The sequence below is a fragment of the Salvelinus fontinalis genome, unplaced genomic scaffold (assembly GCF_029448725.1).
Source record: "Salvelinus fontinalis isolate EN_2023a unplaced genomic scaffold, ASM2944872v1 scaffold_0056, whole genome shotgun sequence".
Classification (NCBI taxonomy): Eukaryota; Metazoa; Chordata; class Actinopteri; order Salmoniformes; family Salmonidae; genus Salvelinus; species Salvelinus fontinalis.
Window position 1 is genome coordinate 71,542 of NW_026600265.1, and position 72,089 is coordinate 143,630.

Consider the following 72,089-nt stretch of genomic DNA (forward strand, 5'->3'; position numbering starts at 1 on the left):
GGACGGCCAACCCTACTCCTGGAGAGATACTACTGGCCGTGCAGGCTTCTGCTCCGACCCTGCTCTAACACCTGATTCTACTAATCAGTCTGATCAGAACCTTGACTGGCAGAATGAGGTGTATTACAGCAGGGCTGAAGCAAAAGCCTGCAGACCCAGTAGCTCTCTGAGAGGAGGGTTGGTATCACCAAGACCACTTAGGTTAATACGGCATAAACTAGCTTTCTGATTGGTTTACCGGCCATCAATTAGCTTTCTGATTGGTTACTTCACATACAGTTGAAGTCGGAAGTTTACATACACCTTGGCCAAATACATTTAAACTCAGTTTTTCACAATTCCTGACATTTATTCCTAGTAAAAATTCCCTGTCTTAGGTAAATTAGGATCACCACTTTATTTTAAGAATGTGAAATGTCAGAATAATAGTAGAGAGAATTATTTCTTTCAGCTTTTTTTTCTTTCATCACATTCCCATTGGGTCAGAAGTTTACATACACTCAATTAGTATTTGGTAGCATTAAATTATGTTTAACTTGGGTCAAACGTTGCAGGGAGCCTTCCACAAGCTTCCCACATTAAGTTGGGGGAATTTTGGCCAATTCCTCCTGACAGAGCTGGTGTAACTGAGTCAGGTTTTTAGGCCTCCTTGCTCACACACGCGAGTTCTGCCCACAAATTTTCTAGGTCAGGGCTTTGTGATGGTCACTCCAATACCTTGACTTTGTTGTCCTTAAGCCATTTTGCCACAACTTTGGAAGTATGCTTGGGGTCATTGTCCATTTTTGGAAGACCCATTTGGAAGACCCATTTGTGACCAAGCTTTAACTTCCCGACTGATGTCTTGAGAGAGAGCATTCAGTGTAAACCTAAACGTTGAGGAGGAGTGTCGATCTAGGATCAGGTATGTTTGAATAGGAGTATTACTATCCATTCTACCATTAGGATGGTACCCCAACACTGTTACTATCCATTCTACCATTAGGTTGGGACCCCAACACTGTTACTATCCATTCTACCATTAGGTTGGTACCCCAACACTGTTACTATCCATTATACCATTAGGTTGGTACCCCAACACTGTTACTATCCATTCTACCATTAGGTTGGTACCCCAACACTGTTACTATCCATTCTACCGTTAGGTTGGTACCCCAACACTGTTACTATCCATTCTACCATTAGGTTGGTACCCCAACACTGTTCCTATCCATTCTACCATTAGGTTGGTACCACAACACTGTTACTATCCATTCTACCATTAGGTTGGGACCCCAACACTGTTACTATTCATTCTACCATTAGGTTGGTACCCCAAAACTGTTACTATCCATTCTACCATTACGTTGGTACCCCAACACTGTTACTATCCATTTGTCGTGTCTTTGGCTATGCCGGATTAAGTGATATGACATGCTGTTCTATAAAATCCTTTCTCTGTAATTAATATTACCTGAATGAGCTAATCATGTAAATGTAATTAACTAGAAAGTCGGGGCACCATGAAATAATATTTAGAGCTTTTATCTTCCGAATAAACTCTTAAAGACCTAGTAATATTTTACATCAATATCAGTCAATATTAATCGTCACCTTATTTCAGTCTCATCTGAAAGTTGTAAATTCTTGGTTATCTTCACGAACCCTGGCTAACAAGTTGAATCAGCAATACAAAAATGGGTTTAATTATTTATTTACTAAATACCTAACTAATCACACCGAATTACATAAGCACAGAATGAATCATACCTTGATTACAAATGATGTAATAAAGAAAACGTCCCTAGCGGACGGAACAGATGTGACAGCTGGTTACACAAAAGAAAAGGGGGCTGAGTTTGAGTGAAAGAGCAGGAAGACTGGGGGAACAAAGGGAGAAGCCATGCTATCGTAAATACAGTATCTTATGCATTCTAAATTACCGCCCATTTGGAAAAGGAAAATGCAATAAATATTTACTCTGAGCTGCGCTTTGGTAAGTTGGTGGTAGATGAAAGGCCGTGTTGCCCAACAGAGTACTTTGAAGATTGTCTCTGGTGGTAAATTGGATAGTAACGTCGTTGTGTGGTAGACGGGATACTCTGTCTGTTCTTTCCTAGCCCACGCTTGCAGCTGCTGTTGCTAACTCAACGGCTAGGAGGTATCACTTCTGTAGTGAATAAGAGTTCAAAGTTCATACCATTCGCAAAAAAAGCTCACGCTGAGGTTGGCTTCGTTCTGTAGTTATTATCTGAACCATTCTGACATCGGATCGTTATCCTAATGTACCCGGAACAGTTGACATGTTAGTCCTTTTAACGTATGGACCGTCGTCCTCACATCCTCGGAACAGGAGGTTACATTTTCGTCAAGGCTTTATATAGTGGAGCTAGAAGGGTGTTTTTCATAGTTTACAGCCCATGTCTCTTCACAGGGGCGGGCCACTGATTGAGCAGAGCCCTAACCTTATGAAAACCCAAATCTCTCATTTGGAAGCTTAAATTACATTTAATCTTTTCACCAATCATTTTATATTCAAACATTTCAATTGAACAACAATTCTATGTGAATCCAATAACTACATAGTGCAGACTTTCCACTGTAGAGTTTGTCATCCTATCACTGATGAGAATGTCTCAGATGACAACCGAACTGACATCATATTCATTAAGTACCACCGCATATGTTCAACTGGTCGGATTACCAGAATATGGTTCATTTCCCCCCACCTTCTGATGTTCCCAGAATCTCTATGTTAACCTCTTGGGATTTTCAAATGTCACATCAGTAGGGTAGAGCGAGGAAAAACGGGGGGAGAGGTATTTATGACTGTCATAAACCTATCCCCAGGCCAACGTCATGACATATTCTACCATTAGGATGGTACCCCAACACTGTTACTATCCGTTCTACCATTAGGTTGGTACCCCAACACTGTTACTATCCATTCTACCATTAGGTTGGTACCCCAACACTGTTACTATCCATTCTACCATTAGGTTGGTACCCCCAACACTGTTACTATCCATTCTACCATTAGGTTGGTACCCCAACACTGTTACTATCCATTCTACAATTAGGTTGGTACCCCAACACTGTTACTATCCGTTTTACCATTAGGTTGGTACCCCAACACTGTTACTATCCATTCTACCATTAGGTTGGTACCCCAACACTGTTACTATCCATTATACCATTAGGATGGTACCCCAACACTGTTACTATCCATTCTACCATTAGGTTGGTACCCCAACACTGTTACTATCCATTATACCATTAGGATGGTACCCCAACACTGTTACTATCCATTCTACCATTAGGTTGGTACCCCAACACTGTTACTATCCATTCTACCATTAGGTTGGTACCCCAACACTGTTACTATCCATTCTACCATTAGGTTGGTACCCCAACACTGTTACTATCCATTCTACCATTAGGTTGGTACCCCAACACTGTTACTATCCATTCTACCATTAGGTTGGTACCCCAACACTGTTACTATCCATTCTACCATTAGGTTGGTACCCCAACACTGTTACTATCCATTCTACCATTAGGTTGGTACCCCAACACTGTTACTATCCATTCTACCATTAGGTTGGTACCCCAACACTGTTACTATCCATTCTACCATTAGGATGGTACCCCAACACTGTTACTATCCATTCTACCATTAGGTTGGTACCCCAACACTGTTACTATCCATTCTACCATTAGGTTGGTACCCCAACACTGTTACTATCCATTCTACCATTAGGTTGGTACCCCAACACTGTTACTATCCATTCTACAATTAGGTTGGTACCCCAACACTGTTACTATCCATTCTACCGTTAGGTTGGTACCCCAACACTGTTACTATCCATTCTACCATTAGGTTGGTACCCCAACACTGTTACTATCCATTCTACCATTAGGTTGGTACCCCCAACACTGTTCCTATCCATTCTACCATTAGGTTGGGACCCCAACACTGTTACTATCCATTCTACCATTAGGTTGGTACCCCAACACTGTTACTATCCATTCTACCATTAGGTTGGTACCCCAACACTGTTACTATCCATTCTACCATTAGGTTGGTACCCCAACACTGTTACTATCCATTCTACCATTAGGTTGGGACCCCAACACTGTTACTATCCATTCTACCATTAGGATGGTACCCCAACACTGTTACTATCCATTCTACCATTAGGTTGGTACCCCAACACTGTTACTATCCATTCTACCATTAGGTTGGTACCCCAACACTGTTGATCTGAAGCTGTGAACAAAGACAGTGGTCCAGCTCCCCAAGAAGGTTGATCATCCTGGAACATGACTCCGTTCCTTTTCTCAACACCATGTCGATGATGTCACGTGCCTTCTCTGCCCTCTCAGCGATCACCTTCACTGACTCCATTTCCTCCTGGTTGATGACTGTGTGTTGCAGGAGTCCGTCCAGCAGTCCATTCAGGACAGCTTTTGACACTTGGTTCACAAACTTTGTCCGTACAGAACTTAGCTGGTGCTCTGGAGAACCAGTCAGACTGCTCTCAGCCGGACCTCCTGCCCCCAACACAGCACCTGAGAGAGTCAGGTTACAAAATAACTACATTTGTACATTTTACATTTCAGTCATTTAGAAGCAGACTCCTAAAATAAAAGTACTGAGAAAACATTATCTTTTACAATAATGACCTGAACATATCACATTCATATTTAGGATGGTTTCACAGACAAAGAAAAACAGACTGGGGCATTCAGAACCAGGATAATCTACATCAAGTCCTGGAGGAGAGGTCATTGTTCTTGACTTCAGCCTTTTATGAATCAGGACTAGTCCAGGTCCTACAGTAAACCATGTTGACTGGCTCTCATGCCATTGGTTTGTACAGTGCATTCAGAAAGTATTCAGACCCCTTGACTTTTTCCACATTTTCTTACGTTACAGCCTTATTCTAAAATTGATTAAATAAATGTTTTCCCTCATCAATCTACACACGACACCCCATACTGACAAAGTGAAAACAGATTTTTGCAAATGTTTACAAATTTATTAAAAATAAACAGAACCTTATTTACATAACTATTCAGACTCTTTGCTATGAGACTCGAAATTGAGTTCAGGTGAATCCCGTTTCCATTGATCATTCTTGAGATGTTTCTACAACTTGATTGGGGTCCACCTGTGGTAAACCCAATTGATTGGACATGATTTGGAAAGGCACACACCTGTCTATTTAAGGTCCCACAGTTGACAGTGCATGTCAGAGCAATAACCAGACCATGATGTTGAAGATATTGTCTGTAGAGCTCCGAGACAGGATTATGTCGAGGCCCAGGTTTGAGGAAGGGTACCGAAAAATTTCTGCAGCATTGAAGGTCCCCACGACACAGTGGCCTCCATCATTCTTAAATGGAAGGAGTTTGGAACCACCAAGACTCTTCCTAGAGCTGGCTGCACGGCCAAACTGAGCAATCAGAGGAGAAGGGCCTTGGTCAGGGAGGTGACCAAGAAACCAATGGTCACTCTGACAGAGCTCCAGAGTTCCTCTGTGGAGATGGGAGAACCTTCCAGAAAGACAACCATCTCTGCAGCACTCCACCAAATCAGGCCTTTATGGTAGAGTGGCCAGACTGAAGCCAATCCTCAGTAAAAGGCACATGATGGCCTGCTTCGAGTTAGCCAAAAGGCACCTAAAGGACTCTCAGACCATGTGAAACAAAATTCTCTGGTATGATGAAACCAAGATTGAACTCTTTGACCTGAATGCCAAGCGTCACATCTGGAGGAAACCTGGCACCATCCCTATGGTGAAGCATGGTGGTGGCAGCATCATGCTGTGGGGATGTTTTTCAGCGGCAGGGACTGGGAGACTAGTCAGGATCGAGGGAAAGATGAACGGCCCTTTAGGGTGGACTGCAATCAGTAGTTCTCTCATTTGTTCCTGTTTAGGTTCTTTAGCTTTTATTCTGGAGTACTCTTCTTTACCAATCATGCTCTTTGACAACAGATCATCTGCTATTGGCATTGGGTTTGTCACTCCCTGAACGATTTTGTCCCAGTGTGTCTTCAGAATCTCCTCAGCAGGCATGCCAGGGAATGTTAATGCTGAAGGGGGGTCAATTAAATGAATATGGCTTTAGGGTTAACAGCAGCTGTTTCTACATCTTGCAGTCTCTCCAGTTAACATTCCTCTGATATTAATTAATTAATTGTAGTTAATTTAAAATAAGTTAGTCAATTAAAATAAATAAATAATTGAAAACACTTTTGAAATTAATAATTTTTCCTATTAGGTTAATTGAGAAGTCATTGGAAATAGATGCCCCTTTTCCGGTTATTGAATTTGAATTTCACTTTACTTCCTGAATTGACTGAATTATTTGGAATTGACGCCTACCCTGGCTGACACGATTATCTATTCTACATAACATACAGAGCCTTGCAAAAAAGTGTTCATACCCCTTGTATTTCTCTATTGTGTTACATAGTGAGGTTAAAATGGATTTAATTGTAATGTTTTGCCAACAATCTACTGAAAATACTCTAATGTCAAAGTGGACCTGTCCCCCATAGATACAACATCTGGAAGGTCCCTCAGTCAAGTAACGCATTTCAAGCACAGAATCAACTACAAAGACCAGGGATCTTTCTGAAAGCCTCATAAAGAAGGGCAGTGATTGGTAGATGGGTAACAATAACAAATCAGACATTGAATATCTCTTTAAGTGTGGTCAAGTTAATAATGATGCTGTGGATTACATATTAAACCACATAGACACATCGATACAGTCGTCCTTCTGAACTGAGCTGCAGAAGAGGAAGGAAACAGCTTAGTGATGTCACCAGGACATTGGTGAATTTAAAACAGTTACAGACTTCAAATGTCTGTGATGGGAGAAAACTGAGGATGGATCAACAACATTGTAGTGACTCCATAATAGCGACTTAAATGACAGAGTGAAAAGAAGAATACAAATATACAGAATAAAAATATTCCAAAACATACATCTTATATGCAACAAGGTACTAAAGTAATACTGTAAAAAACATCTACAAAGGAAGACACTTTCTGGCCTAAATGCAAAGCCTCATGTTTGGGGCAAATCCAACACAACACATCACTGAGTAACTACCACATTTTCCAGCATGGTGGTGGCTGCATCATGGTATGGGTATGCTTGACATCGGCAAATACTGGGCAGTTTTTCAGGATAAAAAGAAATAGAACGGAGCTAAGAACAGACAAACTCCTAGAGGACAACCTGGTTCAGTCTGCTTTACACCAGGGACTGGGGGAGGAATTCACCTTTCAGCAGGACAATAACCTAAAACACAAGGCCAAATCTACACTGGAGTTGCTTCCCAAGAAGACAGTGAATGTTCCTAAGTGGCCGAGTTAAACTTAAATCTGCTTGAGAATCTATGGCAAGACTTGAAAATGGCTGTCTAGCCATGATCCCCAACATTTTGAAAGAGCTTGAATAATTATGAAAATAATAATGGGCTAATATTGTACAATCCAGGTGTGTAAAGCTATTAGAGACTTACCCAAGATGCACAGCTGTAATGGCTGCCAAGGTGTTTCTAACATGTATCAAATCAGGGGGCTGAATACTTATGGAACAACTATATTTTAGGAATTTAATTTATATCAATCTAAGATATATATTCTTCCATTTTGACATTACTGAGTATTTTGTGTAGACTTGACAAGAAATTCCAATGAAATCCCTTTAAATCCCACTTTGTAACACAATAAAATGTGATGCAGATACTTTTGCAAGGCTCTGTATTTCTGTCTGAATGTTCTATATCATTACACCCCACTGAACACGACTCATGAAGACCTTCATCACCAAACTGAACACGACTCATGAAGACCTTCATCACCCCACTGAACACGACTCATGAAGACCTTCATCACCAAACTGAACACGACTCATGAAGACCTTCATCACCCCACTGAACACGACTCATGAAGACCTTCATCACCCCACTGAACACGACTCATGAAGACCTTCATCACCAAACTGAACACGACTCATGAAGACCTTCATCACCCCACTGAACACGACTCATGAAGACCTTCATCACCAAACTGAACACGACTCATGAAGACCTTCATCACCCCACTGAACACGACTCATGAAGACCTTCATCACCCCACTGAACACGACTCATGAAGACCTTCATCACCCCACTGAACACGACTCATGAAGACCTTCATCACCCCACTGAACACGACTCATGAAGACCTTCATCACCCCACAGAACACGACTCATGAAGACCTTCATCACCCCACTGAACACGACTCATGAAGACCTTCATCACCCCACTGAACATGACTCATGAAGACCTTCATCACCCCACTGAACATGACTCATGAAGACCTTCATCATTGTCCTTCATCACAACATGAAGAGATGTTAGCTCTATAACCCGTTTTATAAACCTCGTCCACAAAAACAAACTTACGTGTTGGATGAGAGTCTTTGCTGTATACATCTGAAAAACAAACAAGAGAATATATCATAACATGTAAATAGCATCTGTTAGAAAAGGACATTGATGATTGACATACTGTTCATGTGTAGTATTTCTTACCTTTTGATACCACTGATTTCCATACTGTCCTCTCATCATCCCCGATTAACTCCATCTCAATGTCAACCCCTGTGTTTCCCATAACCATCTGACAACAGCTTGGTCTGGTGTCTGCTGGTAACAGCTGAATCTTCTGTAGGAGGCCATATGGTGCAACGATTGAGACAACAGACAGAGAGAGAAATAGTGAAATAGAATGATATTCCAGTTATTCATATACAATATGACAGATTCATGTCCTCAGCCTGATAAAACTGCACCTCTGGATAGATGGAAGTGGAGTGGGGATTCTTGAACGCAAACCAACTGTTCAGCTTTAAGGACCCGTTTGGACTTGACAGGAGAAATTCTTTATATCCTTCGGATATCTGATCTTTCTCCCGATCCCGAACAGCCTACAAAATGAGCAACGTAGTAGTCAGTCAGAACAATGTAGTCTCATAATTCACACAACATGCAGCTCACTGAGCAATCCATTTTTTGTCAACAACAACAAATGTGTACACTACTGTTTACTATCTCTATTTTACCAGGAGATTATGTTAAAGGTGTACCAGGTAAGTTGACTGAGACATGATTCTCTTTCACAGCAATGACCTGGGGAAGAGTTACAGGGGAGAGGAGAGGGGGAAAATGAGCCAATTGGAAGCTGGGGATGATTAGGTTGCCATGATGGTATGAGGGTCAGATTGGGAATTTAGCCAGGACACGGGGTTAACACCCCTACTCTTACGATAAGTGCCATGGGATCTTTAATGACCTCAGAAAGTCAGGACACCTGTTTAACGTCCCATCTGAAAGACAGCACCCTACACAGGGCAATGTCCCCTTCACTGCCCAGGGGCATTGGGTTCTCTTTCGGCCAGAGGGAGGAGTGCTGTCTACTGGCTCTTCAAATGAATGAGACAGAAATAGATTTCTCACAGAGCTGCATGTTGTCTTTGTAATCTAGAGATTTTCAAGAAACTATCAGCTTTCCTTCAGTAAGTTTCAACATACTGTTGTCATGACGTTGGCTTGGGGGTAGGTTTATGACAGTCATAAATACCTCTCCCCCCTTTTTTCCTCTCTCTACCCTACTGATGTGACATTTGAAAATCCTTTGATTAACATAGAGATTGTCAGAGCTAGTAGGAGTGCTGGGTGGAATGGAGTCAAACGCAGAGAGCAAAGTTTAAGGTTCGTGGATTTATTTTCCAATGCACGGGAAAATCCTGCCCTAACACATACGGGCACATCAGAAAAGTCCAAGTAACACCAGACTAAACTGTTCCGAGGAAAATAACAAAATCCACTACAAGATCCTACACCAACATAACAGTAAGTAAGCCCGCACAACAGCCAGCGGGCTACCTAACCTTATATAGCCTACCCAACCAACCTAAACTAAAACAGGTGCACCCAATCAGCCCAAATAAACAGAAACCAAAACGAAAGAAACGATGGCAGCTAGTAGGCCGGTGACGACGACCGCCGAGCCCCGCCCGAACAGGAAGAGGCACCATCCTCGGCGGGATTCGTGACAGTACCCCCCCTCTGACGCGCGGCTCCCGCAGCGCGCCGACCCCGGCCTCGAGGACGACCCGGAGGGCGAGGCGCAGGACAATCCGGGTGGCGACGGTGGAAATCAGCCAAGAGGGAAGGATCTAAAATATCCTTCCCAGGTACCCAGCACCTCTCCTCCGGACCGTACCCCTCCCAGTCAACGAGGTACTGCAGGCCCCTCACCCGGCGTCTCGAGTCCAGAATAGCTCGTACAGCGTACGCCGGGGACCCCTCGATATCCAGAGGGGGCGGAGGGACCTCCGGCACCTCACCTTCCTGAAGGGGACCAGCTACCACCGGCCTGAGGAGAGACACATGAAACGAGGGGTTAATACGATAATAAGAGGGGAGTTGTAATCTATAACACACCTCGTTTATCCTCCTCAGGACTTTAAATGGCCCCACACACTGTGGCCCCAGCTTCCGGCAGGGCAGGCGGAGGGGCAGGTTTCGGGTCGAGAGCCAGACCCTGTCCCCTGGTGCGAACACAGGGGCCTCACTGCGGTGGCGGTCAGCGCTCCTCTTCTGACGCTCACTGGCCTGCCTGAGAGAGGCCTGGACTGCCCGCCAGGTCTCTCTAGAGCGCTGGACCCACTCCTCCACCGCAGGAGCTTCGGTCTGGCTCTGATGCCACGGAGCCAGGACCGGCTGGTACCCCAATACGCACTCAAATGGCGACATGTTAGTTGAGGAGTGGCGGAGTGAATTCTGGGCCAACTCTGCCCACGGAACATACCTTGCCCATTCTCCAGGCCGGTCCTGGCAATACGACCTCAGAAACCTACCCACTTCCTGGTTCACCCGTTCTACCTGCCCATTACTTTCAGGGTGATACCCAGAGGTAAGGCTGACCGAGACCCCCAGACGCTCCATAAACGCCCTCCATACCCGGGACGTGAACTGGGGACCTCGATCAGATACGATGTCCTCCGGCACCCCGTAATGCCGGAAGACGTGAGTAAAAAGAGCCTCCGCAGTCTGTAGGGCCGTAGGGAGACCAGGCAATGGAAGGAGACGACAGGACTTAGAAAACCGATCCACAACGACCAAAACGGTAGTGTTCCCCTGAGAAGGAGGAAGATCAGTCAGGAAATCTACCGATAAATGAGACCATGGCCGTTGTGGAACCGGGAGGGGTTGTAACTTCCCTCTCGGTAGGTGCCTAGGAGCCTTACTCTGTGCGCATACCGAGCAGGAAGAGACATAGAGTCTCACGTCCTTAGCCAAAGTGGGCCACCAGTATTTCCTCCTAAGATCCCGCACTGTTCTCTCAATCCCCGGATGACCCGAAGAAGGTAGTGTATGAGCCCACCGAATCAAACGATCACGAACACCAAGCGGTACGTACTTACGGCCAGTTGGACACTGGGATGGCACAGGTTCTACCCTTAACGCCCGCTCGATGTCCGCGTCCACCTCCCATACCACCGGGGCCACCAGACACGAGGCTGGAAGGATGGGAGTCGGATCGATGGACCGGTCATCCGTGTCATACAGACGTGACAGCGCGTCAGCCTTGGTGTTAAGGGAACCTGGTCGGTAAGAGATCTTAAATCTAAAACGAGTAAAAAACATGGCCCACCTAGCCTGACGCGGACTCAGTCTCTTCGCCTCTCGGATATACTCCAGATTTCGGTGGTCAGTCCAGATGAGAAAAGGGTATTTGGCCCCCTCAAGCCAGTGTCTCCACACTTTCAGGGCTTTTACCATAGCTAGTAACTCCCGATCCCCCACATCATAGTTCCGCTCCGCCGGCTCCAGCTTCTTAGAAAAAAAAGCACAGGGACGGAGCTTCGGCGGCGCGCCCGAGCGCTGGGATAGCACGGCTCCAACACCAGCCTCGGACGCATCCACCTCCACTATGAACGCTAACGAAGGGTCCGGATGCGCCAACACGGGAGCTTCAGTAAACCTTGCCTTCAACTGGTTGAAGGCTCCATCTGCCTCAGCCGACCACCGTAAACGCACCGGCCCCCCCTTTAGCAGTGAGGTAATTGGTGCCGCCACTTGACCAAAACCCCGGATAAACCTCCGGTAGTAATTGGCAAACCCTAAAAACCGCTGCACCTCCTTTACCGTGGTTGGAGTCGGCCAATTACGCACGGCGTTTACGCGGTCACACTCCATCCTCACCCCCGAAGTGGAAATGCGATAACCCAGGAAGGAAACGGCTGGTTTGGAGAACACACATTTCTCAGCCTTGACGTATAAGTCATGCTCCAGCAGTCGCCCAAGCACCCTGCGCACCAAGGAGACATGAGCAGCGCGTGTGGCCGAATAGATCAAAATGTCATCAATATATACTACCACACCCAGCCCCTGCAAGTCTCTGAGAATCTCATCTACAAAGGATTGGAAAACGGCTGGAGCATTCTTCAACCCATACGGCATGACGAGGTACTCATAGTGGCCTGATGTGGTACTAAACGCTGTTTTCCACTCGTCTCCTCCCCGAATACGCACCAGATTATACGCGCTCCTGAGATCCAGTTTTGTGAAAAAACGCGCTCCGTGGAATGATTCCATCGCCGTAGCGATCAGAGGTAGTGGATAACTAAATCCCACTGTGATTGAATTTAGACCTCGATAATCAATGCACGGACGCAGTCCTCCGTCCTTTTTTCTCACAAAAAAGAAACTCGAGGAAGCGGGTGACATGGAGGGCCGAATGAACCCCTGTCCCAGAGCTTCCGTGACATATGTCTCCATAGCCAACGTCTCCTCCTGTGACAAAGGGTACACGTGACTCCTGGGAAGTGCAGCGTTCTCCTGAAGGTTTATCACGCAATCCCACCGTCGATGAGGGGGTAATTTAGTCGCTTCCTTCTTACTAAAAGCGATAGCCAAATCGGCATATTCTGGGGGAATGCGCACAGTGGAAACCTGGTCTGAACTCTCCACCGATGTGGCACCGATGGAAACTCCCACACACCTACCTGAACACTCATCTGACCACCCCTGAAGAGCTCCCTGTCGCCAGGAAATGAGGGGATTGTGAATGGCTAGCCAGGGAATCCCCAATACCACTGGAAAACCAGGTGAATCAATAAGGTAAAAACTGATCTGCTCCCTATGATCCCCCTGGGTTACCATGTCCAGCGGAATCGTGGCCTCCCTGACCAGTCCTGACCCTAACGGTCGGCTATCTAGGGAGTGCACGGGGAAAGGTGGGTCTATCTGCACCACCGGAACACCCAACCTACGGGCGAGTCCGCGATCCATAAAACTCCCAGCTGCGCCTGAGTCGACTAGCGCCTTATGCTGAAGAGAGGGGAAAAACGCAGGGAAAAAAATAACCAAAAACATATGACCAACAGGGAGCTCTGGGTGAGTCTTGTGCCTACTCACCTGAGGTGGCCGAGGAGTATTCCGCCTGCCATCCTGACTCCCAGATGGACTCCTCCAGCACCGGTCCGAAGTGTGTCCTCTCCGGCCACAGTAGGTGCAGGAAGAGCCACCTCCTCCGGTCCCCCTAGATGCAGCTCCTCCCAACTCCATTGGAGTTGGAGCGGGAGAGCTGGGAGGTGGAATGGACAGGACCCCCTCTGAACGCCCGCGGGCAGCTAGCAGGTTATCCAGTCGAATCGACATGTCGATCAGTTCATCTAGAGATAGTGTGGTGTCCCGACAAGCTAGCTCCCGACGGACGTCCTCCCGAAGGCTACAACGGTAATGATCTATTAAGGCCCTGTCATTCCACCCCGCTCCAGCAGCCAAAGTCCGGAACTCTAAAGCGAACTCCTGGGCGCTCCTCGTCTCCTGTCTCAGGTGGAACAAACGCTCACCCGCCGCTCGGCCCTCTGGTGGGTGGTCGAACACAACCCGAAACCGACGGGTGAACTCTGCATAATGGTCCCGAGCAGAGTCTGGGCTGTTCCATACCGCGTTGGCCCAGTCCAGGGCTCTCCCCGATAAACAGGAGACAAGGAGGCTTACCCTCTCTTCCTCCGAGGGAGTCGGACGCACGGTAGCCAGGTATAGCTCAAGCTGGAGCAAAAACCCCTGGCAACCAGCCGCTGCTCCATCGTACTCCTTCGGTGGGGTGAGACGCAAAGAGCTGGTCGCAGCCGATGACCCTGTGGGAGTGGGTTGTGTCGTCTGCAGGGGAGCTGTAGGGGGCGCCGGGAGACCACTCCTCTCCCATCGTTCCATCCTCTCCATCATCATGTCCATCGCTGATCCGATACGCTGAAGTACAGCGGTATGATGCTGGACACGCTCCTCCATAGTTGGGAGAGGGGTGGTCGTGGCTCCTGCTGACTCCATAGGTGGTGCGGGCTTCTGTCAGAGCTACTAGGAGTGCTGGGTGGAATGGAGTCAAACGCAGAGAGCAAAGTTTAAGGTTCGTGGATTTATTTTCCAATGCACGGGAAAATCCTGCCCTAACACATACGGGCACATCAGAAAAGTCCAAGTAACACCAGACTAAACTGTTCCGAGGAAAATAACAAAATCCACTACAAGATCCTACACCAACATAACAGTAAGTAAGCCCGCACAACAGCCAGCGGGCTACCTAACCTTATATAGCCTACCCAACCAACCTAAACTAAAACAGGTGCACCCAATCAGCCCAAATAAACAGAAACCAAAACGAAAGAAACGATGGCAGCTAGTAGGCCGGTGACGACGACCGCCGAGCCCCGCCCGAACAGGAAGAAGCACCATCCTCGGCGGGATTCGTGACAGAGATTCTGGGAACATCAGAAGGTGGGGGGAAATGAACTATATTCTGGTAATCCGACCAATTGAACATATGCGGTGGTACTTAATGAATATGATGACAGTTCAGTTGTCATCTGAGACATTCTTATCAATGATAGGATGACATAAAAGGTACCGTGGAAAGTCTACACATTATAGTTATCAGATTCACATGGAATTGTTGTTTAATTTAAATGTTTGAATAGAAAATGATAGGTGAAAAGATTAAATGTAATTTCAGCTTCCAAATGAGAGATTTGGGTTTTCATAAGGTTAGGGTTCTGCTCAATCAGTGGCCCGTCCCTGTGAAGAGACATGGGTTATAAAACTTTTCAAACACACCCTTCTAGCTCCACTATATAAAGCCTTGACGAAAATGTAACCTCCTGTTCCGAGGATGTGAGGACGACGGTCCATACGTTAAAAGGACTAACATGTCAACTGATCCGGGTACATTAGGATAACAATCCGATGTCAGAATGGTTCAGATAATAACTACAGTACGAAGCCAACCTCAGCGTGAGCTTTGGTTGCGAATGGTATGAACTTTGAACTCTTATTCACTACAGAAGTGATACCTCCTAGCCGTTGAGTTAGCAACAGCAGCTGCAAACGTGGGCTAGGAAAGAACAGACAGAGTATCCCGTCTACCACACAACGACGTTACTACAACGTATCCAATTTACCAGCAGAGACATTCTTCAAAGGACACGGCCTTCCATCTACCACCAACCTACCAAAGCGCAGCTCAGAGTAAATCTTTATTGCATTTTCCTTTTCCAAATGGGCGGTCATTTAGAATGCATAAGATACTGTATTTACGATAGCATGGCTTCTCCCTTTGTTCCCCCAGTCTTCCCGCTCTTTCACTCAAACCCAGCCCCCTTTTCTTTTGTGTAACCAGCTGTCACATCTGTTCCGTCCGCTAGGGACATTTTCCTTTATGACGTAATTTGTAATCAAGGTATGATTAATTCTGTGTATATGTAATTCTGTGTGATTAGTTAGCTATTTAGTAAATAAATAATTAAACCCAATTTTGTATTGCTGATTCAACTTGTTAGCCAGGGTTCGTGAAGATAACCAAGAATTTACAACTTTCAGATGAGACTGAAATAAGGTGACGATTAATATTGACTACTATTGATGTAAAATATTACTAGGTCTTTAAGAGTTTATTCGGAAGATAAAAGCTCTAAATATTATTTCATGGTGCCCCGACTTTCTAGTTAATTACATTTACATGATTAGCTCATTCAGGTAATATTAATTACAGAGAAAGGATTTTATAGAACAGCATGTCATATCACTTAATCCGGCATAGCCAAAGACACGACACTGTTGTCACTTCAGAACAGATATGACAGCTGGTTACACAAAGAAAAGGGGGCTGGGTTTGAGTGAAAGAGCGGGAAGACTGAGGAACAAAGGGAGAAACGATGTCTCTATCGTAAATACAGTATCTTATGCATTCTAAATGACCGCCCATTTGGAAAAGGAAAATGCAATAAATATTTACTCTGACTCTCTGAGGTCATTAAAGATCCCATGGCACTTATCGTAAGAGTAGGGGTGTTAACCCCGGTGTCCTGGCTAAATTCCCAATCTGGCCCTCAAACCATCATGGTCACCTAATAATCCCCAGTTTACAATTGGCTCATTCATCCCCCTCCTTTCCCCTGTAACTATTCCCCAGGTCGTTGCTGCAAATGAGAACGTGTTCTCAGTCAACTTACCTGGTAAAATAACTGTAAAAAAAAAAAAAAAAAAAAAAAAAAATAGTGCCTCACCTTTTTCTGACTGGAGTCACTGAGAAGCAGGTACAGCCTTGAAATTACTGTTGCCTTTATTACTGCCATATAGAGGACCACGTCACAGTGGACATCTACGTTCCAAGACAGTAATCTCAGTATCAGAGAGATAGGTGAGAACTTGGGATGGAGAATCTTAGCATGGAATCTGGTGACCTCATGCACTTCCTCTAAAGACACTCCATGTTCCTCTACATGAAGAATCTTCATCTCATTCCTCAGAGAAGGGTTGGTCCCTGAACAACACAATAAAAAGGAGACAGAAAGACAAATATTGTATTATTTTCATCCAACTAAAACACAAAGAATATGCAGTGCCAGATCACAGTAAACTCAAACTCCCAGAATAGTACATTCATTCATTCAGGAAGTGAAACAAAGTTACATGGAAATGTCTTTCTGAATACTATTTCTATATGGTTTTACCTAAACAGACAAAGTGTGGCAGATGAACTTCCTCCAGTTCACCTAACTCCATAGTGATGTCCAGCAATGGACCACCTTGTGTGTACTGCATGTCTTTCAGAAGTTGACTGTAGGGATCCCAGTTCCTGAAGTGATACTTCAGAATGACATCTCTCTCACACAGCCAGCGGAGCCCAGACACTGTGCACTCATAACTCCCTTTGGGTGTCCTGTGTCTGAGGGCAACAACAAGATATGGTAGAGAGGGTCAATGGTCAAATGGAGAGGTTGGATTAGAAGACTATTCCCAAAGGTAATGGGGAAATACACTAGCAGGTGGAAGGAAATGTTAAAAGTAGTTATTTTACCTGAACGTTGTCACTCCCTGGACAGTGGAAGTCAAGGGTTCAATCTGAAGCCAGTGTGTGGAGTCCTGAACAAGGACAAGCATGTCAGTAATACATATGGGGCCTGTTTCCTGGACACAGGCCTAGTGCTGGACTAAAAAGCATGCTCAATGGAAGTTTCAATAGAAAGTTCTTTAAGGTCCAGGACTAGGCTTAATCTGTGTCTGGGAAACTGGCCCATTAAATAAACATTCATTTATCTAATGTATTTATTCAATATTACATGGAATGCTGGTGATTTATCAATTAAACTCTCTAATGACAAAATATGACAACAGCTAAAATCCTGCATGCCTACAAGCAGAACACAGGACTGTCTATATCCCAGTATGAATGGTTGGTCACTACACACCTGGCTTTGAGACTCCTGCTGTTTTCAACTCTCTAGAGACAGCAGGAGCGGTAGAGATACTCTGAATGATCGGCTATGAAAAGCCAACTGACATTTACTCCTGAGGTGCTGACCTGTTGCACCCTCGACAACCACTGTGATTATTATTATTTGACCCTGCTGGTCATCTATGAACACTTGAACATCTTGGCCATATTCTGTTATAATCTCCACCCGGCACAGCCAGAAAAGGACTGGCCACCCCTCATAGCCTGGTTCCTCTCCACCCAGTACAGCCAGAAAAGGACTGGCCACCCCTCATAGCCTGGTTCCTCTCCACCCAGTACAGCCAGAAAAGGACTGGCCACCCCTCATAGCCTGGTTCCTCTCCACCCAGTACAGCCAGAAGAGGACTGGCCACCCCTCATAGCCTGGTTCCTCTCCACCCAGTACAGCCAGAAGAGGACTGGCCACCCCTCATAGCCTGGTTCCTCTCCACCCAGTACAGCCAGAAGAGGACTGGCCACCCCTCATAGCCTGGTTCCTCTCCACCCAGTACAGCCAGAAGAGGACTGGCCACCCCTCATAGCCTGGTTCCTCTCCACCCAGTACAGCCAGAAGAGGACTGGCCACCCCTCATAGCCTGGTTCCTCTCCACCCAGTACAGCCAGAAGAGGACTGGCCACCCCTCATAGCCTGGTTCCTCTCCACCCAGTACAGCCAGAAGAGGACTGGCCACCCCTCATAGCCTGGTTCCTCTCCACCCAGTACAGCCAGAAGAGGACTGGCCACCCCTCATAGCCTGGTTCCTCTCTACCCAGTACAGCCAGGAGAGGACTGGCCACCCCTCATAGCCTGGTTCCTCTCCACCCAGTACAGCCAGAAGAGAACTGGTCACCCCTCATAGCCTGGTTCCTCTCCACCCAGTACAGCCAGAAGAGAACTGGTCACCCCTCATAGCCTGGTTCCTCTCCACCCAGTACAGCCAGAAGAGGACTGGCCACCCCTCATAGCCTGGTTCCTCTCCACCCAGTACAGCCAGAAGAGGACTGGCCACCCCTCATAGCCTGGTTCCTCTCCACCCAGTACAGCCAGAAAAGGACTGGCCACCCCTCATAGCCTGGTTCCTCTCCACCCAGTACAGCCAGAAGAGGACTGGCCACCCCTCATAGCCTGGTTCCTCTCCACCCAGTACAGCCAGAAGAGGACTGGCCACCCCTCATAGCCTGGTTCCTCTCCACCCAGTACAGCCAGAAGAGGACTGGCCACCCCTCATAGCCTGGTTCCTCTCCACCCAGTACAGCCAGAAGAGGACTGGCCACCCCTCATAGCCTGGTTCCTCTCCACCCAGTACAGCCAGAAAAGGACTGGCCACCCCTCATAGCCTGGTTCCTCTCTACCCAGTACAGCCAGAAGAGGACTGGCCACCCCTCATAGCCTGGTTCCTCTCCACCCAGTACAGCCAGAAGAGGACTGGCCACCCCTCATAGCCTGGTTCCTCTCTAGGTTTCTTCCTAGGTTCTGGCCTTTCTAGGGAGTTGTTCCTAGCCACCGTGCTTCTACACCTGCATTGCTTGCTGTTTGGGGTTTTAGGCTGGGTTTCTGTACAGCACTTTGAGATATCAGCTGATGTAAGAAGGGCTTTATAAATACATTTGATTTGATGTAAAATAATTGACATTATGACTTACCTCAACATGGTCACAAGTCTTACAGCTCTGAGGAATCACTGAAGTCAAAAGTAGTTGTTATTTAAAACGGAAAATCTTATTGTAATACAAATTATTGTAAGTGAGCAACAGTCTCAATGGCCACACATTAACATACCCTAATCTGACATTAGTGTTATATTAATGAATGTTTGTGGAAGCAGAAAACAACATTGTTCTGGTCCATGTTTTGTTAATGTTGAGGGTCTGATTTCTGCTAGATCCTAGGATGAGAGCTTAAAGGTAGAGTCAGCTAAATGATGATGTAGGAGCAGCACCACAGATATTGTGATGAGCAAGATGCCTGACTTCTCTCTCACACAGTATCTGTCCATGTGCAACGGTTCTCTTCACTCTCTTACAACGTGGTAACCACGGAAACAAAACAGTGGTCTAGCCTTGCGCTCCAACGCTCTTAGTTGTTGCAGAAATTGACCCACTATACGGACTTGTTCGCGGACCTGTTCATGGTGGGTCACGACGTGTCAGAGTAAATGTATAATTATTTCATTAATTACTGGAATTGATTCGGCCAAGTGCATCTGCGCTCTCTGTTCAGTTTGGCAGCTATTCGTGAGTAGGAGAGGGAGATGCCCGTGTGCTTCGCGGTTCACCGGATATTATTTCTGCGGTTTTCTTGAAGATAACTCCGCGACACATCTCTGTCGTTCAGCAGCAGATGATGCCCTGTCTGCCACTGACTTGTCATTCCCACTCAACATCACTCGCCGCTGTCATCAAATGGACTCATGCTAGCCACAAGTTCTGACTGAGCTCAATTGTCATAAAACGCAAATACAGGGATGAGTTTCTCTCTCTTTAATACAAACGTTGAGAAATAACGAGGAGCGCCCTCGGTGTGTTTTGTGCGGGGAAGTGCTTAACGTTAGTAATGAGTCTCTCAAAACGAACAAATTAATAAAACGACACGTCCTGACCAAACATCCACAGCATGATGGTAAACCCAGTGACTTCTTTCAGAACAAGGCAGAATGCTTCGACGGTGGAAAACTAAGTCAGCTAGCAAGACATTGTTGTCATTTTATAACAGGTGATGATAAGCAGAGATAAGGGAGTACTAACTCTCATAGTAGTAGATGTGAGTTTCTCTTTCAAACAATCCACTGGCCTTGTACACAGCTAATAGCTACAATTAGCGAAAGCAAGCTAGCTAGTTACTGATGGTGCAACACTTAGTAACAGTACAGATGAATATTTAAACAAATATTATCAGGCCTACTGTACATATATCTTACTGTAGAAATGATTGTTGAAAACTAGTCTTGGTTGGAACTGCTGCTGTTTAAATACAAGTAATAATTAGTATTCTGAACTGGAATAAACTGAAGCAAGATGATTTTTGAGGCAAACACTCACCTACAGCAGGAAGCGGTCTCCTGCCTGACTGAGAAAGCAGTAGATGCTCTGACCCAGTTTGGCTCCACATACATACGTGAGTCTGGGTTCTCAACTCTGACATACTTCAAAAACAAGTACATAAACAGTCTCTAGGCTGAGTATGACCTCAGGGTTGCACTGTTAAACACGGAGCCCAGAACAGACCTGCTTGTTGAAAACTTCAACCAGACACACACCTCTCATTAGGACTGTGTGTGTTTTCTAGTCTACATCTGTGTGATGTGATCAATCAGTTTATTCCAGCTAAGAAAGAAAATTATTTATTGTATTTTAGCAGCAACAGTTCCAACCTAGGCAGATGTGTAAGAATGTTTTTAATGGGGGAAAATTAACATGAATACATATTTATATGGGTATTTCATTTAATTGTTATTTGTTTTTGTCTATATTGCATTTGTTTTAGGCATAAGGGCAATGAAATGTTCCGATATTTACATATAGTTGCATATTTTCCTGAGCTTGGGTCCCAGAAAAACACAACATCTGTAATTTGTGTCCCAGGCTGAAAAAGTTTAAGAACCCCTGCACTATGTTGTTTACTTTGTGCATCTACGTCATAATCGCTGACTCTACCTTTAAGTTTGTTTTGACCAAATAGATCATTATTGTGTTCCTTGCCCGGGACTCAAGTATAATGAACGCTTTAATCATAGTTTGATTTAAAAACAATTATCAGTTAACACTCACATTTCTCAGGTCCAGGCTTGATCCAACACTCTCCACCATGGTCTCTGGTGTCCTCAGGTCCAGGCTTGATCCAACTCTCTCCACCATGGTCTCTGGTGTCCTCAGGTCCAGGCTTGATCCAACACTCTCCACCATGGTCTCTGGTGTTCTCAGGTCCAGGCTTGATCCAACTCTCTCCATCATGGTCTCTGGTGTTGGTAAAGCAGAAGGCTAGACTGAGATTAAACTAAATACAACTTATAAAGGCTTGATATAGCATACATACAGTCTTCATAAGCAGTGCAAAGGGTGCATAAAGGGTGATAGAACAGCTCCCTGTGTACGGTGCATTGCCTAAATGTGACATAACCCACTATGTCACCTTCCATAAAGCCAATACTGATGGTGACATTACAGGTGACATTGTTTATCTTGATGAAAGCCCCTAGAGATGTGAAGTCACCAGGTATCATGAGTTACATTCCCCCCTAGAGATGTGAAGTTACCAGGTATCATGAGTTACATTCTCCCCTAGAGATGTGAAGTTACCAGGTATCATGAGTTACATTCCCCCCTAGATATGTGAAGTTACCAGGTATCATGAGTTACATTCCCCACCTAGAGATGTGAAGTTACCAGGTATCATGAGTTACATTCCCCCCTAGAGATGTGATGTCACTAGGTATCATGAGTTACATTCCCCCCTAGAGATGTGAAGTCACCAGGTATCATGAGTTACATTCCCCCCCTAGAGATGTGAAGTCACCAGGTATCATGAGTTACATTCCCCCCTAGAGATGTGAAGTCACCAGGTATCATGAGTTACATTCCCCCCCTAGAGATGTGAAGTCACCAGGTATCATGAGTTACATCCCCCCCTAGAGATGTGAAGTCACCAGGTATCATGAGTTACATTCCCCCCTAGAGATGTGAAGTCACCAGGTATCATGAGTTACATTCCCCCCTAGAGATGTGAAGTCACCAGGTATCATGAGTTACATTCCCCCCTAGAGATGTGAAGTCACCAGGTATCATGAGTTACACACACTCTCCCTCCCTCAAAACACTGCATTGCGCTTGTGACACAAAATTGAGACCTACACGTGAGTGAGAGTGACATTACAGTGAGGCTCTCCTATTCAACAGGTTCTGATTCCCTCTAGTGGTTAGAGTGTGACTGACATTACAGAGGTAACATCTAAAAGAACACATTAAAACACACCACTACTACTAATCTAACTGTCTGTAGGTCCAACAGAACACATTAAAACACACCACTACTACTAATCTAACTGTCTGTAGGTCCAACAGAACACATTAAAACACACCACTACTACTAATCTAACTGTCTGTAGGTCCAACAGAACACATTAAAACACACTACTACTACTAATCTAACTGTCTGTAGGTCTAACAGAACACATTAAAACACACCACTACTACTAATCTAACTGTATGTAGGTCCAACAGAACACATTAAAACACACTACTACTACTAATCTAACTGTCTGTAGGTCCAACAGAACACATTAAAACACACCACTACTACTAATCTAACTGTCTGTAGGTCCAACAGAACACATTAAAACACACCACTACTACTAATCTAACTGTCTGTAGGTCCAACAGAACACATTAAAACACACCACTACTAATCTAATTATAGAAATGATTCTAGAGGAAAACAAATGATAAAAACATTGCTATGACTCACCTCTGAATGTGTTGGTCATCTATCTGACACAGGGTCACTGAGGAGGAGTAAACCTTAAACCCAGGATAGAGGGGTTCAGTGAATGTGGTGTGTTCTGTGTAAAGGTGTGTCAGTGTACCAGAGGAGGACACACTATAGAAGGACAAAGTACCAGCTGGCCAGTCCAGATACACTCCAACTCTGTTAGAATCAGGACGAGAGATGGATCTCCTACTGACTCCAGCATGGTCAAAGTAATAACCTCTATCAGAGCAGTACAAACACCAGGACTTCCTATTGGCTCCAATCCTACTGTCAACCTTCCCTCCCTTCCTCTTCAGTCCTTCGTACACCACACCAATGTAAGCCATGCCACAATCCCTCTCCACCTCCCAGTAATAACGACCTCCAGATAAGACTTCTCTGCAGAGAACTTGGGGATGAAAGTCAAATCTGTCAGGATGGTCTTCATAATGCTGCTTCTCCACCACCCGTGTCACCTGCCTGTTCCCCTCAGACAGTACCAGCTGTGGGTGTGCTGTATTTGGGTCCAGGTTGAGATGACAGGCATCTGTAGACAAAAGGAGAGTTTAATCAAACCACATCTTCATATAAAATGTTGTTTTGTAGGTACAGAACAAGTATTGATTAGTTACTATGTTACTATAGTTCTGAATATGCAGTTAATTAGGATTAAAGAGACTTACATTTCCTCAGCCCTGATTTCAGCCTGCACTCTCCACCATGATCCACACTGTAGGAGAAACAGGTTATTGACTGACAAAGACCTAATAAAGCAATCAACATTTAAACCATATTGTTGTGTTCTGGTGCACTATCCAAGTTCATTACTAGAGACATACAGGTATTCTATCCTACCTACTGCATACAGAACGGAGTACAATTCATTACTAGAGACATACAGGTATTCTATCCTACCTACTGCATACAGAACGGAGTACAATTCATTACTAGAGACATACAGGTATTCTATCCTACCTACTGCATACAGAACGGAGTACAATTCCAACAGGATATCAGAGATGCAGAGGAAGAGTATTCATGTGGTGATGATGTATGCTGTGTTGGAGTGCTCAGCCTGCTGAGTAAACTTCCCCTTAATTCTACCATCATGTCCTCATGTTACTGACCCTACTACACTACATATGACACAACCGCTGCTCACACTATTAGGACATCTATTCTGACTTACTTCAGCTTCATCCGTTTATATGTGGGATCCACCAGAGCAGCTGAAAGCAGTCCCCCTGCAGAGTCTCCTGGGTGATTGTAGCTCAGGTCCAGCTCTTTCAGGTGGGAGGGGTTTGACCTCAGAGCTGAAGACAGAGCAGCACAGCCCTCCTCTGTGACCAGACAGCCAGACAGCCTACAGAGACACACAACAGCTGTCTAGGTTGGTGTACTGGTGTCAATCATCTTGTAGGTCACCCATACATTTGTCCATGACACAAACATTGTGATGAAACATCAGATTTTCAGAGTATTTGTTTTACTAGGCTCAGTACCAACCTGACTGAAACAGCTGTACTTACCCCAGTGTGTGTAGTTTACAGTCTGGATCCTCCAGTCCAGCAGACAGCAGTGTAACTCAGGTCAGTACAGACCTGACTGAAACAGCTGTACTTACCCCAGTGTGTGTAGTTTACAGTCTGGATCCTCCAGTCCAGCAGACAGCAGTGTAACTCAGCTCAGTACCAACCTGACTGAAACAGCTGTACTTACCCCAGTGTGTGTAGTTTATAATCTGGATCCTCCAGTCCAGCAGACAGCAGTGTAACTCCTGAGTCCTGCAGGTCATTGTCTCTCAGCTCCAGTTGTTTCAGTTGTGAGTTGGGTGAACTCAGGACTGAGGCCAGATCTGAACAGCAACCCTCTGTCAGACCACACTGACCTAGACTAGAGGGGAGTAGAGCACATGATTAACACATGATTAAAACATCCACATAATAACTCATACTGAAGATATTTAACTCACACTAGTGTCTGTATGTTGCAGAGTGGACTGGTTAGTCCAACACAGAGCAGCTCCACTCCTCGGTCTTCCAGGTCATTGTAGCTGAGGTCCAGTTCTCTCAGGGGGGAGTTTGGTGTCTGCAGAGCTGAGACCAGAGTCTCACAGGATTTATATGTGAGTTCACAGTGATCCAGTCTGGAGAGAGGATATAATCTGTTGATATATAAATCCTTCATTATAATGATACTGTAAACATCAACTCAATAACAGAACTTACAGTGCTCTCTTGCAGGTTTTCACGACCGGCAGCAACCTCTGATAACCTTCCTTTGATGTGTTGTATGTCTTCAGGTCAAACTCCTCCAGCACCTCCTCTGACATCAGTAACAGGTAGGCCAGGGCTGAACATTGGTCAGGTTCTAGTCTTGTTTCTGAAAGAGTTCCTGAACGCAGGGAGGTCTGCATGTCTTCAACTAGAGAGTTGGAACCAAGTTCATTCAGACAATGGAACAAGTTGATGATCCTTTCTGGTGAGGATTCCTCGTCGATCTTGTCTGAAAGGTACTCAACTGTTTCCTCATTGGTCTGTGTTGTACTTCCTGTCTGTGTCAGAAGGCCTCGTAACAGATTCTGATTGGACTCCAGTGAGAGACCCAGAAGGAAGCGGAGGAACAGGTCCAGGTTTCCATTCTCACTCTTCAAGGCCTGGTCCACTGCGCTCCTGTGTAAGTCAGACAATTTGAATGACTCCTTCTCTTCAACATTGTCATCATCTTCCTCATCCTCTTCCTCATCGTCATCATCGTCGTCATCCTTCTCCTCCTCCTCATAATTCTTCTCCTCATCTTCCTCCTCCTCCTCCTCATCCCCCTCCTTCTCCTCATCATTCTCCTCATATTCCTCCTCATCATCATCATCAACACCAGTGACTGCTTTGGGGGAGAAAACATTTTCCTTCTTGTCCAGACATGATTCTAAAGCATGCACTGCTGCTAGAAACTCCTGAATGCTCAGATGCACAAAGCTGTAGACCTTCTCTTGGTCCAGCCCAGATTCTTCTTTAAAGATCTCTGTACACAACGCTGAGTACTCTGATGCCTCTGTGACATCAAGGCCACACTCTCTCAGGTCCTCCTCATAGTAGATCAGGTTGCCCTTCTGCAGCTGTTGGAAAGCCAGCTTTGCCAGTTTCAGGATCATCTCTTTGTCTGACTGAGACAGTTCCTTTGGGTTGGTCTCTGTGGCTTTGTTGTACTTCCTGTTCTTCACAATGATTTGGATGAGTATGAAGTGTGAGTACATCTGGGTCAGAGTTTTGGGGACTTCATCCTTCTCTGCCTCTTTCAGTATCATCTCAAGGACAGTGGCTGATATCCAACAGAAGACTGGCATGTGGCACATGATGTGGAGGCTCCTTGATGTCTTCATGTGGGTGATGATTTCATTGGCCAGATTCTGATCAGTGATTTTCTTCCTGAAATACTCCTCCTTCTGTGGATCATTGAACCCTCGTACCTCTGTCACCTGGTCAACACACTCAGGAGGGATCTGATTGGCTGCTGCAGGCCTTGATGTTATCCAGAGGAGAGCAGAGGGAAGCAGATTCCCCTCGATGAGGTTTGTCAGCAGCATGTCCACTGAGGTTGGCTTCGTGACATCACAGCACTTCTCATTGTTTTTGAAGTCTAGAGGAAGTCGACACTCATCCAGACCATCAAAAATGAAAACAGTTTTGGTTTCACCATCTTCAATGCTGTCAATCTCTTTCAGCTCTGAGAAGTAGTGGGAAAGAAGTTGCATCAGACTGTATTGGTCCCTTTTCAGGTTCAGATCACGGAAAGGAAGAGGAAACATGAAATGAACGTCCTGATTTGCTTTTCCCTCTGCCCAGTCAAGGATGACCTTCTGCACAGAGACTGTTTTTCCAATGCCAGCGATTCCTTTTGTCAGCACAGTTCTGATAGGTTTGTCTTGTCCAGGTAAAGGCTTGAAGATGTCGTTGCATTTGATTGGTGTCTCTTGTGTGGTTTGTTTCTTGGATGCCATCTCTATCTGTCTAACCTCATGTTCATTATTGAGCCCTCCACTTCCACCCTCTGTGATGTAGAGCTCTGTGTAGATGTCCTTGAACAGACTTTGGTTTCCATGGTGTCCAATTCCTTCAGATATATGTTGATACTTGTGTTTCAGTTTAGCCTTAATGTCTTGTTGGACTGTCAGCAGAGTTTCACCTGTAGGAAAACAATGAGAGTTGAGACTCATAAGTTTGTGTGTGTGTTTTATAAGGGCCTTTTTACCATTCTTTGTAATATTGTATGAAATACAGTCTTACTTCTTCTGTCCAGAAGGCTGTCTGTGATATTTAATGCATCCTCACTGTCCAAACTCTCCACTTCCTTATTGTCATCTGGTAATGGTTCCTGGCTGAAAACAGGTGGCTGATCACTCTTCATTGATAGCAGGCTGGTTGTAGGTGACTCTGCTCTGGGCTTCTGGACACTGAACAAAACAGGGAGACAGATCACCTCATCATTATCACATCAATACCTCATCTACATCCTTTTAGCAACAGTATAGTGGAACTTCTAGAAGTCCTGAGGTTTCTTTATAAATCTACAGTCTGCAATTGCTAAATCCATTTTTTGCCTTTTAAATGAATGATGAAGACCTACATTTTATGTAATTTGTAACACTTTTCATTAGTTTGATATTTTTAACCTGTTATAACAGGTTAACCATGTATATTTTACAATTCATCTCTTACTTCTTAGAACTGGTGTCTTGAGTCATTTTGGAGGCAGTGGTCTCCTCCTCTCTCTCCCCAGAGAGACTCGTTTTAGAGGCAGTGGTCTCCTCCTCTCTCTCCCCAGAGAGACTCATTTTAGAGGCAGTGGTCCCCTCCTCTCTCTCCCCAGAGAGACTCGTTTTAGATGTAAGTCACAGCTCACTCAGCTACAATAATAAATAACAGAACAGTCAATATTTCTGAACATTGTTGAACCATTAACAATGACAACACTTTTACTGTCCGTGGTCAGAGTTCGAACAGACTTCATGTTGCATTTAAACAGTCCAACCGGTTATTACTTTGACCTGGATCCCCATTGGCTGTCTCCATAACAACAGCTAGTCTACCTGGTTGGATCCCCTGACTCCATAACAACAGCTAGTCTACCTGGTTGGATCCCCTGACTCCATAACAACAGCTAGTCTACCTGGTTGAATCCCCTGACTCCATAACAACAGCTAGTCTACCTGGTTGGATCCCCTGACTCCATAACAACAGCTAGTCTACCTGGTTGGATCCCCTGACTCCATAACAACAGCTAGTCTACATGGGTTCAACACAAACAACTAAAAGACATTACAGACTTCGACTTTATATTGAAAGACGGTAGTAGACATAATTTTTCAAGTAGACGTTACAGACATTAAACATGTTTATTTAACTAGGCAAGTCAGTTAATAACACATTCTTATTTACAATGACGGCCTACTTGTAAAGCCCCCCCCCCCCCCCCTGGCCAAACCCTCCCCTAACCCGGACGACGCTGGGCCAAATGGGCGCCGCCCTATGGGACTCCAGATAACAGACGGTTGTGATACAGCCCAGGATCAAACAGGATCAAACCCAGGTCTGTAGTGATGCTGTGCCTTAGACTGCTGCACCACTCGGGAGCTTAAGTTAACATTGCTGACAGATAGTTCTTCCTAACCCTTTAGGAGAATACAGCCTACACACCATTGTTTCTTGTTCTGGTTTAGTAGTAGCCTACACACCATCGTTTCTTGTTCTGGTTTAGTAGTAGCCTGCACACCATCGTTTCTTGTTTAGTAGTAGCCTACACACCATCGTTTCTTGTTTAGTAGTAGCCTACACACCATCGTTTCTTGTTTAGTAGTAGCTTACACACACCATCGTTTCTTGTTTAGTAGTAGCCTACACACCATCGTTTCTTGTTTAGTAGTAGCCTACACACCATTGTTTCTTGTTCTGGTTTAGTAGTTTCCTACACACCATCGTTTCTTGTTCTGGTTTAGTAGTTGCCTACACACCATTGTTTCTTGTTCTGGTTTAGTAGTAGCCTACACACCATTGTTTCTTGTTCTGGTTTAGTAGTAGCCTACACACCATCGTTTCATGTTCTGGTTTAGTAGTAGCCTACACACCATTGTTTCTTGTTCTGGTTTAGTAGTAGCCTACACACCATTGTTTCTTGTTCTGGTTTAGTAGTAGCCTACACACCATTGTTTCTTGTTCTGGTTTAGTAGTAGCCTACACACCATTGTTTCTTGTTCTGGTTTAGTAGTAGCCTACACACCATTGTTTCTTGTTCTGGTTTAGTAGTAGCCTACACACCATTGTTTCTTGTTCTGGTTTAGTAGTAGCCTACACACCATTGTTTCTTGTTCTGGTTTAGTAGTAGCCTACACACCATTGTTTCTTGTTCTGGTTTAGTAGTAGCCTACACACCATTGTTTCTTATTCTGGTTTAGTAGTAGCCTATAAAGGTAACACGCATTGCTTTGTTCTGCAGGAAAATGTCCAAAGATGGAAAAATTGGTTCGTCTGGCAAGTACTTTTATAGGCGTAAGATGGCACAGTGATGCCACCTGTTGGTAAATGTTCATTACTGCAACTCCAGTGTTTTTACCGGTGTGCTTGAGATACCCGGATGTATTGCAACATACTGAACAAGACTGGTTACTCGCGTCAATGTCTCTGTCTCGTCATTTAACATTAAAACAAGTACGTTTGATTGATCCAGAGCTGGGGTGTACTCATTAGTGCAAACCTCACCAACCCGTTGCAAAACGGTAGGGGGGCGGACCGACTTTTGGAAACCATGATTTAGTCAACATTTACATCGTTTATGTGCCAATTCTTGCATGTCACTTTTACTTTGCCAACTTGACGAGACGGACTAGTTTCTTTAGCGACAGATTTACACATTTCCGATGCACGTCTTCTTTCAGGAATTGAAACAACGCAAAGTTTCGACTGTGTTGGGGATCACGCGGATATCAAATCACGATAATGTGCTATCAATCGCCTATAACAACAACTCTATACCTCATAGCCTTTAACATCACATCATATTGATTAGGCTAATCAATATTAATCAACATATAAGCCTGCAATTATTATTCTTGAAAGTTGAAATCAGTATTGTAATAACTTTACAATTCTGCGGATGTTTTACTGCTAGATCACCTCTCTCTACAATAGTCTAACTTCTCAATAACACTTTTCTATATTAAATTGTAAAAGGCTACAAACCTCAAACATGTTTCTTCGACCGGAATTCCTCTAAGTTACTTCCTTATATAATGTAGACTACTTCCCATTTCAACACAGTCGACGCGTTCAACACGTATAGGTTTATATATTATATGTTCATATTTATGTCATATAAAGTCTTCATACACTTAAAACAAGTATTCAGCCCATAAATTAAAATCCTATCTGCAAAAAAAGTGGGTTTGTATTAATTTTATTTGATTGAGTGGTGTTTTGCAGTGTTACCAGCAGAGAGCAGTGTGACACAACAACCAGGTGTGGCAGAAGGACGCTAGACGGTCATATCTGTGTTGTTATGGTAACATGATAGGATGGGTAACCAACGATATACAATGACTCTGCAAACCCCAAAACAAACTGATTACAATGTGTAGTATATGACGTTACATTGAACTAATTACACGTATTAAAGCCCAACTCAAATAAACACATTCCGTTTCATTTATTGAACATGTATTTGACAGAGATTCTGCACATCAATCAACATTTCTGTAAATGTGCCAGATTTAGCCAGCTAGCTAGTTTTCAACTGTAGTTCCTGGGCATGTAGATACAAACATTTTCATAAAAGCGTTAAAAAATACAATTGCCCTAGTACTAACACACCCGATTGAAATAATCTGTGGTTTGATGATAGAGTTAATTAGTTTCATCTAAGGTGTTCGTTCTGGGGCAAAAACTAAAACACGGACCTCTTGGGAGTCCTGGAGGAGAGGTTTGAAAAAGACTGATCTAAAATAACGTGATTCAAATGAGTTGACTTTTGTAGGCCTACATCAGCTGTACAACTTGAGTGTGTGTGGCACAGGTGGCTGGTGGCACTTCAATTGGGGAGGACAGAATGAATGGAATGGTATCAGACACATGAGACATATGGTTTCCGTTCCTTTCACACCATTCCAGACATTTCTTTCATCCTTCCTCCCTTCACAACACCTCTTGTGGTGTCTGGGTGCCTATTTCCCCTAGAATAATGCGATTCAAAATGTTTTCTAGACTGTGTTTACACAGGCTGATATTTTTTCCACTAATTGGTCTTTTTGACGAATCACATCAGACCTTTTCACATCAGATCTTATCTGATTGGTCAAAAGACCAATGAGTGAACCATCTGAAATTTAGCAGCCATGTAATGATGGAGCTATTTCTGCATATTGCGTCTTTGACTGCAATTACCAGAATGCTTTGCGACAGGAAGTGGACGTGAGAACAAAAATGCTCCACTTATGAGCAAGTGACGAGTGATAAACCTGGCTTTCGCTAGCAACTTTTTTTTATTGTTTTATAGAATCTAAAGTGGTCAAGTGTAACGTGAAGTATTATTAAAATACGCTATAATCTTATAACCGACGTCCCGAGTCATTACTTTAAAAGATCGTTATTCTATAGGCCCCTTTAAAAATGTCTCATAGTACTTTTACAGTAATCCAGTCTACCAGATTCCCAACTGAACATTACCAACATCCACCTTCTCAATGAGATCATCTGTGATCTTCATCATCACTGGGACTGTATCAGCATAAAGACCAACAGGTCCCTGTAATAGTCTGCATGGCAGGCCAGTTGTGCAGAGAATTCTGGACAGAGCTCTATACAGACAGACTGGGAATTAATATAGATAGACAGACTGGGAATTAATATAGACAGGCAGACTAGGAATTAATAGACAGACAGCCTAGGAATTAATATAGACAGACAGCCTAGGAATTAATAGACAGACAGCCTAGGAATTAATATAGACAGGCAGACTAGGAATTAATATAGACAGGCAGACTAGGAATTAATATAGACAGGCAGACTAGGAATTAATATAGACAGACAGACTAGGAATTAATATAGACAGGCAGAATAGGAATTAATAGACAGGCAGACTAGGAATTAATATAGACAGGCAGACTAGGAATTAATATAGACAGGCAGACTAGGAATTAATATAGACAGGCAGACTAGGAATTAATATAGACAGACACACAGCCTAGGAATTAATATAGACAGACAGACTAGGAATTAATATAGACAGGCAGACTAGGAATTAATATAGACAGACACACAGCCTAGGAATTAATATAGACAGGCAGACTAGGAATTAATAGACAGGCAGACTAGGAATTAATATAGACAGGCAGACTAGGAATTAATATAGACAGACTAGGAATTAATAGACAGGCAGACTAGGAATGAATATAGACAGGCAGACTAGGAATGAATATAGACAGGCAGACTAGGAATTAATATAGACAGGCAGACTAGGAATTAATATAGACAGGCAGACTAGGAATTAATATAGACAGACAGACTAGGAATTAATATAGACAGACAGACTAGGAATTAATATAGACAGGCAGACTAGGAATTAATATAGACAGACACACACACAGTGACGGACTGACCGAACAACAGACCAACAGATCGCTATAGATAATATAGTGAACTAGACAGTGTAGATGCTCACCGGATCATCTCTAGAGGTTTCAGGATGTTCTCACAGGTTAGAGGAGCATGAGCAGTCTGGCTCCCTGATAGTAGACTGTAGAGTATAGTAACACCTCCAGCATGGTCACTACCCTGATAGTAGACTGTAGAGTACAGTAACACACCTCCAGCATGGTCACTACCCTGATAGTAGACTGTAGAGTACAGTAACACACCTCCAGCATGGTCACTACCCTGATAGTAGACTGTAGAGTACAGTAACACCTCCAGCATGGTCACTACCCTGATAGTAGACTGTAGAGTATAGTAACACCTCCAGCATGGTCACTACCCTGATAGTAGACTGTAGAGTAAAACACCTCCAGCATGGTCACTACCCTGATAGTAGACCGTAGAGTACAGTAATACCTCCAGCATAGTCACTACCCTGATAGTAGACTGTAGAGTATAGTAACACCTCCAGCATGGTCACTACCCTGATAGTAGACTGTAGAATACAGTAACACCTCCAGCATGGTCACTACCCTGATAGTAGACTGTAGAGTACAGTAACACACCTCCAGCATGGTCACTACCCTGATAGTAGACTGTAGAGTACAGTAACACCTCCAGCGTGGTCACTACCCTGATAGTAGACTGTAGAGTACAGTAACACCTCCAGCATGGTCACTACCCTGATAGTAGACTGTAGAGTACAGTAACACACCTCCAGCGTGGTCACTACCCTGATAGTAGACTGTAGAGTACAGTAACACCTCCAGCATGGTCACTACCCTGATAGTAGACTGTAGAGTACAGTAACGTACCTCCAGCATGGTCACTACCCTGATAGTAGACTGTAGAGTACAGTAACACCTCCTGCATGGTCACTACCCTGATAGTAGACTGTAGAGTACAGTAACATACCTCCAGCATGGTCACTACCCTGATAGTAGACTGTAGAGTACAGTAACACACCTCCAGCATGGTCACTACCCTGATAGTAGACTGTAGAGTACAGTAACACACCTCCAGCATGGTCACTACCCTGATAGTAGACTGTAGAGTACAGTAACATACCTCCAGCATGGTCACTACCCTGATAGTAGACTGTAGAGTACAGTAACATACCTCCAGCATGGTCACTACCCTGATAGTAGACTGTAGAGTACAGTAACACACCTCCAGCATGGTCACTACCCTGATAGTAGACTGTAGAGTACAGTAACACCTCCAGCATGGTCACTACCCTGATAGTAGACTGTAGAGTACAGTAACACACCTCCAGCATGGTCACTACCCTGATAGTACACTGTAGAGTACAGTAACACACCTCCAGCATGGTCACTACCCTGATAGTAGACTGTAGAGTACAGTAACACCTCCAGCATGGTCACTACCCTGATAGTAGACTGTAGAGTACAGTAACACCTCCAGCATGGTCACTACCCTGATAGTAGACTGTAGAGTACAGTAACACACCTCCAGCATGGTCACTACCCTGATAGTAGACTGTAGAGTACAGTAACACACCTCCAGCATGGTCACTACCCTGATAGTAGACTGTAGAGTAACACACCTCCAGCATGGTCACTACCCTGATAGTAGACTGTAGAGTACAGTAACACCTCCAGCATGGTCACTACCCTGATAGTAGACTGTAGAGTACAGTAACACACCTCCAGCATGGTCACTACCCTGATAGTAGACTGTAGAGTACAGTAACACACCTCCAGCATGGTCACTACCCTGAGAGTAGACTGTAGAGTACAGTAACACACCTCCAGCATGGTCACTACCCTGATAGTAAGCTGTAGAGTACAGTAACACCTCCAGCATGGTCACTACCCTGATAGTAGACTGTAGAGTACAGTAACACACCTCCAGCATGGTCACTACCCTGATAGTAGACTGTAGAGTACAGTAACACCTCCAGCATGGTCACTACCCTGATAGTAGACTGTAGAGTACAGTAACACACCTCCAGCATGGTCACTACCCTGATAGTAGACTGTAGAGTACAGTAACACACCCCCATATGGTCACTACCCTGATAGTAGACTGTAGAGTACAGTAACACACCTCCAGCATGGTCACTTCCCTGATAGTAGACTGTAGAGTACAGTAACATACCTCCAACATGGTCACTACCCTGATAGTAGACTGTAGAGTACAGTAACACCTCCAGCATGGTCACTACCCTGATAGTAGACTGTAGAGTACAGTAACACCTCCAGCATGGTCACTACCCTGATAGTAGACTGTAGAGTACAGTAACACACCTCCAGCATGGTCACTACCCTGATAGTAGACTGTAGAGTACAGTAACACCTCCAGCATGGTCACTACCCTGATAGTAGGCTGTAGAGTACAGTAACACACCTCCAGCATGGTCACTACCCTGATAGTAGGCTGTAGAGTACAGTAACATACCTCCAGCATGGTCACTACCCTGATAGTAGACTGTAGAGTACAGTAACACCTCCAGCATGATCACTACCCTGATAGTAGACTGTAGAGTACAGTAACACCTCCAGCATGGTCACTACCCTGATAGTAGACTGTAGAGTACAGTAACACCTCCAGCATGGTCACTACCCTGATAGTAGACTGTAGAGTACAGTAACACCTCCAGCATGGTCACTACCCTGATAGTAGACTGTAGAGTACAGTAACACACCTCCAGCATGGTCACTACCCTGATAGTAGACTGTAGAGTACAGTAACACCTCCAGCATGGTCACTACCCTGATAGTAGACTGTAGAGTACAGTAACACCTCCAGCATGGTCACTACCCTGATAGTAGACTGTAGAGTACAGTAACACCTCCAGCATGGTCACTACCCTGATAGTAGAGTACAGTAACACAACTGCAGCATGGTCACTACCCTGATAGTAGACTGTAGAGTACAGTAACACCTCCAGCATGGTCACTACCCTGATAGTAGAGTACAGTAACACACCTGCAGCATGGTCACTACCCTGATAGTAGACTGTAGAGTACAGTAACACACCTCCAGCATGGTCACTACCCTGATAGTAGACTGTAGAGTAACACACCTCCAGCATGGTCACTACCCTGATAGTAGACTGTAGAGTACAGTAACACCTCCAGCATGGTCACTACCCTGATAGTAGACTGTAGAGTAACACACCTCCAGCATGGTCACTACCCTGATAGTAGACTGTAGAGTACAGTAACACCTCCAGCATGGTCACTACCCTGATAGTAGACTGTAGAGTACAGTAACACACCTCCAGCATGGTCACTACCCTGATAGTAGACTGTAGAGTACAGTAACATACCTCCAGCATGGTCACTACCCTGATAGTAGACTGTAGAGTACAGTAACAGCTCCAGCATGGTCACTACCCTGATAGTAGACTGTAGAGTACAGTAACACACCTCCAGCATTGTCACTACCCTGATAGTAGACTGTAGAGTACAGTAACACCTCCAGCATGGTCACTACCCTGATAGTAGACTGTAGAGTATAGTAACACCTCCAGCATGGTCACTACCCTGATAGTAGACTGTAGAGTAAAACACCTCCAGCATGGTCACTACCCTGATAGTAGACCGTAGAGTACAGTAATACCTCCAGCATAGTCACTACCCTGATAGTAGACTGTAGAGTATAGTAACACCTCCAGCATGGTCACTACCCTGATAGTAGACTGTAGAATACAGTAACACCTCCAGCATGGTCACTACCCTGATAGTAGACTGTAGAGTACAGTAACACACCTCCAGCATGGTCACTACCCTGATAGTAGACTGTAGAGTACAGTAACACCTCCAGCGTGGTCACTACCCTGATAGTAGACTGTAGAGTACAGTAACACCTCCAGCATGGTCACTACCCTGATAGTAGACTGTAGAGTACAGTAACACACCTCCAGCGTGGTCACTACCCTGATAGTAGACTGTAGAGTACAGTAACACCTCCAGCATGGTCACTACCCTGATAGTAGACTGTAGAGTACAGTAACGTACCTCCAGCATGGTCACTACCCTGATAGTAGACTGTAGAGTACAGTAACACCTCCTGCATGGTCACTACCCTGATAGTAGACTGTAGAGTACAGTAACATACCTCCAGCATGGTCACTACCCTGATAGTAGACTGTAGAGTACAGTAACACACCTCCAGCATGGTCACTACCCTGATAGTAGACTGTAGAGTACAGTAACACACCTCCAGCATGGTCACTACCCTGATAGTAGACTGTAGAGTACAGTAACATACCTCCAGCATGGTCACTACCCTGATAGTAGACTGTAGAGTACAGTAACATACCTCCAGCATGGTCACTACCCTGATAGTAGACTGTAGAGTACAGTAACACACCTCCAGCATGGTCACTACCCTGATAGTAGACTGTAGAGTACAGTAACACCTCCAGCATGGTCACTACCCTGATAGTAGACTGTAGAGTACAGTAACACACCTCCAGCATGGTCACTACCCTGATAGTACACTGTAGAGTACAGTAACACACCTCCAGCATGGTCACTACCCTGATAGTAGACTGTAGAGTACAGTAACACCTCCAGCATGGTCACTACCCTGATAGTAGACTGTAGAGTACAGTAACACCTCCAGCATGGTCACTACCCTGATAGTAGACTGTAGAGTACAGTAACACACCTCCAGCATGGTCACTACCCTGATAGTAGACTGTAGAGTACAGTAACACACCTCCAGCATGGTCACTACCCTGATAGTAGACTGTAGAGTAACACACCTCCAGCATGGTCACTACCCTGATAGTAGACTGTAGAGTACAGTAACACCTCCAGCATGGTCACTACCCTGATAGTAGACTGTAGAGTACAGTAACACACCTCCAGCATGGTCACTACCCTGATAGTAGACTGTAGAGTACAGTAACACACCTCCAGCATGGTCACTACCCTGAGAGTAGACTGTAGAGTACAGTAACACACCTCCAGCATGGTCACTACCCTGATAGTAAGCTGTAGAGTACAGTAACACCTCCAGCATGGTCACTACCCTGATAGTAGACTGTAGAGTACAGTAACACACCTCCAGCATGGTCACTACCCTGATAGTAGACTGTAGAGTACAGTAACACCTCCAGCATGGTCACTACCCTGATAGTAGACTGTAGAGTACAGTAACACACCTCCAGCATGGTCACTACCCTGATAGTAGACTGTAGAGTACAGTAACACACCCCCATATGGTCACTACCCTGATAGTAGACTGTAGAGTACAGTAACACACCTCCAGCATGGTCACTACCCTGATAGTAGACTGTAGAGTACAGTAACATACCTCCAACATGGTCACTACCCTGATAGTAGACTGTAGAGTACAGTAACACCTCCAGCATGGTCACTACCCTGATAGTAGACTGTAGAGTACAGTAACACCTCCAGCATGGTCACTACCCTGATAGTAGACTGTAGAGTACAGTAACACACCTCCAGCATGGTCACTACCCTGATAGTAGACTGTAGAGTACAGTAACACCTCCAGCATGGTCACTACCCTGATAGTAGGCTGTAGAGTACAGTAACACACCTCCAGCATGGTCACTACCCTGATAGTAGGCTGTAGAGTACAGTAACATACCTCCAGCATGGTCACTACCCTGATAGTAGACTGTAGAGTACAGTAACACCTCCAGCATGATCACTACCCTGATAGTAGACTGTAGAGTACAGTAACACCTCCAGCATGGTCACTACCCTGATAGTAGACTGTAGAGTACAGTAACACCTCCAGCATGGTCACTACCCTGATAGTAGACTGTAGAGTACAGTAACACCTCCAGCATGGTCACTACCCTGATAGTAGACTGTAGAGTACAGTAACACACCTCCAGCATGGTCACTACCCTGATAGTAGACTGTAGAGTACAGTAACACCTCCAGCATGGTCACTACCCTGATAGTAGACTGTAGAGTACAGTAACACCTCCAGCATGGTCACTACCCTGATAGTAGACTGTAGAGTACAGTAACACCTCCAGCATGGTCACTACCCTGATAGTAGAGTACAGTAACACAACTGCAGCATGGTCACTACCCTGATAGTAGACTGTAGAGTACAGTAACACCTCCAGCATGGTCACTACCCTGATAGTAGAGTACAGTAACACACCTGCAGCATGGTCACTACCCTGATAGTAGACTGTAGAGTACAGTAACACACCTCCAGCATGGTCACTACCCTGATAGTAGACTGTAGAGTAACACACCTCCAGCATGGTCACTACCCTGATAGTAGACTGTAGAGTACAGTAACACCTCCAGCATGGTCACTACCCTGATAGTAGACTGTAGAGTAACACACCTCCAGCATGGTCACTACCCTGATAGTAGACTGTAGAGTACAGTAACACCTCCAGCATGGTCACTACCCTGATAGTAGACTGTAGAGTACAGTAACACACCTCCAGCATGGTCACTACCCTGATAGTAGACTGTAGAGTACAGTAACATACCTCCAGCATGGTCACTACCCTGATAGTAGACTGTAGAGTACAGTAACAGCTCCAGCATGGTCACTACCCTGATAGTAGACTGTAGAGTACAGTAACACACCTCCAGCATTGTCACTACCCTGATAGTAGACTGTAGAGTACAGTAACACACCTCCAGCATGGTCACTACCCTGATAGTAGACTGTAGAGTACAGTAACACCTCCAGCATGGTCACTACCCTGATAGTAGACTGTAGAGTACAGTAACACACCTCCAGCATGGTCACTACCCTGATAGTAGACTGTAGAGTACAGTAACACCTCCAGCATGGTCACTACCCTGATAGTAGACTGTAGAGTACAGTAACATACCTCCAGCATGGTCACTACCCTGATAGTAGACTGTAGAGTACAGTAACACTTTCAGCATGGTCACTACCCTGATAGTAGACTGTAGAGTAACACACCTCCAGCATGGTCACTACCCTGATAGTAGACTGTAGAGTACAGTAACACCTCCAGCATGGTCACTACCCTGATAGTAGACTGTAGAGTACAGTAACACACCTCCAGCATGGTCACTACCCTGATAGTAGACTGTAGAGTACAGTAACATACCTCCAGCATGGTCACTACCCTGATAGTAGACTGTAGAGTACAGTAACATACCGCCAGCATGGTCACTACCCTGATAGTAGACTGTAGAGTACAGTAACACACCTCCAGCATGGTCACTACCCTGATAGTAGACTGTAGAGTACAGTAACACACCTCCAGCATGGTCACTACCCTGATAGTAGACTGTAGAGTACAGTAACACACCTCCAGCATGGTCACTACCCTGATAGTAGACTGTAGAGTACAGTAACACCTCCAGCATGGTCACTTCCCTGATAGTAGACTGTAGAGTACAGTAACACCTCCAGCATGGTCACTACCCTGATAGTAGACTGTAGAGTACAGTAACACACCTCCAGCATGGTCACTACCCTGATAGTAGGCTGTAGAGTACAGTAACACACCTCCAGCATGGTCACTACCCTGATAGTAGACTGTAGAGTACAGTAACACCTCCAGCATGGTCACTACCCTGATAGTAGACTGTAGAGTAACACACCTCCAGCATGGTCACTACCCTGATAGTAGACTGTAGAGTACAGTAACACCTCCAGCATGGTCACTACCCTGATAGTATACTGTAGAGTACAGTAACACCTCCAGCATGGTCAATACCCTGATAGTAGACTGTAGAGTACAGTAACACCTCCAGCATGGTCACTACCCTGATAGTAGACTGTAGAGTAGAGTAACACACCTCCAGCATGGTCACTACCCTGATAGTAGACTGTAGAGTACAGTAACACCTCCAGCATGGTCACTACCCTGATAGTAGACTGTAGAGTACAGTAACATACCTCCAGCATGGTCACTACCCTGATAGTAGACTGTAGAGTACAGTAACATACCTCCAGCATGGTCACTACCCTGATAGTAGACTGTAGAGTACAGTAACACCTCCAGCATGGTCACTACCCTGATAGTAGACTGTAGAGTACAGTAACACACCTCCAGCATGGTCACTACCCTGATAGTAGACTGTAGAGTACAGTAACACCTCCAGCATGGTCACTACCCTGATAGTAGACTGTAGAGTACAGTAACACCTCCAGCATGGTCACTACCCTGATAGTAGACTGTAGAGTACAGTAACACCTCCAGCATGGTCACTACCCTGATAGTAGACTGTAGAGTACAGTAACACCTCCAGCATGGTCACTACCCTGATAGTAGACTGTAGAGTACAGTAACATACCTCCAGCATGGTCAATACCCCAAGAACAAGAACACAGTAGCCTCCATCATTCTGAAATGGAAGAATTCTCTGACAGAGCCCCAGAGTTCCTCTGTGGAGATGGGAGAACCTTCCAGAAGGACTCCACCAATCAGGCCTTTATGGTAGTGGCCCGTCGGAAGCCACTCCTCAGTAAAAAGCACATGACAGCCCGCTTGGAGTTTGCAAAAAGGCACCTAAAGGACTCTGACCATGAGAAACAATATTCTCTGGTCTGATGAAACCAAGATTGAACTCTTTGGCCTGAATGCCAAGCGTCACATCTGGAGGAAACCTAGCACCATCCCTACGGTGAAGCATGGTGGTGGCAGCATCATGCTGTGGGGATGTTTTTCAGCGGCAGGGAGACTAGTCAGTTTAGTTTATTTTTACAGGGACTTTGCACATTAATCAACGTTTCAGTAAAAGTGCCGGTTTCAACCGCAGTCACTGGGCAGGTTATTAAAAACAATTACAATACAGACAATCATTGAGCAGTGAGCACACGCAGAGCAACATAGGACAAGCAAGACGTAGCATACAGACAGAGCAACATAGGACAAGCAAGACGTAGCATACAGACAGAGCAACATAGGACAAGCAAGACATAGCATACAGACAGAGCAACATAGAACAAAAAGCAGCAAGACAAAATCCATAAAAGCAACAAAGTGTTTCCACACCTCACAAGCTACAGACAACAGACAACATGGAAAGCGGCAATACACAGCTAGAGATTATGTTCACAAGTCTGATTGACCTTTAGCCGTGTCTTCATGTTTTTTGTGAAAGTGTGATCGGTGGTACAGTTATGGGTGTCTGATGGCAGTGTATTCCAGACATGGGAAGCGGATTTACTAAAGGTGCTTTTCCTTAAGGGAACTATACAGTCACCTCTCATGGCAGACCTTGTGGCTCTGCTGCCATATGTTTGGGTTTTCTGTTTAACAAAAATATTGAGTGGAGGGGGAGGAGCCAGGCCATTTAGGATCTTGAACACAAGACATGCGTCGGTGTAGGATGAGTGGAGGGGGAGCCAGGCCATTTAGGATCTTGAATACAAGACATGCATCGGTGTAGGATCGAGGCAAAGACGAACGGAGAAAAGTACAGAGAGATCCTTGATGAAAACCTGCTCCAGAGCTCAGGACCTCAGACTGGGGCGAAGGTTCACCTTCCAACAGGACAACGACCCTAAGCACACAGCCAAGACAACGCATGAGCGGCTTCGGGACAAGTCTCTGAATGTCCTTGAGTGGCCCAGCAAGAGCCCGGACTTGACCCCAATCTTGACCCTCTGTCTAACAACCTGACAGAGCTTGAGAGGATCTGCAGAGAAGAATGGGAGAAACTCCCCAAATACAGGTGTGCCGAGCTTGTAGCGTCATACCCAACAAGACTTGATGCTGTAATCACTGCCAAAGGTGCTTCAGCAATGTACTGAGGAAAGGGTCTGAATACTTATGGAATTTCAGTTTCTTTTTTTCTAACATTTTTTTTTACATTTCTTAACTTTTTTGCTTTGTCATTATGGGGTATTGTGATGTCATTATGGGGTATTGTGAGGTCATTCTGAGGCATTGTGTGTAGATTGATGAGGATTTTATTTTTCATCCATTTTAGAATAAAGCCGTAATGTAACAAAATGTGGAAAAAGTCAACAGGTCTGAATACTTCCAAATGCACTGTACCCCTTATGGCTTGTAATGTAGCCTCTATGTATAATTTATGGCTTCTAATGTAGTCTATGTATCCCTTACTGTAGCTAAACATTAACAGGACAAAGCCTTTAGCCAGGATTGAGGGCTCTATTTAATGTGTAACTAAACATTAACAGGACAAAGCCTTTGGCCAGGATTGAGGGCTCTATTTAATGTGTAGCTAAACATTAACAGGACAAAGCCTTTGGCCAGGATTGAGGGCTCTATTTAACGTGTCATCGCTGAAGCGTCACAGATTCCACCATAGAAAAGTCGAGGTCATTTCTGATTGAGCCGACATATGCATCGTTTACCGTGAACGCAGTCTCCGAGGAGCGCGGGATCGTTGACTTTAAAAGCCGCAAAGCCTATAATCTGCTATCATATACCACACCCTCATCCTATAATCTGCTATCATATACCACACCCTCATCCTATAATCTGCTATCATATACCACACCCTCATCCTATAATCTGCTATCATATACCACACCCTCATCCTATAATCTGCTATCATATACCACACCCTCATCCTATAATCTGCTATCATATACCACACCCTCATCCTATAATCTGCTATCATATACCACACCCTCATTCTATAATCTTCTATCATATACCACACCCTCATCCTATAATCTGCTATCATATACCACACCCTCATCCTATAATCTGCTATCATATACCACACCCTCATCCTATAATCTGCTATCATATACCACACCCTCATCCTATAATCTGCTATCATATACCACACCCTCATCCTATAATCTGCTATCATATACCACACCCTCATTCTATAATCTTCTATCATATACCACACCCTCATCGGGCCTTATTGCTTCATTACCCTTCCATCAGCCGCTGCCCCTCCGTCAGTCATAGAGGAAGGAAGAGCGAAGACACACACCACCCAGCCTCACACAGACACCACCCAGCCTCACACAGACACCACCCAGCCTCACACAGACACCACCCAGCCTCACACAGACACCACCCAGCCTCACACAGACACCACCCAGCCTCACACAGACACCACCCAGCCTCACACAGACACCACCCAGCCTCACAGAGAAACCCCCCAACACACAGAAACCACCCAACACACAGAATCCACCCAACACACAGAAACCCCCCAACACACAGAAACCCCCTAACACACAGAAACCAGCCACTCACACAGAAACCAGCCACTCACACAGAAACCAGCCACTCACACAGAAACCCCCCAACACACAGAAACCACCAAACACACAGAAACCACCCAACACACAGAAACCACCCAACACACAGAAACCCCCCAACACACAGAAACCACCAAACACACAGAAACCACCCAACACACAGAAACCACCCAACACACAGAAACCACCCAACACACAGAAGTTATCAAAAGCTTGTTTTTTAATTCAACAAATTGACATCTTTCAGCGAGGTGTTTGGTTAAGAAAATAGAGGGACGAAAAATAAATGACAGAAGATGAGGGTTGTTTATGATCGTCATGACTACGAAGGGAACGGGTAAACAACAACAATCTCTGAGCATGATCAACTACAACAGTGCTCTGAGGGAGAGGAGAGAGAGAAAGATGGAGGGACGTAGAGAGGGAAACAGAAGGAGAGACAGATGAGAGGGAGAGGAGAGAGAAAGATGGAGGGAGAGGAGGGTGTTGTCTTCATCACTCCATGGTGTCCTGGTTCTCCTGGTCTCCTCCCATGTCATCACTAGGTTCCTTGCCCTCCTTGCTTCTCTTGCTCTTCTTGTGTTTGTGTCTCCTGTGACCGTCTCCTTCTTCACTATCATGTCTCCTCCTGCTGCTACTGCTCAGAATGAGAGAGAGGGGGAGAATGAGGGAGAGGGAGGGAGAGAGAGAGAGAGAGAGAGAGGGGGAGAAAAGGAAGACAGTTCTGATTCTGATACAACAAAGAGGTGAAATAGTGTGTGTGAGTGAGTGAGTGAGTGAGTGAGTGAGTGAGTGAGTGAGTGAGTGAGTGAGTGAATCGTACCTGCGTGATGACTTGTGTCTCCCCTCCTCCTTCTCTCTGTGTCTTCTCTCTCTGTGTCTCTCCTCCTTCTCACGGCTCGACCTCTCTCTGTGACGCTCCCCGCCTCCACCACCACGCTCACCACCACTGCCACGGTCACCGCCACGCTCCCCACCTCCACGGTCACCTCCGCGGTCTACGCCTCCACGCTCCCCCCCTCCACGGTCACCTCCTCCACGGTCACCGCCGCTGTAGCCACGCTCCGCCTGGTACTCCCGGTAACCGCGGTACCGCTCCTCGTCACTATGGAGACCAGACAGAATATCTCATTGGACGCTGGACAGTGACATGACTAATCATCTTTTCTGATTGAAACAACTCACTGTTCAATCTGGTCGTTGTTAAACAGATCTTTTCTGATTGGACAGTGAGATGAGGTGTGTCAATCTGTCAGTTGTTGTTTAACCTCTCTTGGGTAGGGGGCAGTATTTTCACGTCCGGATGAAAAGCGTGCCCAAAGTAAACTGCCTGTTACTCAGGCCCAGAAGCTAGGATATGCATATAATAGAGATAGAAAACACTCTAAAGTTTCTAAAAATGTTAGAATAATGTCTGTGAGTATAACAGAACTGATATGGCAGGCGAAACCCTGAGGACAAACTATCCCCAAAAAAATTGCAGTTCCTAGGGCTTCCACTAGATGTCAACAGTCTTTAGAAAGAGTTCAGGCTGGTTTTTGGAAAAATTTGCAAGAAGTTGTAGTTTTTCTAAGAGGCTCCCATTTTGGCTGTCGTGTTTCCATGCGCGTGGATGAAAGTGCGTTCTTTGTTATTTATCTCCGGTAATGAACATCTCCGTCTTAAATTGTATTGTTTATTTGCGTATTACGGTACCTGAGGTTTGATTATAAACGTTGTTTGACTCTTTTGGATAAGTTTATTGGTAACGTTTGGGCTTCATTTTGAAGGAGGGAAATCGAGTGGATTATTGAATGAAGCGCGACAGCTAAACTGAGTTTTTATGGATATAAAGAAGGACGTTATCGAACAAAAGGACCATTTGTGATGTAACTGGGACCTTTTGGAGTGCCAACAGAAGAAGATCTTCAAAGGTAAGGCATTTATTATATCGCTATTTCTGACTTTCGTGTCGCACCTGCCTGGTTGAAAACTGTTTTCATGCTTTTGTATGCGGGGAGCTGTCCTCAGATAATCGCATGGTGTGCTTTCGTCGTAAAGCCTTTTTAAAATCAGACACAGCGGCTGGATTAACAAGAAGTTAAGCTTTATTTTGATGTATAATACTTGTATTTACATGAATGTTAAATTTTTATATTTCTGTCATTTGAATTTCACACTCTGCAATTTCACCGGATGTTGGCCAGGTGGGACGCTACCGTCCAGCATTGCCCATAAGAAGTTAAACAGATCTTTTCTGATTGGACAGTGAGATGAGCCAATCTGTTGGTCGTTGTTGAGGACAGAGGGCGCTGTTTTCACTTTGGGGGAAAATCGTGCCCAATTTAAACAGCCTCGTACTCAATTCTTGCTCGTACAATATGCATATTATTATTATTACTATTGGATAGAAAACACTCTCTAGTTTCTAAAACCGTTTGAATTATATCTGTGAGTAAAACAGAACTAATTTGGCAGCAAACTTCCTGACAGGAAGTGGAAAAAATGAAATCGATGCTCTGTTCTAGGGCCTACCTATAAATGCCCTTGATATTTATTAGAATACATGCACTTCATACGTCTTCCACTAGATGTCGACAGGCAATGAGATAAGAAATGGAGTGAATAACTTGATCTGGGGTCGAATAAAAGCTCTCAGCATGACGTGTCACCAGTTTCCTGTTTTCTTGAGAGCGCGTGAAGGGACCTGGTTTTGCCTTCTGATAAGCTGTCGTTATAGACGACTAATATCTCCGGCTTTGATTTTATTTGATACATGTGACAATATCATCGTAAAGTATGTTTTTTCAATATAGTTTTATTAGATTATTGAAATTTATTCGGGACGTTAGGCATGTTGCGTTGTGTGCCTTTGTTCAGGAAGGAGAGCTTCGCGCTACTTTGCTAGCTTTCTGTGCTAATTGACTGGAGAAGAGGACATTCTAAAACCAAACAACGATTGTTCTGGACAAAGGACCCCTTGTACAACATTCTGATGAAAGATCATCAAAAGTAGGACCCATTTTATGATGCTATTTCATATATCTATCGAACATGTGAAATAGTCGTTTGCGCCCAGATTTTGGACATGCTCTCGCTATAACTAAGCTGGATGTCGTAATGAAGTTATTTTTAGAATTCTAACACGGCGATTGCATTAAGAACTAGTGTATCTATCATTTCCTATACAACATGTATTTTCTAGTAACGTTTATGAATAGTTAGAGTGAACAGAATAGTTGAGTGTCATAAAAATATCCGCACATTCTGGGAAAAAGATGCTACGTTAGCACAATGTATAACCACTGATTTCAGCTCTAAATATGCACATTTTCAAACAAAACATAAGTGTATGTATAACCTGATGTTATAGGACTGTCATCTGATGAAGGTTTATGAAGGTTAGTGAAAATTAATATCTTTTGCTGGTTTATTCCCTATCGCTAACGTGCCTATTGCTATCGCTAGTGTGGTAGTGTAGTGTGGTAGGCTATTGTAGTAAGCTAATATAATGCTATATTGTGTTTTCGCTGTAAAACACTTAAAAAAATCGGAAATATTGGCTGGATTCACAAGATGTTTGTCTTTCATTTGCTGTACACCATCGATTTTTCAGAAATGTTTTATGATGAGTATTTAGGTATTTGACGTTGGTGTCTGTAATTACTCTGGCTGCTTCGGTTCTATTTCTGACGGTAGCTGTGATGGTAGCTGCAATGTAAAACTGATTTATACCTCAAATATGCACATTTTTCGAACAAAACATAGATTTATTGTATAACATGTTATAAGACTGTCATCTGATGAAGTTGTTTCTTGGTTAGTTTGGTTGTTTCTTGGTTAGTTAGGTTGGCTTTGTGCATGCTACCTGTGCAAATCACGACAATGAAAATAATCCTGATGTCATTCAGCCTGGATAAAGCATAGGCTACTTTGTAGTTAACATTTAATTGAGTTTTTTATTTATTTATTTTTTACGGAAAACGTTGCACCTACCAGAAGATTTTTAATTAGCATCGTGGCTAACGGCTACATGAAGGGGTAGCTGAGTGCAAACCACACATTCCTCGTTGCCTCTTCAGAAAGCTGGTGGGAATAGGAATCACTGATGGCACTCTGCTAACGTCTTATGATAAACTTGGAGCAAATTAATTAAATGTTCAATACATTTAGTTTTTGTCTGGATTCTGCGATCCCGTCCGCGGTCTCCAGATTTTATAGGGCCCTAGTAACAGAGTTAATTTTTATTTAACCTTTATTTAACTAGGCAAGTCAGTTAAGAACAAATTCTTATTTACAATGACGGCCTGAGAACAGTGGGTTAACTGCCTTGTTCAGGGGCAGGACGACAGATTTATACCTTGTCAGCTCGGGGATTAGATCTAGCAACCTTTGGGTTACTAACCAACGCTATAACCACTAGGCTACCTGCCCGTTAAGAGTGTGCTGTAAGCGCACTCCATAGCTAGCTATCGTACTCAATATGTTTCTATAGCTCAACTGGTTTGTGCGTTGCCAAGGAATGCGGTCACTTGTGTTAGCGGGCAGAGGACCACTGGTCCGAGCCCGGTACGGGGACAGTGGGGGAAGAAATACTGTTAGGAGAACACTGTCGCCGCTGTCGTCGCCGCGTCGTCCTCGGCTAACCCGCTGTCGTCGCCGCGTCGTCCTCGGCTAACCCGCTGTCGTCGCCGCGTCGTCCTCGGCTAACCCGCTGTCGTCGCCGCGTCGTCCTCGGCTAACCCGCTGTCGTCGCCGCGTCGTCCTCGGCTAACCCGCTGTCGTCGCCGCGTCGTCCTCGGCTAACCCGCTGTCGTCGCCGCGTCGTCCTCGGCTAACCCGCTGTCGTCGCCGCGTCGTCCTCGGCTAACCCGCTGTCGTCGCCGCGTCGTCCTCGGCTAACCCGCTGTCGTCGCCGCGTCGTCCTCGGCTAACCCGCTGTCGTCGCCGCGTCGTCCTCGGCTAACCCGCTGTCGTCGCCGCGTCGTCCTCGGCTAACCCGCTGTCGTCGCCGCGTCGTCCTCGGCTAACCCGCTGTCGTCGCCGCGTCGTCCTCGGCTAACCCGCTGTCGTCGCCGCGTCGTCCCCGGCTAACCCGCTGTCGTCGCCGCGTCGTCCCCGGCTAACCCGCTGTCGTCGCCGCGTCGTCCCCGGCTAACCCGCTGTCGTCGCCGCGTCGTCCCCGGCTAACCCGCTGTCGTCGCCGCGTCGTCCCCGGCTAACCCGCTGTCGTCGCCGCGTCGTCCCCGGCTAACCCGCTGTCGTCGCCGCGTCGTCCCCGGCTAACCCGCTGTCGTCGCCGCGTCGTCCCCGGCTAACCCGCTGTCGTCGCCGCGTCGTCCTCGGCTAACCCGCTGTCGTCGCCGCGTCGTCCTCGGCTAACCCGCTGTCGTCGCCGCGTCGTCCTCGGCTAACCCGCTGTCGTCGCCGCGTCGTCCTCGGCTAACCCGCTGTCGTCGCCGCGTCGTCCTCGGCTAACCCGCTGACGCCGCGTCGTCCTCGGCTAACCCGCTGACGCCGCGTCGTCCTCGGCTAACCCGCTGACGCCGCGTCGTCCTCGGCTAACCCGTTGTGGCCGCGTCGTCCTCGGCTAACCCGCTGTGGCCGCGCCGTCCTCGGCTAACCCGCTGTGGCCGCGCCGTCCTCGGCTAACCCGCTGTGGCCGCGTCGTCCTCGGCTAACCCGCTGTGGCCGCGTCGTCCTCGGCTAACCCGCTGTGGCCGCGTCGTCCTCGGCTAACCCGCTGTGGCCGCGTCGTCCTCGGCTAACCCGCTGTCGCCGCGTCGTCCTCGACTAACCCGCTGTCGCCGCGTCGTCCTCGACTAACCCGCTGTCGCCGCGTCGTCCTCGACTAACCCGCTGTGGCCGCGTCGTCCTCGACTAACCCGCTGTGGCCGCGTCGTCCTCGACTAACCCGCTGTGGCCGCGTCGTCCTCGACTAACCCGCTGTGGCCGCGTCGTCCTCGGCTAACCCGCTGTGGCCGCGTCGTCCTCGACTAACCCGCTGTGGCCGCGTCGTCCTCGGCTAACCCGCTGTGGCCGCGTCGTCCTCGGCTAACACGCTGACGCCGCGTCGTCCTTGACTAACCTGTTGTAAGCCATTGTGGAGGGGCTGTGCTCTCTCTCTCTCTCCCTCTCATGTGGTCTCTCCCTGGGTCTCTCTCTCTCCTTCTCCCTCTTGTCCTCCCGTCTGGGTCCTGGTCCCGGTCCCGGTCCTTGTGGGTAGTAGTACAGTAAAAAACATCAGGTCAGACTGATTGGTTATTGATTGACTGGTTGGTTATTGATCACTAGTAAAAAACATTAGCTGACACCAAAAAACAGTTTGTAGAGGCGCTGACTAACAGAGAGTGACCCTTTTAAAGGCAATGTTCCTGTGTTCACGGAGACTGTAGTCACGGTAACCGCTGCATAGGTCAACTCAATCAGATATGACCTTTAAATTCTGCTATTACACAGATATACTGCGGATCACATTAAATAAATACATGGTCTATACCACCCTCCTGTTTAGGTTTATCTGGAGGGTAGCAGTCCCACTGTTTAGACTGGTTTACCTGGAGGGTAGCAGTCCCACTGTTTAGACTGGTTTACCTGGAGGGTAGTAGTACTACTGTTTAGACTGGTTTACCTGGAGGGTAGTAGTCCCACTGTTTACACTGGTTTACCTGGGGGGTAGTAGTACTTCTGTTTAGACTGGTTTACCTGGAGGATAGTAGTACTACTGTTTAGACTGGTTTACCTGGAGGATAGTAGTCCCACTGTTTACACTGGTTTACCTGGAGGGTAGTAGTCCCACTGTTTAGACTGGTTTACCTGGAGGGTAGCAGTACTACTGTTTACACTGGTTTACCTGGAGGGTAGTAGTTCTACAGTTTAGACTGGTTTACCTGGAGGGTAGCAGTACTACTGTTTAGACTGGTTTACCTGGAGGGTAGCAGTACTACTGTTTACACTGGTTTACCTGGAGGGTAGTAGTCCCACTGTTTAGACTGGTTTACCTGGAGGGTAGTAGTCCCACTGTTTACACTGGTTTACCTGGAGGGTAGTAGTCCTACTGTTTAGACTGGTTTACCTGGAGGGTAGTAGTACTACTGTTTAGACTGGTTTACCTGGAGGGTAGTAGTCCCACTGTTTAGACTGGTTTACCTGGAGGGTAGTAGTCCCACTGTTTAGACTGGTTTACCTGGAGGGTAGTAGTACTAATGTTTACACTGGTTTACCTGGAGGGTAGCAGTCCTACTGTTTATACTGGTTTACCTGGAGGGTAGTAGTACTACAGTTAAGACTGGTTTACCTGGAGGGTAGCAGTCCTACTGTTTAGACTGGTTTACCTGGAGGGTAGCAGTACTACTGTTAAGACTGGTTTACCTGGAGGATAATAGTACTACTGTTTAGACTGGTTTACCTGGAGGGTAGCAGTCCCACTGTTTACACTGGTTTACCTGGAGGGTAGTAGTCCCACTGTTTAGACCGGTTTACCTGGAGGGTAGTAGTTCTACAGTTTAGACTGGTTTACCTGGAGGGTAGTAATCCCACTGTTTAGACCGGTTTACCTGGAGGGTAGTAGTTCTACAGTTTAGACTGGTTTACCTGGAGGGTAGCAGTACTACCGTTTAGACTGGTTTACCTGGAGGGTAGCAGTACTACCGTTTACACTGGTTTACCTGGAGGGTAGTAGTCCCACTGTTTAGACTGGTTTACCTGGAGGGTAGTAGTCCCACTGTTTACACTGGTTTACCTGGAGGGTAGTAGTCCTACTGTTTAGACTGGTTTACCTGGAGGGTAGTAGTACTACTGTTTAGACTGGTTTACCTGGAGGGTAGTAGTCCTACTGTTTAGACTGGTTTACCTGGAGGGTAGTAGTACTACTGTTTAGACTGATTTACCTGGAGGGTAGTAGTCCCACTGTTTAGACTGGTTTACCTGGAGGGTAGTAGTACTAATGTTTACACTGGTTTACCTGGAGGGTAGCAGTCCTACTGTTTATACTGGTTTACCTGGAGGGTAGTAGTCCCACTGTTTACACTGGTTTACCTGGAGGGTAGTAGTCCCACTGTTTAGACTGGTTTACCTGGAGGGTAGTAGTCCTACTGTTTAGACTGGTTTACCTGGAGGGTAGTAGTACTACTGTTTAGACTGGTTTACCTGGAGGGTAGTAGTACTACTGTTTAGACTGGTTTACCTGGAGGGTAGTAGTCCCACTGTTTAGACTGGTTTACCTGGAAGGTACTAATCCCACTGTTTAGACTGGTTTACCTGGAGGGTAGTAGTACTACAGTTTAGACTGGTTTACCTGGAGGGTAGTAATCCCACTGTTTAGACCGGTTTACCTGGAGGGTAGTAGTCCCACTGTTTACACTGGTTTACCTGGAGGGTAGTAGTCCCACTGTTTAGACTGGTTTACCTGGAGGGTAGTAGTCCCACTGTTTAGACTGGTTTACCTGGAGGGTAGTAATCCCACTGTTTAGACCAGTTTACCTGGAGGGTAGTAGTTCTACAGTTTAGACTGGTTTACCTGGAGGGTAGCAGTACTACTGTTTAGACTGGTTTACCTGGAGGGTAGCAGTACTACTGTTTACACTGGTTTACCTGGAGGGTAGTAGTCCCACTGTTTAGACTGGTTTACCTGGAGGGTAGTAGTCCCACTGTTTACACTGGTTTACCTGGAGGGTAGTAGTCCTACTGTTTAGACTGGTTTACCTGGAGGGTAGTAGTACTACTGTTTAGACTGGTTTACCTGGAGGGTAGTAGTCCCACTGTTTAGACTGGTTTACCTGGAGGGTAGTAGTCCCACTGTTTAGACTGGTTTACCTGGAGGGTAGTAGTACTAATGTTTACACTGGTTTACCTGGAGGGTAGCAGTCCTACTGTTTATACTGGTTTACCTGGAGGGTAGTAGTACTACAGTTAAGACTGGTTTACCTGGAGGGTAGCAGTCCTACTGTTTAGACTGGTTTACCTGGAGGGTAGCAGTACTACTGTTAAGACTGGTTTACCTGGAGGATAATAGTACTACTGTTTAGACTGGTTTACCTGGAGGGTAGCAGTCCCACTGTTTACACTGGTTTACCTGGAGGGTAGTAGTACTACTGTTTAGACTGGTTTACCTGGAGGGTAGCAGTCCCACTGTTTACACTGGTTTACCTGGAGGGTAGTAGTCCCACTGTTTACACTGGTTTACCTGGAGGGTAGTAGTCCCACTGTTTAGACCGGTTTACCTGGAGGGTAGTAGTCCCACTGTTTAGACTGGTTTACCTGGAGGGTAGTAGTCCCACTGTTTAGACTGGTTTACCTGGAGGGTAGTAATCCCACTGTTTAGACCGGTTTACCTGGAGGGTAGTAGTTCTACAGTTTAGACTGGTTTACCTGGAGGGTAGCAGTACTACCGTTTAGACTGGTTTACCTGGAGGGTAGCAGTACTACCGTTTACACTGGTTTACCTGGAGGGTAGTAGTCCCACTGTTTAGACTGGTTTACCTGGAGGGTAGTAGTCCCACTGTTTACACTGGTTTACCTGGAGGGTAGTAGTCCTACTGTTTAGACTGGTTTACCTGGAGGGTAGTAGTACTACTGTTTAGACTGGTTTACCTGGAGGGTAGTAGTCCCACTGTTTAGACTGGTTTACCTGGAGGGTAGTAGTACTAATGTTTACACTGGTTTACCTGGAGGGTAGCAGTCCTACTGTTTATACTGGTTTACCTGGAGGGTAGTAGTCCCACTGTTTACACTGGTTTACCTGGAGGGTAGTAGTCCCACTGTTTACACTGGTTTACCTGGAGGGTAGTAGTCCTACTGTTTAGACTGGTTTACCTGGAGGGTAGTAGTACTACAGTTTAGACTGGTTTACCTGGAGGGTAGTAATCCCACTGTTTAGACCGGTTTACCTGGAGGGTAGTAGTCCCACTGTTTAGACTGGTTTACCTGGAGGGTAGTAGTCCCACTGTTTACACTGGTTTACCTGGAGGGTAGTAGTACTACTGTTTACACTGGTTTACCTGGAGGGTAGTAGTCCCACTGTTTACACTGGTTTACCTGGAGGGTAGTAGTCCCACTGTTTACACTGGTTTACCTGGAGGGTAGTAGTCCCACTGTTTAGACTGGTTTACCTGGAGGGTAGTAGTCCCACTGTTTAGACTGGTTTACCTGGAGGGTAGTAGTCCCACTGTTTAGACTGGTTTACCTGGAGGGTAGTAGTACTACTGTTTACACTGGTTTACCTGGAGGGTAGTAGTCCCACTGTTTACACTGGTTTACCTGGAGGGTAGCAGTCCTACTGTTTATACTGGTTTACCTGGAGGGTAGTAGTCCCACTGTTTACACTGGTTTACCTGGAGGGTAGTAGTCCCACTGTTTAGACTGGTTTACCTGGAGGGTAGTAGTCCTACTGTTTAGACTGGTTTACCTGGAGGGTAGTAGTACTACTGTTTAGACTGGTTTACCTGGAGGGTAGTAGTCCCACTGTTTAGACTGGTTTACCTGGAGGGTAGTAGTCCTACTGTTTAGACTGGTTTACCTGGAGGGTAGTAGTACTACTGTTTAGACTGGTTTACCTGGAGGGTAGTAGTCCTACTGTTTAGACTGGTTTACCTGGAGGGTAGTAGTCCTACTGTTTAGACTGGTTTACCTGGAGGGTAGTAGTCCCACTGTTTAGACTGGTTTACCTGGAGGGTAGCAGTCCCACTGTTTAGACTGGTTTACCTGGAGGGTAGTAGTACTACTGTTTAGACTGGTTTACCTGGAGGGTAGTAGTACTACTGTTTAGACTGGTTTACCTGGAGGGTAGTAGTCCCACTGTTTACACTGGTTTACCTGGAGGGTAGCAGTCCTACTGTTTATACTGGTTTACCTGGAGGGTAGTAGTCCCACTGTTTACACTGGTTTACCTGGAGGGTAGTAGTCCCACTGTTTAGACTGGTTTACCTGGAGGGTAGTAGTCCTACTGTTTAGACTGGTTTACCTGGAGGGTAGTAGTCCTACTGTTTAGACTGGTTTACCTGGAGGGTAGTAGTACTACTGTTTAGACTGGTTTACCTGGAGGGTAGTAGTCCTACTGTTTAGACTGGTTTACCTGGAGGGTAGTAGTCCCACTGTTTAGACTGGTTTACCTGGAGGGTAGCAGTCCCACTGTTTAGACTGGTTTACCTGGAGGGTAGTAGTACTACTGTTTAGACTGGTTTACCTGGAGGGTAGTAGTACTACTGTTTAGACTGGTTTACCTGGAGGGTAGTAGTCCCACTGTTTAGACTGGTTTACCTGGAGGGTAGTAGTCCCACTGTTTAGACTGGTTTACCTGGAGGGTAGTAGTACTACTGTTTAGACTGGTTTACCTGGAGGGTAGTAGTCCTACTGTTTAGACTGGTTTACCTGGAGGGTAGTAGTCCCACTGTTTAGACTGGTTTACCTGGAGGGTAGTAGTCCCACTGTTTAGACTGGTTTACCTGGAGGGTAGTAGTCCCACTGTTTAGACTGGTTTACCTGGAGGGTAGTAGTCCTACTGTTTAGACTGGTTTACCTGGAGGGTAGTAGTACTACTGTTTAGACTGGTTTACCTGGAGGGTAGTAGTCCCACTGTTTAGACTGGTTTACCTGGAGGGTAGTAGTCCCACTGTTTAGACTGGTTTACCTGGAGGGTAGTAGTACTACTGTTTAGACTGGTTTACCTGGAGGGTAGTAGTCCTACTGTTTAGACTGGTTTACCTGGAGGGTAGTAGTCCCACTGTTTAGACTGGTTTACATGGAGGGTAGTAGTCCCACTGTTTAGACTGGTTTACCTGGAGGGTAGTAGTACTACTGTTTAGACTGGTTTACCTGGAGGGTAGTAGTCCCACTGTTTAGACTGGTCCATCATAGGAGGCCATGGAGACACCACACCTGGCATAGGAGGAGGGTAGCCACCTGGAGACAGAGACGTTATAGTAGTGAGGAGGAGGATATACTGTAGTGAGGAGGATATACTGTAGTGAGGAGGAGGAGGAGGATATACTGTAGTGATGAAGAGGAGGAGATACTGTAGTGAGGAAGAGGAGGAGATACTCTAGTGATATACTGTAGTGATATACTGTAGTGAGGAGGAGGAGGATATACTGTAGTGAGGAAGAGGATATACTGTAGTGATATACTGTAGTGATGAGGACATACTGTAGTGATGTACTGTAGTGATATACTGTAGTGATGTACTGTAGTGATGTACTGTAGTGATGTACTGTAGTGATATACTGTAGTGATGTACTGTAGTGATGTACTGTAGTGATGTACTGTAGTGATGTACTGTAGTGATATACTGTAGTGATATACTGTAGTGATATACTGTAGTGATGTACTGTAGTGATGTACTGTAGTGATGTACTGTAGTGATGTACTGTAGTGATGTACTGTAGTGATGTACTGTAGTGATGTACTGTAGTGATATACTGTAGTGATGTACTGTAGTGATGTACTGTAGTGATGTACTGTAGTGATGTACTGTAGTGATGTACTGTAGTGATGTACTGTAGTGATATACTGTAGTGATATACTGTAGTGATATACTGTAGTGATATGCTGTAGTGATGTACTGTAGTGATGTACTGTAGTGATGAGGACATACTGTAGTGATATACTGTAGTGATATACTGTAGTGATATACTGTAGTGATGAGGACATACTGTAGTGATATACTGTAGTGATGTACTGTAGTGATATACTGTAGTGATGAGGACATACTGTAGTGATGTACTGTAGTGATATACTGTAGTGATATACTGTAGTGATGAGGACATACTGTAGTGATGTACTGTAGTGATATGCTGTAGTGATATACTGTAGTGATGTACTGTAGTGATATACTGTAGTGATGTACTGTAGTGATGTACTGTAGTGATATACTGTAGTGATATACTGTAGTGATGTACTGTAGTGATATACTGTAGTGATGTACTGTAGTGATGTACTGTAGTGATATACTGTAGTGATGTACTGTAGTGATGTACTGTAGTGATATACTGTAGTGATATACTGTAGTGATATACTGTAGTGATATACTGTAGTGATATACTGTAGTGATATACTGTAGTGATGTACTGTAGTGATATGCTGTAGTGATATACTGTAGTGATGTACTGTAGTGATATACTGTAGTGATGTACTGTAGTGATGTACTGTAGTGATATACTGTAGTGATATACTGTAGTGATGTACTGTAGTGATATACTGTAGTGATATACTGTAGTGATATACTGTAGTGATATACTGTAGTGATATACTGTAGTGATGTACTGTAGTGATGTACTGTAGTGATATACTGTAGTGATGTACTGTAGTGATGTACTGTAGTGATATACTGTAGTGATGTACTGTAGTGATGTACTGTAGTGATATACTGTAGTGATGTACTGTAGTGATGTACTGTAGTGAGGAGGACATACTGTAGTGATATACTGTAGTGATGTACTGTAGTGAGGAGGACATACTGTAGTGATGTACTGTAGTGATGTACTGTAGTGATATACTGTAGTGATATACTGTAGTGATGTACTGTAGTGAGGAGGACATACTGTAGTGATATACTGTAGTGATGAGGACATACTGTAGTGATATGCTGTAGTGATATGCTGTAGTGATATACTGTAGTGATATACTGTAGTGATATACTGTAGTGATATACTGTAGTGATGTACTGTAGTGATGTACTGTAGTGATGAGGACATACTGTAGTGATATACTGTAGTGATGAGGACATACTGTAGTGATATGCTGTAGTGATATACTGTAGTGATGTACTGTAGTGATGTACTGTAGTGATGTACTGTAGTGATGAGGACATACTGTAGTGATATACTGTAGTGATATACTGTAGTGATATACTGTAGTGATATACTGTAGTGATGTACTGTAGTGATGTACTGTAGTGATATACTGTAGTGATGAGGACATACTGTAGTGATATGCTGTAGTGATATACTGTAGTGATATACTGTAGTGATATACTGTAGTGATATACTGTAGTGATATACTGTAGTGATGTACTGTAGTGATGTACTGTAGTGATATACTGTAGTGATGTACTGTAGTGATGAGGACATACTGTAGTGATGTACTGTAGTGATATACTGTAGTGATATACTGTAGTGATATGCTGTAGTGATGTACTGTAGTGATGTACTGTAGTGATGAGGACATACTGTAGTGATGTACTGTAGTGATATACTGTAGTGATATACTGTAGTGATGTACTGTAGTGATGTACTGTAGTGATGAGGACATACTGTAGTGATATACTGTAGTGATATACTGTAGTGATGAGGACATACTGTAGTGATATACTGTAGTGATATACTGTAGTGATATACTGTAGTGATGTACTGTAGTGATGTACTGTAGTGATGTACTGTAGTGATGTACTGTAGTGATGAGGACATACTGTAGTGATGTACTGTAGTGATATGCTGTAGTGATATACTGTAGTGATATACTGTAGTGATATACTGTAGTGATATGCTGTAGTGATATGCTGTAGTGATATACTGTAGTGATATACTGTAGTGATGTACTGTAGTGATGTACTGTAGTGATGTACTGTAGTGATGTACTGTAGTGATATACTGTAGTGATATACTGTAGTGATATACTGTAGTGATATACTGTAGTGATATACTGTAGTGATATACTGTAGTGATATGCTGTAGTGATATGCTGTAGTGATATGCTGTAGTGATATACTGTAGTGATATACTGTAGTGATATACTGTAGTGATATGCTGTAGTGATATGCTGTAGTGATATGCTGTAGTGATATACTGTAGTGATATACTGTAGTGATATACTGTAGTGATGAGGACATACTGTAGTGATATACTGTAGTGATGTACTGTAGTGATGTACTGTAGTGATGTACTGTAGTGATGTACTGTAGTGATATACTGTAGTGATATACTGTAGTGATATACTGTAGTGATATACTGTAGTGATGTACTGTAGTGATGTACTGTAGTGATGTACTGTAGTGATATGCTGTAGTGATATACTGTAGTGATATACTGTAGTGACATACTGTAGTGATATACTGTAGTGATGTACTGTAGTGATATGCTGTAGTGATATGCTGTAGTGATGAGGACATACTGTAGTGATGTACTGTAGTGATATACTGTAGTGATATACTGTAGTGATATACTGTAGTGACGTACTGTAGTGATGTACTGTAGTGATATGCTGTAGTGATATACTGTAGTGATATACTGTAGTGATATACTGTAGTGATATACTGTAGTGATGTACTGTAGTGATGTACTGTAGTGATATGCTGTAGTGATATACTGTAGTGATATACTGTAGTGATATACTGTAGTGATGTACTGTAGTGATGTACTCTAGTGATATGCTGTAGTGATGAGGACATACTGTAGTGATATACTGTAGTGATGTACTGTAGTGATGTACTCTAGTGATATGCTGTAGTGATGAGGACATACTGTAGTGATATACTGTAGTGACATACTGTAGTGATATACTGTAGTGATGTGCTGTAGTGATGTACTGTAGTGATGTACTGTAGTGATATGCTGTAGTGATATACTGTAGTGATATACTGTAGTGATGTGCTGTAGTGATGTACTGTAGTGATGTACTCTAGTGATATGCTGTAGTGATGAGGACATACTGTAGTGATATACTGTAGTGATGTACTGTAGTGATGTACTGTAGTGATGAGGACATACTGTAGTGATATACTGTAGTGATATACTGTAGTGATATACTGTAGTGATATACTGTAGTGATATACTGTAGTGATGAGGACATACTGTAGTGATGTACTGTAGTGATATACTGTAGTGATATACTGTAGTGATATACTGTAGTGATATACTGTAGTGATGAGGACATACCTGTCATAGGAGGAGGGAAACCACCTGAGGGACAATAAACATGATGGATTATTACAATATTGTGTTTGTACATATCAGTGTGTGCCCACCTAAAGAACCTTACACGTGGAGTTAAAATACATCCCATATCAATTACGGCCGAGACGATAGCAGTATCGTAACAGACTAAACTGTTTGGTGCTTTAAAAACCTGCTGGGTGTAACACATGGTGTGCTACAACTTGGAAAATAAATACATGTGACTCTGGATGACATCATAATGACGTTTGTTTCCATCATAATGATGTTTGTTTCCAACATCAGGGCTGTTTTCCATCATAATGATGTTTGTTTCCAACATAATGATGTTTGTTTCCAACATCAGGGCTGTTTTCCATCATAATGATGTTTGTTTCCAACATAATGATGTTTGTTTCCATCATAATGATGTTTGTTTCCATCATAATGATGTTTGTTTCCATCATAATGATGTTTGTTTCCAACATCAGGGCTGTTTTCCATCATAATGATGTTTGTTTCCAACATCAGGGCTGTTTTCCATCATAATGATGTTTGTTTCCAACATCAGGGCTGTTTTACATCATAATGATGTTTGTTTCCAACATCAGGGCTGTTTTCCATCATAATGATGTTTGTTTCCAACATAATGATGTTTGTTTCCATCATAATGATGTTTGTTTCCAACATCAGGGCTGTTTTCCATCATAATGATGTTTGTTTCCAACATCAGGGCTGTTTTCCATCATAATGATGTTTGTTTCCATCATCAGGGCTGTTTTCCATCATAATGATGTTTGTTTCCAACATCAGGGCTGTTTTCCATCATAATGATGTTTGTTTCCAACATCAGGGCTGTTTTCCAACATAATGATGTTTGTTTCCATCATCAGGGCTGTTTTCCATCATAATGATGTTTGTTTCCAACATCAGGGCTGTTTTCCATCATAATGATGTTTGTTTCCAACATAATGATGTTTGTTTCCAACATCAGGGCTGTTTTCCATCATAATGATGTTTGTTTCCAACACCAGGGCTGTTTTCCATCATAATGATGTTTGTTTCCAACATAATGATGTTTGTTTCCAACATCAGGGCTGTTTTCCAACATAATGATGTTTGTTTCCAACATCAGGGCTGTTTTCCATCATAATGATGTTTGTTTCCAACATCAGGGCTGTTTTCCATCATAATGATGTTTGTTTCCATCATAATGATGTTTGTTTCCAACATCAGGGCTGTTTTCCATCATAATGATGTTTGTTTCCAACATAATGATGTTTGTTTCCAACATCAGGGCTGTTTTCCATCATAATGATGTTTGTTTCCAACATCAGGGCTGTTTTCCATCATAATGATGTTTGTTTCCAACATAATGATGTTTGTTTCCAACATCAGGGCTGTTTTCCATCATAATGATGTTTGTTTTCCATCATAATGATGTTTGTTTCCATCATCAGGGCTGTTTTCCAACATAATGATGTTTGTTTCCATCATCAGGGCTGTTTTCCATCATAATGATGTTTGTTTCCAACATCAGGGCTGTTTTCCATCATAATGATGTTTGTTTCCAACATCAGGGCTGTTTCCCAACATATTGATGTTTGTTTCCAACATCAGGGCTGTTTTCCAACATAATGGTGTTTGTTTCCAACATCATGGCTGTTTTCCATCATAATGGTGTTTGTTTCCATCATACTGATGTTTGTTTCCAACATAATGATGTTTGTTTCCAACATAATGATGTTTGTTTCCATCATAATGATGTTTGTTTCCATCATCAGGGCTGTTTTCCATCATAATGATGTTTGTTTCCAACATCAGGGCTGTTTTCCAACATAATGATGTTTGTTTCCAACATCAGGGCTGTTTTCCATCATAAAGATGTTTGTTTCCAACATCAGGGCTGTTTTCCAACATAATGATGTTTGTTTCCATCATAATGATGTTTGTTTCCAACATCAGGGCTGTTTTCCAACATAATGATGTTTGTTTCCAACATAATGATGTTTGTTTCCAACATCAGGGCTGTTTTCCATCATAATGGTGTTTGTTTCCATCATAATGATGTTTGTTTCCAACATCAGGGCTGTTTTCCATCATAATGATGTTTGTTTCCAACATAATGATGTTTGTTTCCAACATCAGGGCTGTTTTCCAACATAATGATGTTTGTTTCCATCATAATGATGTTTGTTTCCAACATCAGGGCTGTTTTCCAACATAATGATGTTTGTTTCCAACATAATGATGTTTGTTTCCAACATCAGGGCTGTTTTCCATCATAATGATGTTTGTTTCCAACATAATGATGTTTGTTTCCAACATCAGGGCTGTTTTCCATCATAATGATGTTTGTTTCCAACATCAGGGCTGTTTTCCATCATAATGATGTTTGTTTCCATCATAATGATGTTTGTTTCCAACATCAGGGCTGTTTTCCATCATAATGATGTTTGTTTCCAACATCAGGGCTGTTTTCCATCATAATGATGTTTGTTTCCATCATAATGATGTTTGTTTCCAACATCAGGGCTGTTTTCCATCATAATGATGTTTGTTTCCAACATAATGATGTTTGTTTCCAACATCAGGGCTGTTTTCCATCATAATGATGTTTGTTTCCAACATAATGATGTTTGTTTCCAACATCAGGGCTGTTTTCCATCATAATGGTGTTTGTTTCCATCATAATGATGTTTGTTTCCAACATCAGGGCTGTTTTCCATCATAATGATGTTTGTTTCCAACATAATGATGTTTGTTTCCAACATCAGGGCTGTTTTCCAACATAATGATGTTTGTTTCCATCATAATGATGTTTGTTTCCAACATCAGGGCTGTTTTCCAACATAATGATGTTTGTTTCCAACATAATGATGTTTGTTTCCAACATCAGGGCTGTTTTCCATCATAATGATGTTTGTTTCCAACATAATGATGTTTGTTTCCAACATCAGGGCTGTTTTCCATCATAATGATGTTTGTTTCCAACATCAGGGCTGTTTTCCATCATAATGATGTTTGTTTCCATCATAATGATGTTTGTTTCCAACATCAGGGCTGTTTTCCATCATAATGATGTTTGTTTCCAACATCAGGGCTGTTTTCCATCATAATGATGTTTGTTTCCATCATAATGATGTTTGTTTCCAACATCAGGGCTGTTTTCCATCATAATGATGTTTGTTTCCAACATAATGATGTTTGTTTCCAACATCAGGGCTGTTTTCCATCATAATGATGTTTGTTTCCAACATAATGATGTTTGTTTCCAACATCAGGGCTGTTTTCCATCATAATGATGTTTGTTTCCATCATAATGATGTTTGTTTCCAACATCAGGGCTGTTTTCCATCATAATGATGTTTGTTTCCATCATAATGATGTTTGTTTCCAACATCAGGGCTGTTTTCCTAAAGAAGGTATTACATATTGAGCCAATCTGCTTCGTGTTTTGTTTCCTTGCCACGATACTAAAGAGTATAGCGATACTGGTATCGTACCGGCCCTAATATCAATCAAACTTTGGATCAATTTCATAAATGGGTGCTTCCCAACTGGAACCCTATTCCCTATATAGGCCACTACTGTTGACCACAGCCCTATTGGCCCTGCTTAAAAGAAGTGCATTATATAGGCCAGATTGGGGCCCATCGGGACTCATCCTATATATGTTGCTAAATGAGGCCCGTGGATTGATTTAATACCATGTAATATAATAATAACTTATTATTAATTGAAAGTGATTGAGAGTGAGGCTACATCGGAAATGGCACCTTAGTCAACGGTAGCATACTACATAGGGAATAGGGATCCATTTTGGACAGACTTCTATAATATAATATTGATTGAAATTGATAGTGTGTGTTGTCGCCCCCTACCTGTGGGGAAGGGGTATGGTGGAACGGGACGGACATCATATCCACCTGGATGCCCACTGCTATAAAAAATAAAACGTTCAATATATCAAAGTCGTCATGATCATTTAATCCAATACTTTAGATGCTATTTACATATTGATCCAATCAATCACATTAAATGGATATTTCAGGATTTTGGCGATGATGCTCTTTATCTACTTCCCCAGAGTCAGGTGGACTCGTGGACACCATGTTTATGTGTCCAGTATGAAGGAAGTTTAAAGTAGTATTCATGAGCCAATGTTTAAATAGCGTTAGCGTGTTGAATGGAAGTCGATGGGTATTTACTAGCATGCTAACAGATACCCATAGACTTCCAGTCAAATATGCTAACGCTATTTAAACAGATCAGCGCTTTTGTAAATAATTGGTTTAACAGATCAGAATTGGGCTGCCTGTGTAAACGCTGCCTTAGATCTCTACACGTACATAGGAGGAGAGAGGCTAGGGTTCAATCTATCCAGGTCTACAAGGTGGAGGTGTCTTACCTGTCCAAGGTGGGGATGAGAGACGGAGGGGGGCCGCTGGGAGGAGGGAAACCTGCACACACAGTGTTACTATTAACACACACATTCTAACTGTTGAGTCTATACCACATTATATCACCACACTGATACATTCTAACTGTTGAGTCTATACCACATTATATCACCACACTGATACATTCTAACTGTTGAGTCTATACCACATTATGACTATGACATCACCACACTGACACATTCTAACTGTTGAGTCTATACCACATTATATCACCACACTGATACATTCTAACTGTTGAGTCTATACCACATTATGACTATGACATCACCACACTGACACATTCTAACTGTTGAGTCTATTCCACATTATGACATCACCACACTGACACATTCTAACTGTTGAGTCTATACCACATTATGACTATGACATCACCACACTGACACATTCTAACTGTTGAGTCTATACCACATTATGACATCACCACACTGACACATTCTAACTGTTGAGTCTATACCACATTATGACTATGACATCACCACACTGACACATTCTAACTGTTGAGTCTATTCCACATTATGACATCACCACACTGACACATTCTAACTGTTGAGTCTATACCGCATTATGACATCACCACACTGACACATTCTAACTGTTGAGTCTATTCCACACTATGACATCACCACACTGACACATTCTAACTGGGTACATTAAGACAGATAAAACCCATATAGTATTCTAATATGTGGAACTCTTCAGTCTTTCCCACATCATGAATGTCATTGTGTATTTTGTGTAGTATTAGTGAGTGTAGTTGGGAATATTGTTCTTACCAGGAGGAGGGACATTCATAGGTATTCCTACCAAATAAAAACAATTGTTAGCAAATTCCTCTCTGTGGGAAAGTTAAACAGGGTGAATATACAAATATATAAAAGGGAGAGAAAGTTAGAGCCTGAGAGAGAATGTGGGAGAGAAAGTTAGAGGGAAAGAGACAGAAAGCAGGAGAGAGAGAGATGGGGGGGAGAGAGAGACGGAGAGAGAGACAGAGAGAGATGGGGGGAGAGAGAGAATGACAAAGTGAGAGAGGTGTAGACTTACTTGGTGGGGGGATGAGAGGTGGAGCCTGGCTGACGTTGGGAGGAGGGGGGAGGAATGGAGGAGGAGGGATGTTAGGGGGGAGGGGGCCAGGGGGGAAGAAGGGGGGCATCTTGTTGGGGTTTGGCTCAGCGTCCGACGACGAGTGTTCCGAAATCACCTAGACAACGAAGAAACAGCCAATCACCACCGGGTATGTGATTCAACAGCCAATGGAATGGTTACATTGACCTCTATATGTCCTTTCATGTGTTAGTGTAGTGTTGTCCCGACACCAGTATTACTACGACACCAGACTAAAAGGTCCTTTAAAAACCTACTTTATAGAAAGACGGTGTGCTATAGCTTTCAAAATAAACGAATGTGACTCCGGGTGTCAACATAAGGTTTTCATAACAGCAGGACTGTTTTCCTCAAGAAATTAAAGATGCGTTCCTGGAAGATTTAAAACTACCTAGATATTCATTTATTTTTTAATTGACGTTTTGGACTCGATGTGTCAATGTATGGCTCATTATTTTATTTAAATTAATAATATATATTTTTTTCTGTTTAGCTCTCATAATATACACTGAGTTTACAAAACATTAAGACCAACTTCCTAAATATTGGGTTGTGTGTGTGTGTGTACCTGGATGTTGTTTCTCTCCAGGTGTGTGTGTGTGTGTGTGTACCTGGATGTTGTTTCTCTCCAGGTGTGTGTGTGTGTGTGTGTACCTGGATGTTATTTCTCTCCAGGTGTGTGTGTGTGTGTGTGTACCTGGATGTTATTTCTCTCAAGGTGTGTGTGTGTGTGTGTGTGTACCTGGATGTTATTTCTCTCCAGGTGTGTGTGTGTGTGTGTGTACCTGGATGTTATTTCTCTCCAGGTGTGTGTGTGTGTGTGTGTGTGTACCTGGATGTTATTTCTCTCCAGGTGTGTGTGTGTGTGTGTGTACCAGGATGTTGTTTCTCTCCAGGTGTGTGTGTGTGTGTGTGTACCTGGATGTTGTTTCTCTCCAGGTGTGTGTGTGTGTGTGTGTACCTGGATGTTATTTCTCTCCAGGTGTGTGTGTGTGTGTGTGTACCTGGATGTTATTTCTCTCAAGGTGTGTGTGTGTGTGTGTGTGTACCTGGATGTTGTTTCTCTCCAGGTGTGTGTGTGTGTGTGTGTACCTGGATGTTATTTCTCTCCAGGTGTGTGTGTGTGTGTGTGTACCAGGATGTTATTTCTCTCCAGGTGTGTGTGTGTGTGTGTGTACCAGGATGTTGTTTCTCTCCAGGTGTGTGTGTGTGTGTGTGTGTGTGTGTGTGTGTGTGTGTGTGTGTGTGTGTGTGTGTGTGTGTGTGTGTGTGTGTGTGTGTGTGTACCTGGATGTTATTTCCCTCCAGGTTGTGTCTTCGTCGTCCCTCCACTCTGCTGATGGTAGCAGTCCCTCCTCCAATCACGTCGATTGTACCGCTGGTCTTCCTGAACACAAACACACCGTACAACGCGAGTCATTTAGCAGACCATCTTCTCCACAACAACTTACAGGAGCTGTCACGGCTAAGTGCCTTGCTCAAGGGCACACGAGATGTTTCACCTCGTTGGCTCTGGGATTCGAACAAGCAACCTTTCGGTTACGGCGCCCAATGCTCTTAACCACTAGACTACCTGCCGTCTACTCGGTCATTAAAGCTGAGTTCACCGTCTATACTCTCTACCAACTAATACACAGCCACATGCAGAGATCGGGGTACCTAACCCCCACACCACAACAGAGATCGGGGTACCTAACCCCCACACCACAGCAGAGATCGGGGTACCTAACCCCCACACCACAGCAGAGATCGGGGTACCTAACCCCCACACCACAGCAGAGATCGGGGTACCTAACCCCCACACCACAGCAGAGATCGGGGTACCTAACCCCCACACCACAGCAGAGATCGGGGTACCTAACCCCCACACGACAGCAGAGATCGGGGTACCTAACCACCACACCACAGCAGAGATCGGGGTACCTAACCCCCACACCACAGCAGAGATCGGGGTACCTAACCCCCACACCACAGCAGAGATCGGGGTACCTAACCACCACAGCAGAGATCGGGGTACCTAACCCCCACACCACAGCAGAGATCGGGGTACCTAACCCCCACACCACAGCAGAGATCGGGGTACCTAACCCCCACACCACAGCAGAGATCGGGGTACCTAACCCCCACACCACAGCAGAGATCGGGGTACCTAACCACCACACCACAGCAGAGATCGGGGTACCTAACCCCCACACCACAGCAGAGATCGGGGTACCTAACCCCCACAGCAGAGATCGGGGTACCTAACCCCCACACCACAGCAGAGATCGGGGTACCTAACCCCCACACCACAGCAGAGATCGGGGTACCTAACCCCCACAGCAGAGATCGGGGTACCTAACCCCCACAGCAGAGATCAGGGTACCTAACCCCCACACCACAGCAGAGATCGGGGTACCTAACCCCCACAGCAGAGATCGGGGTACCTAACCCCCACACCACAGCAGAGATCGGGGTACCTAACCCCCACACCACAGCAGAGATCGGGGTACCTAACCCCCACACCACAGCAGAGATCGGGGTACCTAACCCCCACACCACAGCAGAGATCGGGGTACCTAACCCCCACACCACAGCAGAGATCGGGGTACCTAACCCCCACACCACAGCAGAGAACGGGGTACCTAACCACCACACCACAGCAGAGATCGGGGTACCTAACCACCACACCACAGCAGAGATCGGGGTACCTAACCCCCACACCACAGCAGAGATCGGGGTACCTAACCACCACACCACAGCAGAGATCGGGGTACCTAACCCCCACACCACAGCAGAGATCGGGGTACCTAACCCCCACACCACAGCAGAGATCGGGGTACCTAACCCCCACACCACAGCAGAGATCGGGGTACCTAACCCCCACACCACAGCAGAGATCGGGGTACCTAACCCCCACACCACAGCAGAGATCGGGGTACCTAACCCCCACACCACAGCAGAGATCGGGGTACCTAACCCCCACACCACAGCAGAGATCGGGGTACCTAACCACCACAGCAGAGATCGGGGTACGTAACCCCCACACCACAGCAGAGATCGGGGTACCTAACCCCCACACCACAGCAGAGATCGGGGTACCTAACCCCCACACCACAGCAGAGATCGGGGTACCTAACCACCACAGCAGAGATCGGGGTACCTAACCCCCACACCACAGCAGAGATCGGGGTACCTAACCCCCACACCACAGCAGAGATCGGGGTACCTAACCCCCACACCACAGCAGAGATCGGGGTACCTAACCCCCACACCACAGCAGAGATCGGGGTACCTAACCCCCACACCACAGCAGAGATCGGGGTACCTAACCACCACACCACAGCAGAGATCGGGGTACCTAACCACCACAGCACAGCAGAGATCGGGGTACCTAACCACCACAGCAGAGATCGGGGTACCTAACCACCACAGCAGAGATCGGGGTACCTAACCACCACAGCAGAGATCGGGGTACCTAACCCCCACACCACAGCAGAGATCGGGGTACCTAACCCCCACACCACAGCAGAGATCGGGGTACCTAACCCCCACACCACAGCAGAGATCGGGGTACCTAACCCCCACACCACAGCAGAGATCGGGGTACCTAACCCCCACACCACAGCAGAGATCGGGGTACCTAACCCCCACACCACAGCAGAGATCGGGGTACCTAACCCCCACACCACAGCAGAGATCGGGGTACCTAACCACCACAGCAGAGATCGGGGTACCTAACCACCACACCACAGCAGAGATCGGGGTACCTAACCCCCACACCACAGCAGAGATCGGGGTACCTAACCCCCACACCACAGCAGAGATCGGGGTACCTAACCCCCACACCACAGCAGAGATCGGGGTACCTAACCCCCACACCACAGCAGAGATCGGGGTACCTAACCCCCACACCACAGCAGAGAACGGGGTACCTAACCCCCACACCACAGCAGAGATCGGGGTACCTAACCACCACACCACAGCAGAGATCGGGGTACCTAACCACCACACCAGAGATCGGGGTACCTAACCCCCACACCACAGCAGAGAACGGGGTACCTAACCCCCACACCACAGCAGAGATCGGGGTACCTAACCACCACACCACAGCAGAGATCGGGGTACCTAACCACCACACCACAGCAGAGATCGGGGTACCTAACCCCCACACCACAGTAGAGATCGGGGTACCTAACCCCCACACCACAGCAGAGATCGGGGTACCTAACCCCCACACCACAGCAGAGATCGGGGTACCTAACCCCCACACCACAGCAGAGATCGGGGTACCTAACCCCCACACCACAGCAGAGATCGGGGTACCTAACCACCACACCACAGCAGAGATCGGGGTACCTAACCACCACACCACAGCAGAGATCGGGGTACCTAACCACCACACCACAGCAGAGATCGGGGTACCTAACCCCCACACCACAGCAGAGATCGGGGTACCTAACCCCCACACCACAGCAGAGATCGGGGTACCTAACCCCCACACCACAGCAGAGATCGGGGTACCTAACCCCCACACCACAGCAGAGATCGGGGTACCTAACCCCCACACCACAGCAGAGATCGGGGTACCTAACCCCCACACCACAGCAGAGATCGGGGTACCTAACCCCCACACCACAGCAGAGATCGGGGTACCTAACCACCACACCACAGCAGAGATCGGGGTACCTAACCACCACAGCACAGCAGAGATCGGGGTACCTAACCCCCACACCACAGCAGAGATCGGGGTACCTAACCCCCACACCACAGCAGAGATCGGGGTACCTAACCCCCACACCACAGCAGAGATCGGGGTACCTAACCCCCACACCACAGCAGAGATCGGGGTACCTAACCCCCACAGCACAGCAGAGATCGGGGTACCTAACCCCCACACCACAGCAGAGATCGGGGTACCTAACCCCCACACCACAGTAGAGATCGGGGTACCTAACCCCCACACCACAGCAGAGATCGGGGTACCTAACCCCCACACCACAGCAGAGATCGGGGTACCTAACCCCCACACCACAGCAGAGATCGGGGTACCTAACCCCCACACCACAGCAGAGATCGGGGTACCTAACCACCACACCACAGCAGAGATCGGGGTACCTAACCACCACACCACAGCAGAGATCGGGGTACCTAACCACCACACCACAGCAGAGATCGGGGTACCTAACCACCACACCACAGCAGAGATCGGGGTACCTAACCCCCACACCACAGCAGAGATCGGGGTACCTAACCCCCACACCACAGCAGAGATCGGGGTACCTAACCCCCACACCACAGCAGAGATCGGGGTACCTAACCCCCACACCACAGCAGAGATCGGGGTACCTAACCCCCACACCACAGCTCAGTAACAGGACACTAAAATCAGAAAGGACAACACACAGCAGTACTAATACACATGATGTAGAATCTGTTATTACATGTCTATAACATGGCTATCACCACACACACACACACACACACACACACACACACACACACACACACACACACACACACGTGAGTCATCAATGTGCATACATGTGTTGCATTTAAATGTGTTTACTGTTGCCAAGGTGATGACTCCCGTTGAACTTAACGTTGCCGTGGTAACAATTGCTGGCTACCACGTTGTGCCCTAACGACCTGATGCAACTACGACGTTTGTTACTAGTTTATCGGCTGAGGGAACTGAAAATTAATTTGTTTTTTTAAATAGCATCTGGAAAAGACACACTACTGTACATGGATGTATCAGTGTGTTGTGTGAACAAGCCCCATCCCACTCACGTATAGTAGGACATGTCCTGGACGGGGGGAGCAGTCCACTGTGGGGGGGAGATCCTACCATCAGAGGGAGGAGGGGGAGGGAGAGGAGGAAACAGTTAGACCTCCCCTCACACACTCAGAGGAACTCATTCAGGTGTACAGTGAGAGGAGAACAAAAAAGGAAGCAAGCTTGTGTCTGTCTGCCTGTCCGTCTGTCAGTCTGTGTGTCTGCCTGTCAGTCTGTGTGTCTGCCTGTCAGTCTGTGTGTCTGCCTGTCAGTCTGTGTGTCTGTGTGTCCACTGCCAGACCGTGTTTTGCCAAATCCTCTACCAGAGCTAATACATGAGTCTCTCTCATGTTTCTACCTGTCCTAGGCTAACCTCACCGTCTGTCTCTACCTGTCCTAGGCTAACCTCACCGTCTGTCTCTACCTGTCCTAGGCTAACCTCACCGTCTGTCTCTACCTGTCCTAGGCTAACCTCACCGTCTGTCTCTACCTGTCCTAGGCTAACCTCACCGTCTGTCTCTACCTGTCCTAGGCTAACCTCACCGTCTGTTTCTACCTGTCCTAGGCTAACCTCACCGTCTGTCTCTACCTGTCCTAGGCTAACCTCACCGTCTGTCTCTACCTGTCCTAGGCTAACCTCACCGTCTGTCTCTACCTGTCCTAGGCTAACCTCACCGTCTGTCTCTACCTGTCCTAGGCTAACCTTACCGTCTGTCTCTACCTGTCCTAGGCTAACCTTACCGTCTGTCTCTACCTGTCCTAGGCTAACCTTACCGTCTGTCTCTACCTGTCCTA

General features: G+C 45.2%; 2 protein-coding genes across 3 annotated transcripts in view; both read right to left on the reverse strand.

Moving 5' to 3' along the window:
- Nucleotides 1-1,667: 1,667 nt before the first annotated feature.
- Nucleotides 1,668-28,192, reverse strand: LOC129842605 (uncharacterized). Its single transcript, XM_055911234.1, has 17 exons — nucleotides 28,009-28,192; nucleotides 27,577-27,743; nucleotides 25,522-27,475; nucleotides 25,266-25,439; nucleotides 25,013-25,186; nucleotides 24,483-24,656; nucleotides 23,977-24,023; nucleotides 23,291-23,840; nucleotides 21,598-21,785; nucleotides 19,474-19,511; nucleotides 17,413-17,477; nucleotides 17,066-17,280; nucleotides 16,619-16,875; nucleotides 8,840-8,974; nucleotides 8,580-8,712; nucleotides 8,451-8,480; nucleotides 1,668-4,551 (listed from the first exon to the last, which is right to left on the reverse strand). The coding sequence occupies exons 1-17, from the start codon at nucleotides 28,122-28,124 to the stop codon at nucleotides 4,217-4,219; spliced, it is 4,752 nt and encodes a 1,583-aa protein (XP_055767209.1). The 5' UTR covers nucleotides 28,125-28,192; the 3' UTR covers nucleotides 1,668-4,216.
- A 16,140-nt stretch (nucleotides 28,193-44,332) lies between these two features.
- The window catches only part of LOC129842599 (pre-mRNA 3'-end-processing factor FIP1-like), a 40,700-nt gene continuing 12,943 nt past the window's right edge, over nucleotides 44,333-72,089 (reverse strand). For both annotated transcript variants that reach the window (XM_055911228.1, XM_055911227.1), the window contains exons 9-19: nucleotides 71,309-71,362; nucleotides 66,824-66,923; nucleotides 65,477-65,633; nucleotides 65,209-65,235; nucleotides 64,384-64,435; nucleotides 63,857-63,915; nucleotides 59,976-59,999; nucleotides 55,921-56,007; nucleotides 50,198-50,324; nucleotides 44,954-45,235; nucleotides 44,333-44,767 (exon numbers count right to left, since the gene is read on the reverse strand). In XM_055911228.1, coding sequence (XP_055767203.1) covers nucleotides 44,626-44,767; nucleotides 44,954-45,235; nucleotides 50,198-50,324; nucleotides 55,921-56,007; nucleotides 59,976-59,999; nucleotides 63,857-63,915; nucleotides 64,384-64,435; nucleotides 65,209-65,235; nucleotides 65,477-65,633; nucleotides 66,824-66,923; nucleotides 71,309-71,362 — 1,111 coding nt within the window. In that variant the 3' untranslated portion in view covers nucleotides 44,333-44,625. The remainder of the gene's footprint in view (nucleotides 44,768-44,953; nucleotides 45,236-50,197; nucleotides 50,325-55,920; nucleotides 56,008-59,975; nucleotides 60,000-63,856; nucleotides 63,916-64,383; nucleotides 64,436-65,208; nucleotides 65,236-65,476; nucleotides 65,634-66,823; nucleotides 66,924-71,308; nucleotides 71,363-72,089) is intronic.

Bases quoted from the DNA above. Each gene is read 5' to 3' on its own strand.
- LOC129842605 (XM_055911234.1), bottom strand. From the start codon at position 28,124: ATGAGTCTCTCTGGGGAGAGAGAGGAGGAGACCACTGCCTCTAAAACG. The intron at 17,281-17,412 runs GTAAAATAACTA...TGTTGCCCTCAG, and splicing joins CAGGGAGTGACAACGTTCAG to ACACAGGACACCCAAAGGGA. The intron at 4,552-8,450 runs GTAAGTTTGTTT...TGACTCTCTCAG, and splicing joins CAAAGACTCTCATCCAACAC to GTGCTGTGTTGGGGGCAGGA.